The following is a 72,089-nucleotide window of genomic DNA, read 5'->3' as shown; positions in this document are numbered from 1 at the left end:
TGTTTTGTTTTGTTTTGTTTTTTTGGTAGTGATGCAGGTCTATGCTGCCCAGGCTGGTCTTAAACTCCAGCTCAAGCGATCCTCTCACCTTGGCCTCCCAAAGTGCTGAGATTACAGGCATGAGCCACCCAGCCCTACACTGAAAGGTTTTTTTAAATTAAACTAAAGCCTGAGCCTACTCAAGATCATGTACCTAGTCATTGGGAAGGTGACTGGTTCAGTGTATCCATTTTGAGGATCAAAGCATCAGCACAGAGTACCCAATAGGCTATTTAAAAAAAAAAAAAAATTTTTAAAAACAATAGGCAGGGCTTTCTAAAAACCCAATATCCAGATACTGGGTTTTGAAATAAATATGTTGAGAAATAAATATCTGCCCCCAAACTGCCAGCCTCTCAGACTTTCAAATGGAATGAAGATATGCAGGTTAAGTTTCTCTTCTCATATCATTCATCTTCCAATCTTTAGTTGAGTGTAGGTTGTGGGAGAATCTGGGAGGATGTTGGTTGAGTCCTTTGGAAGGAGAAGCTTTGGCCTCAGCTGATGCGAAAGGTAATGATGGTACAGACTGAGACATGGCCTCCTATAGCCAGGAATCACCCTCCGCCTACAAAAAGGCTCCTGTGTTCATCCTGTGCTGCCCGCTGTGTGCACCAGGTCCCTTCCGAGCAGCCAGCAGAGCAGACGCAACTCACCTTTCCTGTTTCTGGGAGCCTGTGCGGAGCCTCATCACAGCCCTTTTTACTCTTCTTTTCCTTAGCTATGGTTTACAGAAACTCGTCACTGCTGTGTATGCAGATTATGCCAGGAGTTTGAAGAACCTCGGTTTTAAGCAGGGAGCAGTTCTCTTTGCTTCAAAAGCTGGAGCAGCTGGCAAAGACTTACTAAATGAGCTTGAGTCCTCCAAGGAAGAACGCATCGAAGAGTGACAGCTTAATAAATTCCAGGGAATCTGACCTGGAAGGCAGACGGGAGGGGGCTGGTCTGACTGTGGTCAGCACCACAGTCCAGGGTGAAGAGGAGTCCAGGGTCCTGTGCGCTGTGTGGCCACTATTCTAAGGCTACGTGTGCCCAAAAGCACACGAGCGTCTATGGTGGGAGTGAGTTTGTATCCCGTGTTGATCTCAGAAAGAATGTGAATGCTTAAGATTTTGAAAGTGTATAATATTTTATACTTTTGGAGAGAGCTTTAAGAGTCCCTGGAAATACTTTTTAATTTTTTTAACTTAAAATTCAAGAGACTGAATCACTTTTCTCATTGATTAAATGTAAACATGATTGAGAAACCTATAGTAAATGAAATTTGTGAGGTGTTTTCTCAAATATATGCTGTGCCTGTACTTATATACAGTGTTTCAAGATACAAACAGGGCAGAAACATTTAAACTAGTATTAAAGATAGCTTACCAAAGCATTTTTGTTGTCTTACCTTGAAAACACAGAACTGTTAATTCCTTGGTTTAAGCAGTCACTAAGTTTTGTAGCTTCAGGCTCAGAGGCTATAGGAGGTTTTAAGATTTATGTTTAGTTCAGTAGGTGAGGTCTTTGATATTTTGAATTTTAACTCCTTTTATGATACATCACAGTAACCTCATTTTTGAAGTATTTGTACTTTAATGTTCTCTCTGTTCTAATAGTTGAAATATGAGATGTAACTGTTATAAATTGTTGCTGAAAACGTAAATGTCTGTAACTTACAAACCTGATAAATAAATAAAAAATTCCCTCCAGGCCTTTGTGTTCTGCATTGCTGTGCATGAGGCCAGGTGATGAGCTGGCTCCTCAGGCGTCATGTGGTCGGCCAGCCTCAAAAGCCTGGCTGCTCCTGCTGTATCCAGAGAAACCTGTATGTGGGAATCCCATGGGTACGGCACAGGGCAGGAAGGACACCCACACCCCGGGCAAGTCTACCTCTGAGTTCCCGGGTGGGCACGTGGCTTAGTGCGCGGCGCTTGCAGATGAGGGGGTGAGCATTTCCGTCTTTTCCCTCCTCTAGCTAGACAGAAAAGTTCTCCAAGTCCCCACTTGACCCAGGAAGTCCAACTGGCTTCACCTCTCAGTTCTAGAAGAAATCCAGGATCCATTATTGGTCCTGTACGTGGCTCATGTTTCCTGCCCTTTCTTTGCCTAGGCACACTGCAGTAGACTCTAAAGGCCACGGGCAAACACAGCTTTCTTTACATTGTTTATTATTTGTCCAGATGTATTTATTCAACCATTGTCTTAGCTTTGGCTGCTATGACCAAATACATAGACTGAGTAGCTTAAACAACAGACATTTATCTCTCAGTTCTGGAGGCTGAAGGTCTGAGACCAAGGGGCCAGCAGATTTGTTCCTGGTGAGGAACTTCTTGGCTGGTAGAGCGCTGCCTTCTTGCTGCGTACTCATGTGGCCTTTCCTCTGTGTATGCACGTGAAGCAAGCGGTGCTCTGTCTTCCCCTTATTTGAGCCCTAATCCCATCATGGGGTCAACCTCAGCCTAATTACTTCCAAAGGCTGAACCCTCAAATACCATCACACTGGATGATAAGGCTTCATTATGTGAATTACTAAACTTAGGAATCAGAGAGAAAGAAAAAGCTTTATACCAGAATCGTGCATTCTGAAAAACGAAAATGTTTTGGATTTAAGGCCAACAAATAGGTACTAAGGCGTTGCCTGATTGTGAGAGCAAAGCAGGGCCGGGCATGGCAGCTGGGTGTGAACACAGTGAGCAGACAAGGCCCAGAGCCTGGGTTTGTGTCAGTCTAGCTGGCTAGTTAGCAGTTAGGACTCCCACAGAGACCAAGCCTGTGTCGAGACACAACTGGAAACCCCCTTCCAAACAGAACAGGTGATTTCTGGTGATATTCACGGCCACATTGCTGAAAACTGTCATACTCGCCTCCATCAAGCGTTAGAAATCAAGAGCTGAACAAGTGTGAATCATTTTTCATATTTAGCCTTTCTGAATATCTTGTCATGAAAGATCGTTAAGAATATGTGTTGTCAATGCACTAATGAGGTGTCTTCACGAGCTGAAACAAGCAGCTGAAATTGGGAATAAGACAGAACGACTCCAGGGCAGCAGCCCCCGGCCCCAGTGCCAGCCCCCGCAGAAGCTGCTGGGCAAGGCCTAGGCCCTTCCCTTTGCCACAAAGCCTGGGTGGGGGTGGAGGAGCCACCCTGGAGGTGGGGCTTCAGGAAGAAGGCCAGGTGGTGGATGGTAGGTGCTTCCCCTTGGCTGGTCTCAGAGCCATTTCCTACTGCACACTGTTACCTTTTTCCTGCTCTGTTGCTAATGACATCCTCTGCCGAATGTAGCTGGCTGCCCCACCACAGTCTTGCTCTAGGTCTAATCGTTGCTTTGGTCGTAGTGGCAGGACATTTTATTCTTTCAAAATAGCTGACAGAGCAGATTCATACAAGCCTTATGTCCCTCACACAGGTACCTGATCAGAGAGTCTCAACATGTAGACATAATTAAATAAGAAAACAGTTTCTCTCTCATCTGTTTGATTACTGGAGGCTTCCTCTTGCCTCAGGATGGTGTTAGGTTTCAGTGAATCCTGAGCTCTGTGACTACCCAGGATATTCCATTCTCAGCAACAGGATGTGACTGAAGTAAAGCATTCAGGCACAAACTTGTAACAGTGCTACGGAAAGAAAGGAGGGCCACGCAGGGATGGCACACAAGGGAGAATGTTCTAGGCAGTGGGGATGTTTCTCTGGGAGCCTGCGTGAGATTATTTTGACTGACTCAAAATGATTTGTGGATGAAAGAACCCTTTTAATTAAAACGTAACAGCAGTTTTAATCGATGACATGTTGCTGCCGCTTTAAAAGAAGGAAGGAGGAGCTGGCTTTTGGAAGGCACTTCTGAAAACTGCTGGAATCCAGTGAGATGTTAGGTCTAAGAGGAAACTGGAAGGACAGACGGCCACCGCCTCGCCTTGCCTTGCCTTTCCTGCAAGGTTCTGTATGTTTTCTTTCCTTCCATGTCTGTTTGGTCAGCACACAGCACGCATTCAAAATAATCCAGGAAAGCCCTGCTTTTCTCCTGCTGAGAGATGGTGAGGCTCCCACAGGAGTCCCTGCAGGCAATTTCAGGCCTTTCTCTTTGGTGTTTGGCCTGATGCCTAAAAATGCCAAATAAACACCACTCCCACCTTATTTTTTTCAAGAACATTGAGAAGTATGACTTAAGATAAAATATGTCCTAAGTATAAGAGAAAGAAGGACATTCTGGGTTCCACAGGTGACCTGGCATGATTTTTAGCTTTCCCATCTTCCGTATGTAAAGTGAGCAAAGCCAAGGACAATTAAAGATTCTCAAATTGCCTGGCGCTGTGGCTCATGCCTGTAATCTTAGCAGTTTGGGAGGCTGAGGTGGGCAGATTGCCGGAGCTCAGGAATTCAAGACCAGCCTGGGCAACATGATGAAACCCTGTCTCTACTAAAATACAAAAAAAAAGTAGCTGGGTGTGGTGGTGTGCACCTGTAGTCCCAGCTACTCGGGAGGCTGAGGCAGGAGAACTGCTTGAACTCGGGAGGCAGAGTTTGAAGTAAGCTGAGATGGCACCACTGCACTCCAGCCGGGGTGACAGCAAGACTCCGTCTCTTTAAAAAAAAAAAAAAAAGGGAAAAAAGAAAGATGCTCAAATTATCCCAGTGTGGTGGCGGGCACCTGTATTCCCAGCTACTTGGGAGGCTGAGGCAGGAGAACCGTTTGAACCTGGGAAAAGGATATTGCAGTGAGCTGAGATCACACCACTGCACTCCAGCCTGGGCAACAAGAGCAAAACTCCATCTCAAGAAAAAAAAAAAAAAAAAAAGAGGCTCTGATGGGCTGCTTCAGAAAGACGGGATTTGAACAAATCATTGAGAATTTAAGAACAGATAAAAAGACAATCCTCAGTAGTCACTGCCTCAAAAATGTAAACAGACTTTGGGAGGCCGAGGCAGGCAGATCACAAGGTCAAAAGATCGAGACCATCCTGGCCAACATGGTGAAACCCCATCTCTGCTGAAAATAGAAAAAAATTAGCTGGGCATGGCGGCAGGCGCCTGTAGTCTCAGCTACCGGGAGGCTGAGGCAGGAGAATCACTTGAACCTGGGAGGCGGAGGTTGCAGTGAGCTGAGATTGCACCACTGCAGTCCAGCCTGGCACAGAGCAAGACTCCATCTCAAAAACCAAAACCAAAACAAAATATAACCAGAGGGGTCAATTTTCTCTTTGCAGTTAGGGTATTTTTTTGTTTTGTTTTGTTTTGTTTTTGTTTTTGTTTTGAGATGGAGTCTTGCTCTGTCGCCAGGCTGGAGTGCAGAGGCGCTATTCGACTCACTGCAACCTCTGCCTCCCGAGTTCAAGCGATTCTCCTGCCTCAGCCTCCCTAGTAGCTGGGACTACAGGCACGTGCCACCATGCTCAGCTAATTTTTTTCTATTTTCAGTAGAGACGGGGTTTCACCATGTTGGCCGGGATGGTCTCGATCTCCTGACCTCATGATCTACCCGCCTTGGCCTCCCAAAGTGCTGGGATTACAGGTGTGAGCCATCACTTGAAGCAAGGCAGCTGACATGGAAGCAGAGAGAGAAAAGCTGCATACGATGGGGCCTCTGCTGTTCCTGTTCCTGGTCAGTGATGTTGCAGGTTTAGGGTCAGCAAACCACATCCGGCAGCCTGAATCCCTGCCTGTTTCTAGAAATACGGTGTTACTGCAGCAAAACTGTGCCCACCTGTTCATCGTCTGGCTGTTTTCAATGATAGTGCTGAAAAGTTAGAAGAGAATCAAGTGGCCTGAAAAGCCTAAAATATTTACTATCTGGGTCTTTACAGAAAAATAGTTCAATAACTCCTTCTCTAGGGTCGAAATGCTTCCTGGTGATGAAATCTCAGCTGTCCAACTGCCATATTGTTTACAGACTGGTCTGAGGTCCTTTGTAATTTTTCTACAGTTAGGTGCATTAGAACCTACCTCCTTAGAAGGCTGTTGTTATAAGCTCCATCCCATCTGGCTTCTTCATAGGCCCAAGTTGCCATGGGAATGGGCGCAGGAAACTCCAAGATTTATCGGCCAGGCTAACCTTAGTCTTACTGTTGATAAATCTGAGGTAAAAGGCATCAACAGATGATTGAAAAGTTTAACTCCAAGTGCCATTTCGTTATGAAATATATGTAAGCAAATCTCCATTTTACTCCAGATACTTCTGAACACGTTCTGCTATGAGATCTTCACTTTATTCCAATCTTTTGCATTCTACCATCATTTTTAAGCCAAAGTACTTCAGGCAGGCTGGAAGATAAAAAAAAAAAAAAAAATTGTGTCCCAAATAAGTGGCATGCGCTACTGTCGTAGACGAGAATTCATGGGTGCAGGGACCCAGGTACACCCCACTTGGGAAGCGTATCTCAGGTCAGGGAACCCTACAGGGTCCAATGACTGGGGCTGCAAATAATCCCACAGAGCTGGGCCAGGAGGTGGCACAATAATCAGAAGTGAAAAATGTACAAGTCTGCAATATAATCCAATGGAGACAATTCAAGGAGGAAATTGGCAAACCATTACGTTGGCACAGGTATAGTATGGAAGGAAGGGAGGGAACCCTAAGAAACAAGGCTGATTTGGGGAGACATAACACAGATCATTTTCTTAAGAACTATCTGCCCAACAACACAATTTAGTCCTCCAGGTTTTTACTTCCCAGTGTTCTTCAAAAATGTGTATCAACAGGAATTTAATTGAAGAACAGCTCCTTGTTTGAAGTTGCTGATCTTCGCCTAGAATAGGCCAAGGAAAATATACCTCATCCCGTTGAGGAGTTAGAAAGCTGTTTCAGCAGATCATGTTGCAGCAAACCTGACATTAGTTCATTCGAATGCTAAGGATCTGATCCGAGCTTGTGTTTCTGGAACTGCCAATGCACATTTCAGAGGGCCTCAGTAACTGTCAGCCGAGCCTTGGTTTTGTTTTTCGCCTTTGGCAAACCCACTCAAGAATGGTTCTAAACACAAGGACCAGAGATGTGGAACAGGGTGAAAGCAGTGGGGCTGGGAACACTTGCTTCCCAGCAAACTGGCTGCCTGGCCTTGGACAAGTTATCACCTGAGCCTCACTTGTAAAATGGTGATACAGGGTCTCCCTCCAGGGGTGGCTGAGAGTCAGAGAAGGGAGCTGCGAGGGCTTGTCAAGATCAAGGATCTGTCAGCATAGCTGCTCCTGGGAAGGAGGCTGAGACTCACATTGTCAGTTTTCATTCACTAAAGAGAGTCTTGCTTGAGGGGCTCAGATAAGCAGGAGCTGGGATTACAGTGGGTGGGACTGGGAAGGAGAGAGAGAAAAAAGGAAAGAAGCAAAGATTGATTCCCCAAATCTCTAAAATCTCTCACCCTACAAGTGCAGAAAGCTTGCTTTGAGCAGAAAGGACTTGATCCGGAGCCAGGTAGGTCGCCTTCTCTCCTGGAGGCAGCTCTCGAAACAGGCTCTGTGGGCTTCTGGCACTTCCTCCCCTGCGAATCTCACACTCCGCAGGTCTCCTCCTGCCTGAGAATTAAAGTCTCTCCAGTCCTTTTGCTGCCTCACACCTCTGATCCCTGCATCCCCGGACCCCCCGCCTCCTCCTGCCTGAGAATTAAAGTCTCTCCAGTCCTTTTGCTGCCTCACACCTCTGATCTCTGCACCCCCGGACCCCCCGCCCCATCCCATCCATGGGAACCACCAAGCTCCAAGTACTCATTGAGCCACCACCTCCTTCCAGGGACTCACCGCCCCTGTAGGGAGCACAGGGTCGCAGTGGAGATCAGCCAACTGGGGTCATTGGGAATACCTGAGTTGGGGCTTGGATGCAGACTCAGTGGGGAGGGCAGTAGTTCTGGGGAGGTGGGAGGAGATGCAGGTAAATGAAGGGGGCCAGGGAGCAGCCCTGCGGGTAGGGGGCCGGCCAGAGACTGGCAGCCGGAGAGGAGACCCCTGCAGGCAGTGTGGACAGCAGGGGAGAGGTGAGCAGGCGGGAGGGCATATGCCACTTGAGGGCCCGGTGTGAGCTCAGCGAGGGGCTGCAGCCAGGATCCCTCCTGCAGAGGAATCAGTCTCAGTGTTGTCCGAAGAGCCCCAGGAGCTCAAGAAGGTGGCAAAGCCATGGCAGGCAGAGGGAAACTCAGGGACGGGAAAGAAAAAATCAGAACTGAGGGGAATTCTGGGAGCTCCCTGCGGTCCAGCAGCAGCTCCAGCACGGAAATGGTTCTGCAGCACCGTTTCCAGATTGCCGGCTCGTTTAGAACCGTCTCAGCCAGCTGGGGTGGGAGACTGGAGAGGAGCTGCCCACAGCCTCCAGGGTGTTGTCAGAGCTTGGTGCTTGCCCTGCTCTGTCAGCAGTCAACACAGTCGCTGTGATGACGCTGAGCTGCCTTGGAAGGAGATGCACAGATAATGGGGACCTTTCTCAGGAATGCCACAGACTGTGCCATATACCCCGCCTCGGGACTTTACAAAGCCTTAGTGAAATTATGAAATCCACCATATGCTTAATGTGATTCAGTTTGAGGGAAAAGCCAGAGAGGGGAACTGAATGTTAAACCAAGACTGAAACAGCCTCCGCCCGCATGATGAAGCGAGCAGCCACACATTTAGGTCCCCAAAAGGGTCACTGATAGGGTCACACTGGTCTGGCCCAGGAAGGGTCTGTCTGCACCTGGCTGCTGAGAGCTGGAGCCTCTGGAGGGCTCAGCGGAACCAGGTGAACCAGCCAGCACCAGCCTGAGTCCTCACCCCCCAGGCACCAGAGGCCTTCCCACCTGACTCTGCCATGACAAGTGCCTTGACTGTCTGCAGTGTTCTAGAAAGGTGACCAACAGGTGTAGGCTAATTACATTTCAAAAAAGTTTTTTTCTCCCCCGGCACATATAACAAGACTGCTCCTCTCCCATCTTCCCATCAGATTCCATCTCCTTTAGCAAATGCACACGGTGTTTGATTTAAGTGCAGTTCTCAGAAAATTTAATAACTGCAGTGTTTAGTTAGTCCGACAACATTTATTGAAGTGATGAATACAGAAAAAAATACTTTCAAGGAAGAAAAATTATGTGTCTTGTTTTGTGTTTTCTTTTCTCAAATCTGTAGACGGGTATGAAACCGAGCAGCAATCTCTGTCTTGAAAAGCTGGTATTTCTGTTTCTAGAATGTATGGTGTTTGGGGTGGGGTATAGAATAGAGGGGTGAACTGAGTCCTTCACCCACTATCTGGTCTGCTTACTCTGCCCACGCGTGTCCCCTCAGCAGCCCTGCGAGTGCCTGAGCTGTGGCTCCCCAGGCAGTAAAGAGCTAGGCCCTGGAGCCAGACCCCCAGAGGTGATTCCCAGCTCTGCCATTTGTCATGCCTCAGTTTCCCCATGTGCAAAATTGGCTTAATGACAGTGCTTCCCTCGTGTAGTCACAGAGCTCTTAGAACACAGCTTGGCAGAAAAACATTGCCTGTCACCATTTGTGCTATAAAAGCCCTATCTCTTGGCCAAATGGAGCTCAGTAAGCCAACGGGAGAAACAGGTCCCTTCTGAGATCTCCCTAGATCTCTATTCAGCCCCTGGTAGGCTTACAAGAAGGGCTCAGTGTTTGTGGGAGTGAGTATCTGTGCAGAGGGAAGATCAGAATCCAGAGGTGACAGTTTAAGGTTAACATATTATTTTCTCAGCGTTTCAAAAGGAAATGCCGGGAAACACTAGTCCCACAAGATATTCCTGAGAAAAAACAAACGGGATAGGGACCAAACGAGTTGGAAAAACGAGGCATTTGGATGTCTCCCCTCAGAGCTTCCCAGTGCACGTTAGCACTTCAAAGGCTCTGAGAAGTCCTACCATAAAGACACCTGCTTAAATGTGTTTCAGCCAATACTAGCTAAACCCATTTGCTGAAGAATTTCCTTCTCCCCTCGCTGCTTTCCCTCTCTTCCTCCCTCCCTCCCTCCCTCCCTTCCTCCCTTCCATCCATGCTGTGAATGCTCCATGGAATCCTGCTGGATTCAGAGTGGGCACAGTGGCTCGAGAAGCACAGGAACTTGCTGGGTGTGCTATAGAAACCATTTCTTTGTTTTTTTTTTTTTGAGATGGAGTCTCACTCTGTCACCTAGGCTGGAGAGCAGTGGCATGATCTCCGCTCACTGCAAGCTCTGCCTCCCGGGTTCACGCCATTCTCCTGCCTCAGCCTCCCGAGCAGCTGGGACTACAGGCGCCCGCCACCCCACCCGGCTAATTTTTTGTATTTTTAGTAGAGATGGTGTTTCACCGTGTTGGTCAGGATGGTCTTGATCTCCTGATCTCGTGATTCGCCTGCCTCGGCCTCCCAAAGTGCCGGGATTACAGGCATGAGCCACCGCGCCCGGCCTAGAAAGCCTTTCTAGGCAGGCAACAGAGCAATGATGCCCCTCTCTCAACAGGATTTCTGGAAGGCCCAGCACTGCACTACGTGGAATGACCCAGGGCTCTAAGCCTTATAGGAGGCTGACACCTCAGCCATGGAGATAGATGGCTTCTTTCCAGAGCACAGCCTCGGGGCTCCCTTTCAACTGATCTGCCCTTAGCTGATGCAAAAGGATTTAATGTCTTTTCCCAGAGAGAAACGAAATACTTTCTATATACGAAGCTGAGAGACCATCAAACAATTTTTTCCAAGCCTAGAAGTTTCATGGGGAAGAAAACAACAAAAACATGTAAGCCAAATCAAACCAAATCAAAACAAAAGCAACTCTGAGAACAGAAACACACTAATGAGATTTCTGAGCCTTTACAAGCTTCTGAATAATTCACGCAACCACAACCTTCCTTCTTTTTTGTTTCTTAGGATTCCCAGGGTAAGAGGACTCAGCTTTGCCATGGTCCCTTCCAAGTGGCATCCTGTCTCTGCTTACACACCTCCAATGATGGGCTGCTCACTACCTCCCAGGCTGTCCCTTGTATTACTCTTAACTTCCGTCACCAGAATGTGCTTTAGATAACAGTAAGATGAGTCCAGAGATCCCCCACGTCAGACTGGTTGTCTAGTGTAGGCATTGAAACTCTGGATTCTGAATTAGACCTCCTGGGTTAGAATCCCAGCTCCACCACTTATGAGCTATGTACAAGTAGGCAACGTGCCACACTGCTCTGTGCCTCAGTTTACTCACCTGCAAAATGGGGGATCACACGCTGTACTTATCCCATAGGTTTGCTGAGTGATAACACTCATATCAGTGTGTGGCGCATAGTGCTATACGAGGGTTTGATGCTATTCTTTTCTAAATTGTGATGACTTGGGACATTCAGCAGCGCAGTCTTTTCTAGATTCTCCACCAAGCACATACAGGTCTGTGCACCTAGCCTGGACAGCTCTTTGGACTTACACCAGGCAGCCATGTCCCAAAGGCACAGTCATGGCACCAGGAGGGAAAGGCCAGGGAAAGACCAGGACACTGGGCACTACTCTGTCCATCCACTGTGGTAAGTTCTTGTGCTGAAAGCTCAGGTCCTCTATCTTCCCTTTAGATGATGGCCTTCCGGTCTCATGTTCTGATTCACTGAGGCTCATCTAGAGACTCTGGACGTGAATGTTTGTGTAGCTCATCACCCTCTGCTCCTTCTGCAGGAACCTATGTGGCTGCCAGTAATGAAGGGGTGTCCCCTAACTTCACTCACCATCTGCTTTCAAGCCTTGGGATCTGGTAAAGGAGCAGCGTCCCAGGTGGAATTCCCCAGGACCCTGGGACCAGGAACCTGTTGCCTCCTGCTGAAGACAGCCCTGAGGACATCTGGAGGCACTCTTAGTCCCCAGAGATGCTTCCTCCCCCAGCCCACAGACCCAGTTTCCTGGCAGTGCCTTGCCTGTCTCTCTCCTGGGGGTGCCCCCACAGGAAACAGCTAGAGAGTAGGTGAGGGACAGGAGGATGGGAAAGATATTGGGCCAGGTCAAAGTACATCACAGAAGGAAAACATCCAAGTGACCTGGATGGGACAGCACCCATGAGTGTGTCCTGCTGGGAGCCCCCGCTAACCTCAGACTCTCAGGAAGTGAAGCTTCCATTGATTCACACTTGCCAAACCATGCACCATCTGACCCTCACAGCTTCAGGGTAGCCACGATCACCCCACATCACAGAGGAGGGAACTAGGCTCAGAGAGGCTGAGAAAACCGGGGTGACCAACCATTCTGGATTGCCCCAAAAGGAGGAGTTTCCTAGGACACCAGACTTTCAACTAGGACAGTCCTGGGTAAACTGGGACAGTTGGTCGTGCTGCAATTAAGTGACAAATAAGATGTAAGACACAGCCCTGCCTGACATCCTGGTCTGAGCTGCTTCCACTCTAAACAGCTTTCCAGAGGAGGGAGAATTTAGAAAGATCTGATCCGCAGTGGTGCTGGAATCCCAAGTGTTCTCTTCCTGCAGGAGGGGGAGGTTGAGTTCAGCCAACAAATGAGATAGGAAGGCCCAGAATCCAGCAGGGGCCAGAATTAAAGGACTTTCTTCTTAGCCATGCTCTGTTGGAAAGAACGTAGTTTTCAAAACATTTTAAAACTTTTTTGCGTGGTGGACTTTGGCCTTTCCAAGTAAACTTATTTGCAAAACTGCACCAAGTTATACCATTTTGGTTTGGGTTGCTCTCCTTTCATATAAAAACTACCAAAGAAAGCCATTACTGCTGCTTCTGCCCTTACTTTTCTTTTGAACGAATAAGAAATGAAACAGTACCTATTGGCTGAAAACCAAAACATCAGTCTACAGCATCTGGGCTTTAGAACCAGGATGCTTTTCCTGCTGCCTTGGAGGTGGCTCGGTTTTTAATTACAAGGCCAGCAAAAGACAGTACTCGCTCCTGACAATGGCACTAGGGTCATTCTTCATGAGGACAGGGTCACAGTGGCCACTAGTCATTCCAACCCTGGTCTCAGAGATTGCCACGCCTCAGGGCCACCTTCCACTGTTTGATCTACTCAGGAATCCTGGTGGGATCAGATTCAATAAATAAACTAAATAAACCTCCAATGAGGTTTAAATAAAGCTGTAACACTGCTTGCAGGCGGAAGCATTGCAACTGTTAAGATTTCATAAACAGTCGGGATGTTGCCTGCACTTGCAGGGGGATGAAACTTTAAGAAAGCTCCAGAGAGGTTGCTCCATTTCCTTGCATTTGTTTCCTGGCCCAACCCTACTCTCATCTCTTCCTCCCTGCTTTCCTTTCCTGACCTGACCAACTTGCCTGTTTGCCACTCCTAATGAGTCTGGCTGAGAGTCTTGCTGGGTGTGAATTAGACCACACGAAACCACTTAAGGCCATTAGACTGTTAAGTGGAGAATCAAGTCCCGACTAACATAGAGGGGCCTGAGCTCACTCTCCAGCTGCCAGAATGAGGGCAAAAGCTCATCTGAAAGTTCGTGAAGATCCAGCTCCCATCTGAAGACAGAGGGAGGCACTTGTGCCTTGGAGAACCAATGACATGGAATATAGTCCTGGGAAAACCTCCCTTTGTGGCCTGGGCCTGTGAAGCAAATGGCACTTTTAGCCTTCGGTCACCAGACTGACCCTTATGTTCATTAGAGTTGGTGGCTTTAAGCCATCAGCTGCTGAGGCAGCTTAACTCATATACATTAGTGGGAGGATGAATGGAAATGCTGTGTTTGAGAACTGAGAGGCTAGTGGCTTTTCATAAAGTCATCACGATGCTTGGTGAGCCTCAGGCCCAGCCTCTGATGGACCTTCCCACAGCCATCCTCCCACACCCTGAGCCACAGACATGAGCGTCCACCTGAGCTGACAACCAGGACTCTGGAACATCTGACTCTCCTGTGGTGGAGTGAATAGTATCCCTCCCAAATTCACCTCCATCTGGAACCTCAGAATGCGACCTTACATGAAAATAGGGTCTCTGCAGATGTAATTAAAGATCTTGAGATGAAATGCAATGACTGCTATCTTCACAAGAAGAGCAGAGGACACAGAGACTCACACAGAGGCAACAGGACATTTGGTAATGTGAGAGAGAGATTGGAGTTGTGCTGCCATAGGCCAAGAAACCCCAAGGTTTGCCAGTCGCCTCCAGAGGCTAGGAAGAGGCAAGGAGGGTCCCATCCTAGAACCTGCAGAGCGAGCATGGTCCTGCCAACCCTGATTTAGACACCTGGTCTCCAGAACTGCGAGAACAGATTTCTGTTGTTTTAAGCTAGCACATTTGTGGTCATTTGTTACGGCAGCTCGAAGAAGCGAACCACCTCCAATGAACAAAAGTGAGGACCCAGAATTCTCCCAGGTCCTCTTCAAGTTATAGAGATAATCCCCCTGCTTTTTGCCCAAAAGAGTAAGAATTTTAACTCTACCCTCCTGTCCTTCTCTCTGGCTGAGGGTGGCTAGGAGGAGGCCTTTTGCTTGTGTTTGTTTTACTTGGAGTCCTTGTCAGGTAAGGACCCACTTTCTACAAAGAAAAGGATGTCCTTCAGTTGCACCTCTGGACCTAGAAATTCCATTTGCAGCCAGATTTACACCACAAGTTCGGTACCTTTGGCTTCTGTCACCATGTTCAGCAGCCCTCCCAGGCTTGGTGGCATTTCTTTCTGTTGTCCGCTGCTGATCAGAGGGAACTGTGAACACCAGCAAGTCCCAAACTCATAGCCTGGGGAACGTCCAGCTTGTCAAAGACATTGGACCCATGATGGTGGCTTGGGGAAGGTTTCAGAGTCAGGGAATCTCTTTGGCTTTAGCTTTCTAACTTCTGGAGCCCAGAATCCCTTTTGCCAATATACTCCAATCTATACTCCCTGGAGCTGTAATGCTCTGCAAAATATTAACTGTAATGTTAATGCCCTGCTGCAAAATGTTTAAATATTTCAACATTTTTAAAGCATCATGATCAAATATGTCTGGGAACTTCCAACATAAATATAATTAAATGACTTTCTTACTGCAGAACTTCTCAGAGGCTTTAATATGCCAAATACAAGTTGTACCCCTCCAAGAAAAGGATATGGTATTTGGGGATTCTCAAGTTTGTTCATCATAGTTTTTCCTCTGTGTTCTGCCTGCCTCTGCCTGACAGTGCTTTTTATGAACTTCAGCAATGAAGAAATCCCTTCCTTGCTTCTCTTCCTTGTTTTAAGGAAGTCACTCTGCCCCTCCAGTTTTTCCCATAAATCCATGTAATTATGCAGCTTCCTGGTCCGGAACTTTTCACTAGGTCTCGAACCCCCACGGCGAGAGTTCACTTTTGAATGGCATAAAAGACCCCCTCCAAAATCCAGAGCCAGGCATCCTGTCCTGCTCAGTGTCTACCATCTGCACCCCTCGAAATGGGCCTGAAACTCGTGTGGTTCTGAACCCACAGCACCATCACAGCGTTGCTCTTGCTGTCTGAAACACCAGCTGCCTGGCTCATCTGACTGACAAACAAGGACACATCCTTGAGGTTTTGTGCCCACCCCTCAATGCCTCCCCTTATCTGGATCAGGAGCCTACCTCTGAGCCCACACCTCTGAGCTGACCACAAGATCTGCTCCTCTACGTAATAATTGTGTTAGCCAGAGTTCTCCAGGGGGACGGAAGCAGTAGCATATATATACATATATGAATAAAAGGGGATTTATTCTGGGGAACTGGCTCACATGGTCACAAGATGAAGTCTCACCACAGTGTGCAAGCTGGAAAACCAGAGAAGCTGTCAGCGTAGCTCAGTCTAAGTCCAAGCCTCAGGGCAAGGGAAGCTGATAGTACAGCCCCAGTGTGAGGCTGGAGGGCTGAGAGCCCGGAAGGGTGCCAGTGCAAGCTCAACAAAGGCCAATCTAGAGTGATGTCCAAGAGCAAGAGGAGAAAATGGCACCCACTTTAGAAGAGAGAGAGAGAAGAACGAGAGCCAGCTGGGTACCCCCCTCCCTCTGCCTGCTTTGTCCCGGCCAGGCCCCAGCTGATTGCATGGTGACCCCACGTTGAAGGCAGATCTTCCTCCCTCCTTCCACTGACTCATACCACAATCTCATGTAAACCCCCACATAGACACCCAGAAACAATGCTTCACAGACATCAAGGGCTCCCTCAATCCAATCCATTTGGCACCTAACTTTCACCATCATGATAATGTACCACTCATTGGCCTGTCTGTGATGACCTGGATGGTAAGTCCTGGACAGGTCTTGCCCACCACACCATCTCCAGCATCTTCTACAGTGTTGGACACTTCCAGGTCTCCATGCACCTGCTTCGTGATTTGACACATTGGGGTCCTGGACATTCACTGGCCATGTTTTTTTTGTTGTTGTTGTTTGTTTTTTGTTGTTTGTTTGTTTGTTTTTTAAGATGGAGTCTTGAAACAGCCACCCAGGCTGGAGTGCAGTGGCACGATCTCGGCTCACTGCAGCCTCCGCCTCCCGGGTTCCAGCGATTCTCCTGCCTCAGCCTCCTGGGTAGCTGAGATTATAGGTGCACGTCACCACTCAGGGCTAATTTTTACATTTTTAGTAGAGATGGGATTTCACCATGTTGGCCAGGCTGGTCTCAAACTCCTGGCCTAGGGTGATCTGCCTGCCTCGGCCTCCCAAAGTGCTGGGATTACAGGCATGAGCCACTGTGCCCGGCCCACCGGCCATGTTTTTACTGGGGGGTGAGGACAAGCCCATCGGGTCTGTAAGTCACCCTTATTTATAGTCTTTGCTTCTTGCCTTCATGTCTACTTTGTTTTATATTAGCACAACTACACTATTTTTCTTTTCCCATGTGCTTATATTATTTTACATTCAGCCTTCTCTATTCTTAACAATGTGTCCCTTCGAAGTACCAAGTAATTGGGTTCTTGGCTTTTTATTTGCTCTGTCTTCCAACTGGAGATCAGACAATTTACATACAATGATGTTACTAATGTGATTCCGTTTAAATCCATCATCTTATTATTTACTTCCGGTTTTTCTCACCTGTTTGATGTTCCTTTTCCCTTCTCTCTTCTTTTGGACTAGTATTTTTTTATTATTACTCCATTTTCCACTCTATTGTCTTGTTGCTTATAGATTCTTTTCTATCCACTTAGTGATTATCTGTTGAATTGCATCATTTGTCCTTGACTTATTGTTGAAGTCTAATGTAAATTTGTACTTCCACTTTCCAGACGAGTGAAAAGGACCTTAGAACATTCTAGTTCTGTTTATCCCTCTTCTGGTTTAGGAGCAGTTGTTATTGTGTATTTTAATTCTTTATGTATCCGAAACTCCCTCAAGACATAATAATTATCGTTCTATTTGGTGAATACCCCTTTAGGCACGCCCACATTATCTCTCCTTAGACCTTCCTTCCTGTATCTCTAAGATGCCATCTGGGATCATTTCTCCTCTGCCTGAAGAACACTTTTCTGTATTTCCTTTGGTGCCCATCTACTGTTAATAAATTCTCACAGCTTCTGCTTCTGTCTTCATTTTGCTTTCATTTCCTTTATGGAAAATCTCAAGCATACAGAAGTAGAGAAGATAATGTAATAAACCTCTATGGACACATCACCCAGGTTAAACAATAATCTCTCACCTGCATGCTTTACGGCTGTTTTCACTGGCTAGTCTGGGTTGGGAATTATTTTCTTTCAACACTTTGGAGCTATTCCATTGTCTTCTAGCTTCCGCTATTTCTGTAGAAATGCCACTTGTCAGTTTCAGTGACATTCCTTTGGGTTTGCCTGATCATTTTTGATTGTCAGACATTATCTATCTATCTATCTATCTATCTATCTATCTATCTATCTATCTATCTATCTATCTATGTATCTATCTATCTATCTATCTATCTAGAGAGGGAGAGAGGCAGAGTCTCGCTCTGTTACCCAGGCTGGAGTGCAGTGGTGCAATCTTGGCTCACTGCAACCTCCACCTCCCGGGTTCAAGCGATTCTCCTGCCTCAACCTCCCAAGTAGCTGGGACTACAGGTGCATGCCACCACACCCAGCCAATTTTTGTTGTTTTTCTTTTTAGTAGAGATGGGGTTTCACCATGCTGGCCAGGCTGGCCTGAACTCCTGACCTCATGATCTGCCCACCTGGGCCTCCCAAAGTGCTAGGATTACAGGTGTGAGTCACCGCACCTGGCCTGTATTTTTTAAATATTAATATTTTAAAAATTAAATTTAAGTTGAGAATTTGAATGATGTTGTCTTCCTCCAGAGAGGATTTACTTTTGCTTTTTGCAGGCAGCTAAACATTAGAAACCCCAGGTTACTTAAATCCAATTAGGACCTGAGATGATTCAGAACTAGGCATTGACCTTTGTGAGGTTTGGCCTATTTCTGGTGCATTTTTTAGAGTGTAGCCTTGCAGAGCCCGCCAAGCTCCTTGTGTCTATTAAAAGCTCCACTTAGATTCTCAGCCTCTCAGTCACCACTTGCAAACCCAGGAAAAAACATTTTGGCCCCTGCTTGAAGACGGAGGTGAGATTCCAGAGGCCCCATTGCACTATCTATGTGGTCTACAGGCTGCACCGTGACGTGTTATAATTGCCAAGTAAGGTATGCTCCCCAGGTCACCAAAGGAAAGCAAGTCTCTGTCAAATGTTCCACAGGTTTTCATGATGTTTATCTTCCGCTAATGAGCAAAATGACAAAACAGTGCATAACAGGAAGTGTGGAGATGACCAGCAATGTTGAGGTCAATGGCTATTTTTTTTCTGGATGTGTTTGTGGTTATAACATTTAGGAAAATAAAAACATGCAGTGCTGCTGTCTTTTTGGCTACTTGACTGGCATCGTTTGGCTGGTTTGTGGGATTGAATGAAATGTTTACACATTTCTGGTGTCACACAAAGAGAGCTAATGGGCTCCTTGATTTGTGCAGCTGGATTGGAGTACGGACTAGGTTGAGATGAACCCAAACTTCTTTCTTTTATGGATGACTGTGATCCACAGGCTCTAGAGCAAGTCAGAAAGTCAAGTGCTGGTAGGGATGGAGCAACCAGAGTGTGAGGGGATGGTCCAGGTGTAGCACTTATGCCCACCCTGTGTGAGGGGGTTCCAGGGCTGCAGGCTCTCAAAGATCAGTAGCAGCCATTCAGCTCCAGCTGACTCTTGGCACAGCCAAATTGGGACCCAGAGTGTCAGATCCCCTGATCTTTCAAAAGAAGCCAGAAATTCAAATAACTGGGTGAAATAGCCAATTTTTGGCTTGACTGGAAAGAAAAGTCCAGTGTAAGCCAAACAAAATATATCTCTGGGACAAAAATCAGTCCTTGTGTTGACAGTTTGTGACTTTGATAATAATAAAAATAAGCATAGGCATTGTGGTGCATCTTTTCTTTTCTTTTGTTTTTTTTTTTGAGGTGGAGTCTTGCTCTGTCACCCAGGCTGGAGTGCAGTGGTATGATCTTGGCTCACTGTAAGCTCCGCCTCCCTGGTTCATGCCATTCTCCTGCCTCAGCCACCCGAGTAGCTGGGACTATAGGCACTCACCACCACGCCCAGCTAAATTTTTGTATTTTTAGTAGAGACGGAGTTTCATCGTGTTAGCCAGGATGGTCTCAATCTCCTGACTTCTTGATCTGCCCGCCTTGGCCTCCCAAAGTGCTGGAATTACAGGCGTGAGCCACCATGCCCGGCCTGTGGTGCATCTTTTATTCACTATCTTAAGACACCAAGAAAACTGGCATATGTGCAACACTTCAGGGCATCTTGGTCTTGCTGTACTACTTAGGGTCCATCCTGGACACACTTGGGCTTCTCCATCTGGGCTTCCCAGATGTTTCTGCCTCATTCCTGATCACCAAAATTGTATGTGCGAATTTTTTTTAAAGTTGTATAACCACACTACTTATTCAGGTGGAGTTCTGAAAGCTGGGGCCTGAGGCTTGTACAGCAGCCCAGGTGATTTTAATGTGCAGCCAGAGCTGAATTCATTTCGCTCCTCACTCCCCTGTCCTCCTAGGGGAGGGATGGTGACTAAGATGGTGACTAAGTCCCTGATAGCCACACTGTTTGCCCAAGTCCCCAATGGCTTAGAAAGGACCATTTCCGAGCAAGATGTCCACACACACCTGGGCCCACTTTCTGGATCTGTCACAGGACAGGAGAAAGGGCATGAAATTTGGCAATAAAATACCTGGAGTGGTGTCCTCTGTCACTTCCTGGCTAGATTGGACACTTTGCTATTTGACCTCCTTTTTTTCTACTTTTAACAAGATGGTGATGCTGGTGCTGGTGAGATGGAAAATTCTGCAAGCAGCTAGCAAGCTGTGGAGTGCGGTGCACACATGGGCGCTGGTAGCAAGCTGTGGGGTGCGGTGCACACATGGACGCTGGTTTTCTCCGGTCCTCTGCCCCCAGACCTTGGTGCCTGTCCAGCCTCCGCCCCTCTTCTGCCCTCCCAGGAAACACTCCCATGCTGCTTCACACAGGCCCTGCCGTGGGACCCACTGTCCTCAGGGAGGCCCTCTTGCCCCAGCGTCACCAGAACCTTTGCAAAGAGCCCTGTCACCCCCAGAAGTTGAGCTCTGGGGCCGTGCCAGGTCCAGGACACAGGGCTGGAACGTGGCTTCCCACGCTTATTAGCTCCGACTGTGGAAAGGAGACCTTGGTCCTTGTTACTGACATCAGCCTCTTTAGAGAGGCAAGTGGGCCGTGAGCACCTCAGTTCTGCCCCTCTGCTCCCCACCCAGGCTCCAGCCCACTGTGGTTTGCCCAATGTGCCCTCACCCTGTCTCTGCGCCTCCCCTCTAAGGCTCTGTCTGGGCAGAGACTCACTGTCCCCCTCCCTTCATCCTGCCCTGAGCTCTCAGATTCCAATAGCATGCCCTCCTGGCTGTTGGACCATCAGTATCTCTGCATTCGGTCATGATTTTTTTTTTTTTTTTTCCCACATAGGAAACCCTAGAACGCTGCCACTGTCTTCTTAAAGTAGCCATATTTTCAGGAACAGAAGACCCTCCCAGTGATCGGACATGGTGCAGGGTACACTTGGGGGCCGAGGACCATCCCGAGGGGATGAGAATAACGTGGGCTCTGGATGCACATCCCTTTATACTCCCCCTTCCCTGCTTGTCCCTTTCCCTGACTAATTAATGACTCCACCCATCACCCAACCAATCTAGGTGGCTGGAAATCGTCCTCCACACTTCTGGTGTGGGCAGGGGGTGTCTCCTGATCACAGATGAGAGTTTGCCCCATGTGCTGCCCCAGTCCTTTGAGGCTTCCCTCCCATCTTCAGAATGATGCCCTCATCTTGGCCTGGCACTCCCTCCCACCAGACGCTTCCCAGGGCTCAGCCTCCTAGCCCCACCCCACCCTGGGCCGCATTCATCCCAGGTAGCAGCTTCTGCTCCTCAGGTGCTCCTCAGGAGCTCCTCTGGTCCTTGGGTGGGCCAGGAACTTCTCACTCTTCCGGAGGAGGCCTGAGCAGTGAAGGAAGCCCTTGACACTCGCTTACTGGGGGTGCAATTTGACACAGTTTTTCCATAGCATCATTTGGTGAGACAAATGAAGTCTTTAAAGTGGCTAAGAAATTCCACTTGTAGACATTTTGCCTGGCAAACATGAATGGGCACAAAGATTCAGCTGCAAAGATGCACTTGTAGCAATCTGAAACACCCCAGTGTTGCTTAAAGCAATCCTAGTGCATCCATACAATGGAATCCTAGGCGTTAAAAACCCTGAGGCACATGTAAATTTTGTATTTGGAACTGTCACCCCTGCTCTAGACTTCTGAAAGACTTCTAACAGGCCTCTGGACATCCTTCTTTGCTCCTTTCCAAATCATTTGCACCTGGCATTGGGTGAGAAATAAAAGCCTGAATCATACCATTGGGCAGTTTAAAGCCCCATAAGGCATTTCCACTGTAATGAGATGAGCATATGAATTCCCTCCCCAAGCTGTGTACCATCAAGGCCCTGTGTGCTCTGTAACCAGGCGCTTGTCTACCTGGGGGTCCCACAGGAGGACACTGGCCTCAACCTGGGGCCCTGAGCTTGTCACAACCCTGTCAAACAGTGCCTCCCTCCTGCCCTGCTCTGGCCACACCCACCTTCTATCAGTGCCTTGGGATGCGCCTAGCCCTGCCTCATCTCTGGACTTTGGATATGCTGTTTCCTGCATCAGTCGGCTTCCCCTTCCTGGCACTCAGGGTAACTTCTCTGCATCCTCCATTTCTCAGAGAGGCTTCCCTTAATCTTTCTGTTCAAATGGGGTCTCTGCTATTATTCCTCACTGTACCTTGTTCTTTCTGTTTTCCCTTTTCCTTTTATTACACCTAGCAAATCCCTAAGGACAGCATCCTGGTGGGCTTTGTTTACAGGGTACATCCAGCACTCAACACTTTGTATGCCTCACACAGAGGAGGTGCTCAATCAGCATGTAAGAATGCCCATGCTACATTGTAATTTAAAAAGCAAACTACAAAACAGTATGATGGCATATATAACATAGCATAGTATAATGTAATAGAATACAAGAACACATGGATTAATATTAAAAAATCCAGAAGACTCTTCCACAAACTCTTGTGAGTGGTTAAGTATACACGGTGGGATTATAAATGGTTTCAAGTGTTCACCTTCTCTGTATTAGCTATATTTTCCAGATTTTAAGTATATTTTATTTCTATTTTATGTATTTATTTGTAGAGACAGAGGTCTTGCAATATTGTCCAGGTCAGTCTCAAACTCCTGGCCCCAAGCAATTCCCTACCTCAACTCTCAAAGTGTTGGGATTACAGGTGTGAGTCATGGTGCCCAGACTGAATCAATTTTTAATAAATGGTAACAACAGCAATTATTCCACAATAAAAAAATAAAAATTTTGCTTAATTCTCATTGTAAAAAGACTCTGCCCACAAATCATAGCCCTCACTCATTAATGATTGTGACTAATTAATTTCAGATAATCCATTTTATGTGCAATTTCTGGCCTGCTTTCTGTCTTCCTGGGGCTGTAATTTCAAGAAGGGATCACCTACCCTAACAGTTAGCATAGTCTTTATAATTCATAGTCAATGCTCGATCAACAGTTGCTAAAGGAACAAATGAATGAATGAATGAATGCAAAACAGGACCGTCTCTGAAATGCCCTTGATTATGCCCTTGATTATGTCTGCCATCAGATGTGCATCCCCAAAATGCAGAAATCCTACTCAAGAGCCGAGGCATGTTACCACTCACTGGAGTTCCATAGACATCACCTGACCACAGAGACTTTCTAAGTATTTGTCCCTGAGAAGTCTCTGCTGCAAAGTTCGGATTAAGATCCGTGTGAGCTGTGGAAATCTGAATGTTCGCACAGCACTGACCCTTTTAAACATGAAACGAAAACGAAGAGTCAGACTCCTGCATTTTTCCATGTCTTATTTCAGTTTTAAAGATGGACAATATGATAAGAAAGTCTGTTTCTCTTCTGGATTTCTATTTCCAAAGAGACAGCAAAGGTTCTCAGGTTACTTGGAGAGTTTGCTAGGATGCTGAGCGCTGATCTTCACCCACAGGGTTTATTATTCAGGAGGTCTGAGGTGGGACCCCAAAAGACAGGTTCTCAGGGGATGTTGATGCTGCAGGTCTGGCGACCACGCTTGGAGACTCCGTGAGCCAGAGGACTCTGCCCGACTGCTAGGGAGGCAGGAGCTCTGGTGACCTGCTGTGTGGCCTGGAGGAAGTCACTGCCCATTCTGAGCCTCAGATTCCTTGCTGGCAAACAACCTCTTAGGATGCAGCTCTGTGATGCTGTGGACCGTGCGTCGCATCGGCATGTCTCAACCGGCACCGGACAGCAGAGGGCAGCAGAGATCAGGAAACGGCGCCCCGGCAGGCGGCTTCTCCCAGTGCTGAAATGAGGTCTCTGACCTGTCGCTCAGCACTCTGAAACCATTAGCCAGAGAAAAAAGACATTTCCTCATCCCTTTGCTCTCCAATGACTAAGTGAAGTGATGCCTTACACTGAAATGTTTTTCTTAGAGTTGGATCCTTGTATCATCTTGAAAACCCCTCTGCATCCAGGAAAACTGCCGCCCGGAGAGGGGAGGAAGAGCCCGTGGCCTCCTGCTGGTGGTAGGTTCAGGAACACGCATGGGCCTTTCCGCTCCGTCCCAAGCTGAGTTTTACATTCCCTCCTAGAAGAGAATTGGCGAGTGGACATGCGGGTAGCTCTCTTCCATGGTGCTGGGGGGCAGGAGGAACCCCAGGGACTCATGCATGTAGGAAGGACAGGAGAGGTTTCCCAAGTAGGGCCCCGTGCATTTAGAGCCCCTCTACATGGAGCTGGAAAAGGGAGTTCCCTGTAAATGTGTGACCCTGGAGTCCCCAAACATCTATTCAGAGACAGCAGATGAATCCCAGACCGCGCCTCTCCAGCTGGTCTTCAAGCTCAGAACCCCCTCCTGGTTTCCAAGTGTGGATCTACCTGAATGAAGGGCCCACACCTCTCCCCCACCGTGGATTTCACATTTCCTAGTGCCTCTAAGTCACCGGGAGGGGGCAGACAATTCTGCCTCCTAAGCCCCACCTGCAGGGACTCCATTCATCAGGTTTGGGTGTGGTCCTGGAATCCACTTGCTAAACAGACGCTGAGGGTGGTTTGCCCAACCAGACCTGGCCAATCTCTGGCCTGGAGGTTAAGCCTGGGTGGTGAAGGTGAGAAGATAGGTGGCAGGCAACACTGGGAATTCACAGTCTCCGTTCTTGGAATCATACTCCTCATTCACAGGGAAAATTCCTTGGTTCTGGTACCTTCCCTACAACTGTCTCCGATCATCCTAACATTTTGGGGGCCTAAGATGAGAATAAAAGTGAAGGTCCCATACCATGTGTCAACTATTAAAATGTTATCAATCTGAGGCCGGGTGTAGTGGCTCATGCCGGTAATCCCAGCACTTTGGGAGGCCAAGGCGGGTGGACTGCCTGAGTTCAGGAGTTTGAGACCAGCCTGGGCAACACGGTGAAACCCCATCTCTACTAAAATACAAAAACATTAGATGGGCGTGGCACCGTGCACCTATAATCCCAGTTACTTGAGAGGCCGAGGCAGGAGAATCGCTTGAACCTGGGAGGCGGAGGTTGCAGTGAGCCAAGATCGCACCATTGCACTCCAGCTTGGGTGACAGAGTAAGGCTCCTTCTCACAAAAAAAAAAAAAAAAAAAAAAGTTACCAACCCAATCAGTTGTTAGAAGATCAAACGCATAATTTTTCTACCTTGATAAATACATCTTCATCATCATGAAGGCAAGGTTTGAATTTAGAATTCTGAGGAGTAGTCTCTTGGAAAAAGGCAGCACAGAGAGCCAGGCTGCAGCCTACCCCCTTCACACCTCACCCCACTTGGCTTCTTAGTGCACACACGTGTGTGTGTGTGTGTGTGTGTGTGTGTACCGGTGTGTGTGTGCATACCGGTGTGTATACCCGCCAGCCCCACATGTCCACGCCCCCACCCAGTTCCAGCTGAACCATCACCCACAGAAGAATGATGGACCCAGGGAGAGAGGCCCACACAGACCTGGAGGTTGGCTCAGGGTTCCAGGTATCCGTTACTCTAAAAGAAGGGGAACAGGATCCAGGGGAGGCCCATCCCCAGCCCCAGGGACCCAGAGCCTGATGAGACAGAGCAGGCCCCACCCCTGCCCGCCAAGGCTCCTTGCTGGCCAGTGGGAGGTGGAGGCCTTGGAGTTATAAGGAGCTGTCAGAATGGTCCCACCAAAGCCACACTGGCTTTGGGCCCCTGGGATCCTGACTGTGAGGCCTTTCTGAAACCTCAGGTAGGCCTGACAGACAGACAGACAGGGCTGCAATCCAGGGCTGAGCGCCTTCCTGGAGATGGGGCTCCGGGCGGGGCTGGGAGGGCTGCCTGGAGGAAGGGCTGTTAAAATGCAGCTCTCTGGGCCCTGCACCAGCCCTTCTGAATCAGTGGAGCTGCATATCTACTTTTTAACAAGACCCTCCTTCCTAAGGATTCTAACACAACGCTAAAGTGTGAGAAGCACAGCTTGGAAACATTTTGTTTTATTCATGCAGTCAACAGATATCCACAGAACATCCCCTCCCATGGCACTGTCAGATTCCTGTCCCCTGCAGCCAACAGGGAGTCAGCTCTTCCCCACTGCCAACCAGGAAAGACAGGGGTCTTGCTACCTCCACTAAGAACAGATTCTCTCCCTCCTCAAGTTTCAATTCTAATTTCACCTCCTCAGGGGCACCTTTTCCAAAACGGCTGCCATCTCCCGGCCGTCACCACCACATCCCCTCTCCTAGCTCCTTGGCCTTTACCACAGGTGCACATTGCCATGCCTCCCCCTCTAGAATATAACCCCTTCCCCAGGGCCAGGGCCTGATATGTGGGAATCATTCCTTTACTGTAGTGTTGCTGGGATATAATATGCCTCTAAACCTACTGAGTATTTGATGAATGATGACTAAGGCCACTACCACTCAGCAATTCATTCATTGCCTCTTCCCACAATGGGACAATGGGGCAGGTGCCTTTTGGATAAAGAGGGAAGGTGTAGGTGGCGGAAGCCTCCGAGCTCTGAAGACCCTGCATGGCTGTCTGCCCGCTCCTCCATGAAAGGGGCAGCTCTCCCGGGAAAGCAAGAGAGGAAGAGGGGCCAAGAGAGCTCACAAATGGATGTCTTCCCTTGTGAGGAAGGATTCAGGGCTCAACATGCTTCCTGGGGCTGGGTCTGCACAGGTAGAAGGAAGAGGCTCAGTTGGCTCCAAGGCTGGGCCAGCCCCAGCCCTGCAGCCTGGCGGTGTGCAGGCACCCTCACTTCAGAACATGCTTGTATGCACTTGCTATTCTGGCACACCATGAACTGTTTCTTGGCTGCCTTGTTAGGAGATTAAGCTTTCTCTGCAAAGACGAAAAAGAAATCTCTAGCAAAGGCCTGACTACAGCTGACCCCCAAGGAGGCGGTGGCAATAACTGATGGGCACTACATTTGTCTAATTAATCTTCTTGTCAACAAAGTTGTTCTTTGCCGGTGCCAGCTCTGACATCATCCTGCAAGCTTGCCACACTGGTTCATATGCAGTTACAAAGGCTGCCTGTGACCCAGCACTACACTCCCCAACCACCCCCAACACGCTGCTGCCTGGAAATGGGTGGATGAGAACAGAGATGTCACGCAGCTGCTGGCTTAGAAGGGGCCCTGGGGAATGACAGGTTGAATGAAAGGTGGATAAAGATCTGGGAGGTTCAGGGGATCCCCAGGCTGGAAGGAGCCTGGTTTATAAATAGGACACGATGCCGACCATCTTCTTCAGGTTAAACTTTGGAAAGTTCCATTTGCCATGCAAACCACTCTTGCCCAGGATGGGTTGCCTCAAGAGTGACCCAGGAAAGTTTAGGTGGTAAAGTTGCAAAATCAAGTGTCTTCAGGGCCCGGGCAGAGATTTCATCTTCAGTGCCCTGGGATGAAATCTCTGGATGTCCACGAGGCTGACCCGGACTTTTGGGATTGGGAGGCCTTGTGGTCACAAGGTGAGTCCAGGCCTGAACACCAGATACAAATGTTCGAGAAGACTGCAGATTTACCGGCTAAGTCAGAGTCCCTGGTAGCCATTTCCTACCTCTGTATGGGGCTTTTACCGTGAACCGTGGTCTCATCCAGGCCTTCCCCGACCATCGCATCCCACACACGGCCTCCCTTCCGATTTTATCTTTAGTCCCTCTCCCTGTTGATTTCCTCCAAGCCCTCATCACTGTCCACTTTCTGCTTATTTCTGCTCACCTGTTTATTTCTGCTCACCAAGGAGTCTGTGAATAAAATCTAGAGGAGGGGGTTCCATGAACTTGGACAGGGAAACATTTATATCATTATTTTCACTAATGTCTAACTGAGATTTTACAGTTTACTCAATTATGAAAATAGGCAACATGCCACAGTGTATTAGCAGTGTCTGTGACTTTGTCTCCAACAGAAATCACAGCTGTTTTTCTATCACATCGTAGTTGATGCAATTATCTCAAAATATCAGTTGGGCTCATCACTATTTTGAAATGACTGTAGTTAATAGATTGGTCTGTAGATCCTGTTACATCCTCTATCAACAAAGAAAATATACGACTATAGCACTGCTTAAAAATATTTTGATAACTGCATATCAGTATAATCGGTTTGTTTCATAATCCTGTGTATATTAATTTATGCTTTTTTCAAATATTCTGGCCTCGTGAGACTGGCAAGAAAGACGGTAAGCTGTCTTTTCCGTTCTCTTTTCTTTCCTTTTTTTTTTTCTATTTTTGAGACAGAGACTGTCACTCTGTCGCCCAGGCTGGAGTACAGTGGTGATCTCGGCTCACTGCAACCTCTGCGTCCCGGGTTCAAGCGATTCTCCTGCCTCAGCCTCCCGCGTTCTCTTTTCTATCCTTAGTCCCGACCTTGGGTTCTGGCACACAGTAAATGCTCAAGACAATATTGTTGACTGAATTAATGAAGGAACCACTGAACAAATGAATTATATAAGCGAACTGAACAAATGAACGTGAGCCTTAACATGGCCGTGCCCACGTCCATGGACCCATGTATTCTGGAAAGTGCAGAAGGTTCCACGACCCTTTGCCACCTGAGCTTCTGTCTCCGCGACATCCCCACTGCCCTCCAGGAAAGACGGGGGTCTTGCTACCTCCACTAAGAACAGTACGAACAGTTCAGAACTGACCAAGGCGTCCCCGCTAAGACTCCACTGGCCCATTGCTTTTGTTGCTTCAGCCACATGGAGCCCAGAGCTGGAGGTAAGAGGATGATCCTAAAGGGACGCAGTGGTTCCGCCCATCGCCGCGTCCACAGGGACGCGGCCCCGAGCTGGCCACGCGATGGCGCTGTGCACCCGGCCGCGGAGCCCCTGCACGTCCGGCTCCCGCTCGCGCTCTCGGGTCTGGGTCCGGACTCCAGGCTCGGAGCAGGGGTTCGGGCTACGGTTCCCGGCTCCGTGGGACCGCAGGGCTCTCTGCCTGGGAAGGAAGCTCGCTGGCCGCCTCGGGCCTCGCTGCAGCCCAGCTAGGTTAACCAACCAGCAGCCGCTCAGTCATCCATCCGTTCCCTATCAGCTGCGTGGGACTGGGGACCATGCCTAGGGCGGGAGGCGTGGGAGGACAGGACGCCCCGGGTCCGGATCCGGCTGGAGGGGCCAACGAAGAGGGTTCTCCATCCCCTGGGGTGAAATCTCTGGGCCGAGGCTTTGAGACCCTCTAACTCGCCATGCACACCCCGTGTCTGCAGAGGGGGCCATAGTTCAGAGGCCAAGCCCGCTGTCGGAAGGCAGCCAGGCGGACTTGAGTCCCAATTCCTCCTTCCTTTCTGTCATCACTCTCTTGAAAATGAGGATGATAAAGATCCCGACCAGTTGGTAGGATTGACGGAGATGGGGCAGCACAGGGCTCCTAAGCACAGTGCCCCGCGCCGAGTCAGCACTGCGGGGCGCATCGTCTGCAGCCACGTGGGCTCGGGCCGGTTGACCTGGGCTCATCTCCGCAGGAGGGACAAGGTCCGCCCTGTACTTGCGGCATCGGCGTGTGCTGGAACTGAACGAAACGCCTGCGGAGCTGCGCACGGTGCCTGGCACACCGCTAGCAACCCTTCCCTTCCCTGTTCTGCGTCTGTCCCGTGAGTGGACAGGAGGACACCCAGCGCCTCCGCTGCCTGTCCAACACTACGGTCACCCCAGGGCCTAGAGGCTTATTCCCTGGAGATGGGACCCACGCCGAACCAAGGTCTCCCATTTTCTAGAGAGAACTTGGGCAGCCGGGAATGCCACCCTTGGAAGGAAAGGCAAGAGGGAGGTGAACATTCATCCCAAAGCCGTTAAACATGGGGAGAGGCACTGCTGGAAAACTGTTCTGGTCAGAAAGAAGCTGCTTAGTAAACCCAAGAGCTCAGCAGAAACCCAGCCGAGGTGCTTGAGGACATGGGGAGGCTCCAGCTCTCTCCGTTCGATGTCTGACGTCTGCACTGCGTGAGTCCCAAGGCTGTGTCCCTGCTCGGTGTCCCTGGCCCACCGGCCCTCCGGCCTGCCCCTGTGCGCGGTCACTGGGGCGTGCAGACCCGAGCCAGCCCTCCCTGAGTCAGCCAGGGACCCCTGAGTGTCGATAATTAAGAGATACACGTCAAGAATGTAAATTCCTGTGGTTCCCAGCCTAGGAAGAGTTCATTCGGTGCCTCAGGACAATTACAAGCCGAGGGAGACTGAAAGAGCCAGTGTTACTGTTTAAAATGTTATCAGTTTAATGAACTACTTATGAAGTGTTAAATGCATGCAAGTGTAAACTGCAACATCTGGGCTTGTGTTTTATTTGTAGACTTCAAACTGGGCGCTTGGTGTTTTGAAAATGCCAATTAACGGTGTAAAATCAGAATTTCTAATGGGAGGAAGAAGTTTTTTTGTGATATCTCCCTAAACTATCTCAAAATGTCTTTAAAACACGCACATTCACACACAAACAATGCAGCTACAAGGACTTAAAGGATTTTAATTTTAAAAAGCAGGAATTTGCTGCCCTCTTCTTTGTTCTTCATTATATGTATTGCTGGAGGAAAGAAGAATTTAACATCAGAGGTGTCATCAACGCAAATTTCTCAGAGGTTGTTGTAGGAAATTTGTCATTTCTACCCATTTCTTCCAGGCCAGAAAATAGTTCGCCTTCAGGAATATTTACTGTGCTTTCTTGAGAAAAATTTCCAAGCTACCCCTTGAAGCAACGAAGTTGGATTTGGAACAAGTGGAAACATTATAAAATTGCTTATTTTCTTCCAAAATTTGTATTTTTCTTCCTTATTTCCTGTTAAATCAGTGCCACTCATTAGCAACCATATTTTTGCATTATATACTCAGCAGAATTTTTGCTCCGTGACTGCATTCCAAATTAAACTTTTACATTTCCAGGGAAAGTGTAACAAATGTTTAAATCAGTCAGAAGTTAAACTAATGAGAGGAAGGGAAGAAAACTCAACTTTCTTCTTCTTGTATGAAAGCGATTGCTTTTTATCTGTTTCAAACTTTGGGGACACTTTTATCCCTGGGATCTTGAAAGGATCATTTACAAAGCAAGAAGTCTCAGGAAAACAAAAAGATGTCTAAATTCAGCACTGTTGAAGAGTTCTGACAAATGCTGGTTTCAGGAAACAAAGGCAGATACTTTGAGGATTTCATTACAAGATTTGGATAGGGCTGCCTGTAACCAGTGGCCCTATGTTGGAGCTGGAAGGATGTCCAGGCTGGAAGGATGTCACAGGTTGTATGGTGGAATTCTGCCATGAGATAGCTTACCCAAGATAATTCCGTGATAAGGTCGCAAATAGAGACTTTACCCTTTGCTGAGTGTTCCTTAATGGACAGCTACCAGTCTCATTTATGGGTGCCCCTCTGCCAGGGTGCAGTGAAGAGAGCTAAGTGCAAGTTATTGCTTTCTGGCCAATAGCACATGATTCTCTTAATAAAAAGAGGGTGACCATACATGTTAATTTCCTGTCAACGTGTCCCAGCAAAGCCCAAGCTGTTCCTTCACTCTGTCCTTCTTGCTTCTCCATTCCAAAGCAAAAGGCCACTGTGAGCCAAGAAAAATCAAAAGATCAGTTTCTTGGAAGAAAGTTGTAAACTTGACCTCTTAGAGGGAGATAGTGTTGGCTGTTCAGGTCAACAAGAGTTATATACACACCAGGTCTGCTGTAGCCTGGACTGTGCCTTTTAAGACATTTTTAGTAGCACAATTCAGCCCCAGAATATTTTGAGAAAGAAGTATATTAAAAATATTCTATCACAATGAGGAGAAAAGGGTGAGGGGATGGTATTTTAAAGCTTCAATAGCCAAATTAAACCGTGAACAGATGAATCAATATCACAGAATGTCTCAAACACAGGCCCTAATAGAGGTAATATAGACAAAAAAATTAGTATGTGGTAGAGATCTGTGAGGAAAGAGAGATTAGTCAATAAATGATGTCAAGACCAATCATATGGAAAAAGTTAAAGGAAATCCCTATACCAAAATAAATTCCACATGCATTTAACACTTATGTGCAAAAATAACGTACAAATGAAAGACAGGTAAACTTGAGATCTTGAGAGCAGGACTTTGTTGATACAAATGCTTAGGCATAGGTTAAAAAGTAAAAGATGATTGAGTTTGACGACAAAAACATTAAAACTTCTAGATATCAGTAATACTGGAAAGATGTTTGGATAAATGTCAGAAAGAATCCATTTTTATGTGAAAGTTTATTGCAAAACAATGAGAAAAGTGCTATCCTAAAAAGCGCTATACTGTTAGCACCTAAAAAGTGCTATACTGTTAAATTGGACAAAGAACACAATCATAAAAATACGAATATTCAACAAACAAGATTTTCAAATATCAAAAACAAAATAAAAATTCATTTTGCCCATCAAATTCCTATACGACATGCACCGTTACACATTGCAGGTGTGACTTTCCACCAACAGAAACTTTGTGTAATTCACTGAGGGCCTTAAAAGTGGTCATATACTTTTGTAATTTTTTTCTATTTCTACAAATACTCTGCAATCAGATAAAAGTACAAAGACTTATTTTCAGGGATGCCCACTTTGGGGATTAAATATTGTGAGAAATAAGCTCTATAACCAGTAATGAGAATTGCTACCATCCAAATGCTAGAATAATATGCAGCCATTAACTTTTTTAATATTTAAGGATGTGGGGGCATGATCATGATGTCATGCTAAGTGCAAGACTTTGGATGTAGAAAGGTACATATTGTATATAGTAAAGCACTAAAAAAAAAAAAAAAAATCCAAAAGTTTTCAGTGGGGTTAGTGAGAATTGGGTATAATTTTCTCTTTTTATGTGCTATTTTTTTCTGCAATAAAATGTATAAATTTATGATAGAAAACAAATTGGCTATTGAAAAGAGCCTGACCATCTCTGTATGATCTCGCCACACAGACCCTATTGGCAGCTGGTGGGGGCAGATGTTTTTCCCAGGCGGTGGTGAAAACATGCTTAGCAGGAGACATGGCTGTGTTCTCACGCAGCAGCGGACCTGGCACTCCCATGAGCTTCTTGCATGTTTGTTCTACATTCATCCAATCCCTCAGCAGCCCAGCTAGGGGAGGAGAGTCTGCAAAACCCGCAAGGAGCTATGGCCTCACTTGCCCACAGCCATCTGCGTATCTCTCTCTCCACAGGTGCAGGCCTTGCTCCCCTGCATTTTTCTGCATTGTGGAAGACGCCGTCAAATTAGGGGTCTCTTAGATCTGGGAAGATGTTTCCGTGCTCTGTCTACTATGAAGTCAATGGGCCTCATTCTGTGTCTTAGCCAAAGATAGGCACAGATAGACTCCACCAATCCCAACGCTTCCTGTCTCTGGACTCTGTCACATAAATTGGAACAAGAACTTTAAAACATGCTCAGGAGTGCAATTGGCCTTCAGAGCTGTCCCTTTTAAAGATTTACTCTAGTGCTGCATACAGGGGTGTGCTGGAATCCGCTCACACTACTCGTGAGAACCAATTGTGTGCATCTCTTCCCAACTCTTGTTTATCACATTAGTAGCTTAAGATTGGCCATTGTAGGAGCTTTACACCACAGAAATAGCTGAATGCTACAAATCAGGGTGGGGTTTTTTTTTTTTTCATGGAGAAAAATTTACAAGCACACCAATGGCTATGCTTAAAACAACATTTTATTGTCTCTCCCAGTTTCTGTGGGACAGGAAATTGAGAGGGACTTGATTAAATGGTCCTGTGTCTCTTATCCGGTTGCAGTCAGAGGGTGTGGCTGGAGCTGGGAGAGGGGGAGGGTGAGCAGCTGGGGGTTGACTGAGAATCTCTCACACTTTGTTGTCATGTGGTTTCTGCATGTAGGATAGCTTGGGCTGTCTCCCAACATGGCGGTCAGAACAGTCAGAGTGATTCTCAGGGTTCCAGTTAGTTTTCTGTTCCCATGGCAGAGCTGAATTGCTTTATGATCTGGCCACTGAAGTCTGACAACATTACCTCCACTGCATTCTGTTGGGTACGCGTGAGTCAGAAGCCCATCCTCATTTAAGGGGAGAGGAATTACACTCCACCTCTCAATGGGTGAATGGTAAGTTTCTCAAAAAGCATGTAGGATGAGAAGTATTGTTTTGGAAAATATAATCTGCCAGAGAGTTTAAAAATATACTTTGGGATTTACCTTTCAAGGCTACTGGACATTGTTTTCTAGATATTTGGTAGTGTGGCTACCTTTCCACTGTTGAGCATATATTTGATTTGTGAGAACAGACAAAAGATATTGAAAGTTGACTCCAGCAAACAACGCAGATAACTCTGCAGGATGACAGTGGATCCGGAATAGGAAATGTTACAATGGTAACAGCCAGCTGAGACCTGACCAGGGGCCCAAAGACATTTCCAACTGGATGGAAGAGCCCTTCTCAACTACATCTCAGAAATAAATGCACAGCCTTCGAAGGGGACTACTGTGACAGGCAAGGTGTTCTGGGCTATATTTTACAAAAGCGCCACGTTTTACTACAAAACCTGTCTTGTTGCTTTGTAGCCCCATTGTACTTTTCTTTGGTAACCATCAAAATATTTCACATTGTATTCAGCACATGGTAGAGACAAAGTAAATATCTGAGTGACTGACTGATATAGCTAAGCCAGGCCCTGGTTCAACTAGATCCTTTTGCATTAGTTGGACTTGGCCATCTATCAACAGAGAAGGTGACCCTTTCTCATCAAAACCACTTACAGAAATTCTAATGTGCTTAAACTGGAGGACTCAGGGTGTGAATACAAATGTGCATTTCTCTCGATACACACTTTTTAGTTCATCTCTTTCTAAACTTCATAAGTCTATTTCCTACCAGCCTTGTTGACAGGGCTCATAGAGGGGAGGGGTGGGAACCACGGATGCTACTCCAGGGTTCTTCACGGCCTTAAGGCAAACCCAAATGAACCTTAACTGGCTTATTTCTGCTGAAGCCACCAAGCATCCTCTTTTAGTTCTTAGACCCCACTTGACCAATTATGCACCAACCATCAAATATTTACCAGGGTCCTAACCTATTCTGCCACTGGGATAGAGATGCACATAAAAGTCCTTGTGCATCTGTACTTTCTCATTAATTAAAGCTCAGAATTTCCCCTCCCTGTCCCCAAAACTAAAACAATCCTTTAGTAAGACGCATTATTGTAGACTTATTGATGCTGAGATGGGATGGTGGAGACATTTCCTGCTCACCAAATGCCATATCCCCTTTCCCGAGCATATTTGCCAGCCTCCTTGCAGATAGGTGGGGCCATGTGACTAGTGCTGGCCAATGAGCTGAGAAAGAAAATGATCCATGGAACCTCTAGGGTTCTCCAAGAAACTTCCAGGTTGATGCGTGATTCTGGGTTGGGTTGGGATATCCAAGGACTCTCTTCTTCCATGGTAATCATAGAGGTCATATGTTCCCAAGAATGTAGCCACAAGATGCAGGAATCACCATTAGTCTGGTTCTTTAAGTGGCTCTGTAGAGCACTAGCTCCCTTGAATATCCCTCAGTCCCTGGCCAACCCATACTGGGTTCCATTAAGACACTAAAGTTTTAGGAGTAAGTAGTTCTTACAGTATAGCCTCGCCTAGCCTGACTAATATACATGGTCCACAACTAAAGAGCAGGAGCAGGAGTTGGCAAGGGGCTCATGAGAGGCTAGCTGAGTGGTCCTATTTACAAAGCACGCCACTCAGCTGGTCCAGGTGTGAGAAGCTACTTGGCTAGTGGGAAAAATTCCACCTAACTTTTGTTTTAGGAAAACTTAAAATGAGACCCTCAATGGCCAATAAAGGACATTTCCTTTGGACACAATAAATATTTGATATTTGACATGATTGTTATTATGGGATATATTTGTGGGTTCAGGATTATGATCATGTGTAGAGAGTCTAAAAGTCAATGTCTGATGAGCTAGGTGAGCATTTGGCATTCTGAGAAGAATATGTAAACATCACACGTGTGTGTGTGTGTGTGTGTGTGTGTGTGTGTCCACGTATCTATAAAGTTCAGATGAGTTGAGAATATAATAAACAAGAGTTTTTAATCTGTCCATTTTGTAGCTGGCAACCCAATGACTCTACACTAGAAGCTGATATCAAATAATGGGAGATTTTCATAAACTAAGTGAAAGAGTCCACAAAATCAGTCCCCAAAGGAAGGTCAGTTATATACTAAGATATTAGGCAGTGAAATATAGTTGTTAAAAGTGCATTTTGGCCAGGTGTAGTGGCTCATGTCTATAATCCCAGCACTTTGGGAGGCCAAAGTGAGCAGATCACTTGAGGTCAGGAGTTCAAGACTAGCCTGGCCAACATGGTGTAACTCCGTCTCTACTAAAAAATACAAAAATTAGCCAGGCTTGGTGGTTTATGCCTGTCATCCCAGCTACTTGGGAGGCTGAGACATGAGAATTCCTTGAACCCAGGAAGCAGAGGTTGCAACGAGCGAGAATCATGCCACTGCACTTCAGCCTGGGTGATGGAATGAGACTCTGTTTTCTTATTTTATTTTATTTTTATTTTTTATTTTATAAAGTATATTCTTTGAATTCTGCCTGAGTTAGAATCTTGGTTGCACTCCTCTTCAGATGTATGACCTTGGGTTAGTTATATAATCTCTATGTGCCTCAGTTTCCTCATTTGAAAGATATTGATGTCATATTATTAAGGCAATTAAAAGCAATAACTCTGCATTAGGATTATGTTTGGCAGTTGTAATAGCATACCTCAAATAACAATGTATCTGAGTCACCATGGGCTTCTATAACAAAATGTCATAGACTGGGTGGTTTAAACAACTGATATTCATTTCTCACAGTTCTCGAGGCTGGGAAGTCCAAGATCAAGGTTCCAGCAGATTTAGTTCCTGGTGAGGACCCTCTTCCTGGCTTGCAGACAGTTGCCTTCTAACATGGTGGAAAGAGAGTACTCTAGTTTTTCTTCCTCTTCTTATGAGGACAGTAATCCCATGATAGGGACTCCACTGTATGACCTTATCCAAACCTAATGAACTTCCAAAAGCTCACCTCCAAGCACCATCATGTTGGGGTTTAGGGTTTTAACATATGAATTTTGGGAGACATAATCATTCAGTCTATAACACGGTGGCTTAAAAAAAGAAAGATTTCTCTTACCCCCAAAGAAAGACCAAAGCTAGGCAATGGTATGTAGTCCACGGTATCAGAGACTCAGGCTCCTTCTAAGTTGTTGCTGCTCCACCATCTTCAACAAGTCCACTTCAACACTTCCACTTAATGACCTAAGATGGCAACCGGAGTTCCAGCCATCAGGTCTTCGCTCCAGCTAGCACGAAGAAATATGAGAGAAATACAAGGCAAAGGGCTCATTCTGTACATCTCATTGACTGGAACTTGGTCCCACAGCAGCACCTAAATGAGACAGGCTTGTGGGCTTGTAGATGTGGTCTCTATAATGGGAAGCCATGTGCCTAGCTTAAAACCATGGGTTCTATAATTAAAGCAAAGTAGGAAAGCAGTTATCAGAGTATATAATTTGTAGTCTGCTTGAAACAGTGCCTGGTACTCAGTGAGCAGACAATGAACATAAACTATTAACTCTTATCAGAAGTCTGCCATATTGGATGGAGCTAGTCATGCTTCAAGCACATCACAGGCCTCATCACCATGCTCAGAGTATTTTTTGGCTGAGTTTCAAGCTCAGGTTGAGTAAACAGACTGCCCTTCTGCTTTAACAGAGTAGCTACAACAATTAAAACATTAAAAATAGCTAAATAGTTGTTAAAAGTGCATTTTGGCCAGGTGTGGTAGCTCATGCCTATAATCCCAGCACTTTGGGAGGCCGAGGTGAGCAAATCCCAACACTTTGGGAGGCCAAGGTGAGGTCAGAAGCTCGAGACCAGCTTGGCCAACATGGTGAAACTCTGTCTCTATTAAAAAAAATACAAAAATTAGCCAGGCTTGGTGGGTTACATCTGGCATAGAATAGTTAGACCGAATCTTAGGTTCCCTGGGAGAGAACATAACTGCACCTGAATGATGCCTAGGGCATTGGTGCACTGTGGCGGCAAGGGGAGCTCTGGAGGAGCAGTTGGTCCAGGGGACATGCTCCTCCAGCTAGTGGGAGGGTTTCAGACAGATGTGGCCAAGTGTAATGCCAATGAGAACTGCTCTGGTTCTTCTCAAGGACATATAAGGTGACATGTCATGGTAGCTTCTCTTCCCAAGTTCATGGGTGAGGGCGGAGGGAATAAGAGGAAGTAGAAGACAGATGAGACTTGGAGAAAGCCTTCGATCTGGGAAAAACTGCCACTTGCAAACCTTGTCCCCAAAGTCTTTGGTTGCCAAGACTTCATGGGAGCCACTGGCCCCACCCTAGGTTTGCACGACAAATGAGGGAATGACTTGTGGTGTTCTAACCTCTTCCATATCTGACTCTCTGGTTATCTTCCTGGAAGCAGAGGCAGGAGAGGCCCTCTATGCCTCAGGCTAGTCAGCTATCTCTTAGGGGCTTCACTCTGTGAATGTTTTATTTTTATTTATTTTTTGGGACAGAGGAGTTTCACTCTTGTCGCCCAGGCTGGAATGCAGTGGCACGATCTTGGCTCACTGCAACCTCCACCTACTGGGTTCAAGTGATTCTCCTGCCTCAGCTTCCCGAGTAGCTGGGATTACAGGTGCCTGCCACCACGCCCAGCTAATTTTTGCATTTTTAGTAGAGACAGGGTTTCACCATGTTGGCCAGGCTGGTCTTGAACTCCTGACCTCAGGTGATTCGCCCGCCTCGGCCTCCCAACGTCCTGGGATTACAGGCATGAGCCACCATGCCCAGCCCTATGAATGTTTTGGATCCTGTGTTTCTAAACCAGTGGTTCTCAAAGTATGGCTCTGGAACCTCTAGGGTTCTCCAAGAAACTTCCAGAGGGTTTACTAGGTCAAAACTATTTTCATATTATTACTAAGATGTTATTTGTCTTTTTCACCCTCATTCCCTCGTTAAGTGTACGGCGGAGTTCTCCAGTGGCTGTGTGTATGTAACGTCCCAGCAGAGTGAACAGCCACCTGTCTTCTGTTCACCCAGACTTTAAGGAAATTTGCAGATATATAAATCAATCCCACTCTTCTCAGCTGATATTTTTGTTTTGAAAAATATAGTTGTTTTTCACCAAAATGCATTATTTAAGTTAACATGTAACAAGTTTATTATGTTATCATAAATAAATTAGCATTTTGTTTTTTAGACCTTCATCCAACGATCTATCAAGGCCTTTTTTTTTTTTTTTTTGAGACAGAGTTTTGCTCTCATTGCCCAGGTTGGAGTGCAGTGGTGCCATCTTGGCTCACTGCAACCTCCACCTCCCGGGTTCAAGCGAGTCTCCTGCCTCAGCCTCCCAGGTAGCTGGGATTACAGGAACGTGTCACCATGCCTGGCTAATTTTGTATTTTTAGTAGAGACGGGGTTTCTCCATGTTGGTCAGGCTGGTCTCGAACTCCTGACCTCAGGTGATCTGCCTGCCTCGGCCTCCCAAAGTGCTGAGATTACAGGCGTGAGTAACTGTGCTCTCCCTCAAGTAAGTATTTTAAATGTTTATAGTTTTAATTTCTAAATATAGCAAATAGCAATAAACAGAATCCCTATTTTAAAAAAGCTCTTTTGGGTTCTCTGCAATTTTCAAGATTCAAAAGGGGCTCTGAGACCAAATAGTTTCAGAACCACTATTCTAAGCAAAAGAATTTTTGTACAAATTGGTGTGTTGGTACACATTACGGCACATGCACACATACGTACATTTAAAAGTATATTGTGACCACATATCTTTTCATACTTCCAGACCAAGGATTAGTAAAGTTTTTCTGTAAAGGACCGGAGAGTAAATGTCTCAGGCTTTTTGGGGCTATCTGGTCTCTGTAGGGACCACTCAGCCCTACTGTAGTATCACCAAATCAGACACAGATGATCGCTAATAAGTGGGTGTAGCCATGTTCCAATAAAATTATTTATGAACACTGAAATTTGGATTTTGTATAATTTCACAAAATGTTATTCTTCTGCAAATCTTCTTCCACATAAATACATTTACAAATCAGATAACATCCTTGTTTTCTACTTTTTGACATGGGAAATGTGATTATTCATGCCACGTCACTGCTTTTCTCAATGCTATCAATGGCCTTTAGATTAAGTGGGTGGTGAAGGTTAAGGGAGTCATCAGAAGTTTGCTTCTCTGGAAGGGGACTTGTGAGCTGGGTGCTTATGCCTCCGAGATGTCTAGGAGGAGCCCAGCCAAAGGCAGGCCTAATGAAAGAAGAAACTCAGAAATGCATCATGCTGAACTGGGATCCAAAGTGTGTAACAACCTCTAATATTTATTTTCCCACTCATGCAACACACACTGTATTTATGTGCTTACTATGTACCAGGCATTAAGAGTTAAAAGATAAAATTTGAATTCTATTTGCCAAAGAGATTTTCTGGAAAGTTTTTGGGAAGGGATGTCCACGAATACAGGAGGCCTGTAATCCACAGGCAAGACCGCTGCAGTCTGAAAGATTCATACACCTAAGACACATACAGTCACTTCTCATCATCTGTGGTGGTTATGTTCAATACAGGCACTCTGAACACCGAATTAGCGTGTCCTGACCCATTGCTCCCAGGGAAAATACAAGGCTTGGTTCCTGTGAGCCTCTGATCACACTATTTTTGTCAACAGATCAATGCATAACCGTGTTTTATGTGTGTTTCTGTATAAAGACACCTTATTTAATGTATACTGTTGACTCACTGATACTGAACTCAGTGTCCATGGCACTATAACGTATGCATGAACAAGCTTATCTAACACATAAAGTCTCTCTACAAGGCAGGAAAGACCCTTCTTGCGCTTAGGAACACCAGATGGCTCTTCAGCACTGTGCCTAGGGGCCATTGTAAACAGCGAAATCACCAAGAAAAAAGCACAAAAATGAGAAAAATGTTGCACTAAACAGAGCACGAAAGGACACTTGCTCATAGTGTGAGAGCTGAACGTGTGCATATGCATTCATCACTGTGCGCTTGTCTGTGAATGACTGTGAACATGCTGCAAGTCTCAATTTGGGGGTTACAAATTAATTGTATCAAGTAGAACAATTTGCCAACATGGAATTTATGAACAATGAGGATCAATTATATGTATTTTTGGTATCAGAGAAGAGCTCACGTTGGAAACTGGTACGCTTATTTGGGAGGGGAGTTGGGTTGTGTGCACCTAAAATCTTTGAAGCTGGGAGTTCAACCTTGCAAACTTATCTGGAGAAAATTATCAGGCAAATGAGTGAATGACTGTGTGCAAGGATGCTCATTTACAATTTAATGGAACACTATGCAATCATGAAAATGCATTGATGAATACTTATTAACAAGAAAAGTTTATGAAATGTAAAGTGAAAATACAGTCAAACAATACACACATCATAGTTGCATTTTTGTGATTAATATATTTTATTTATGATGTCTAAAACAGATATATTTAGTTTATAATCTAGATATATTCAATTTCTGAGTAGAAATGTAAAGTGAAAATATAGTCAAACAATACACACATCATAGTCACATTTTTGTGATTAATATATTTTATTTATGATATCTAAAACAGATATATTTAGTTTATAATCTAGATATATTCAATTTCTGAGTAGAAATAATTCTGAAATTATATATATTACTAAGGTACCATGTCTGGGAGTTGGATAGATGAATTCAGTTTTGTTCTTTGTACTTTTCCATGTTTTCTAAATTTGTTTACAGTGAAAGAACTGCGTCTATAATTAGAAATGTATTGTTTCACAATGAAGATTTTTAAGGTTCTTATTCTATGCCAGACACAGGGCTAAGTTCCTTAACTCTTGAATTTTTATTAAAATTCTATGAAACAATCATTTATATTTCACTATTTATAAAAAAAGGAAAAAAAGAAAAAAACCTCAAGATTCCCTAACCTCATTCCTCAGATTTGGAAGGCCCTCGAAGGCCAGCTCCCCCTGACACATCTTGCTGCCATTCTGGGAACCGGAATCAGAGGTGGAGACTCTGGCCCAAGTCCTCACTGCTCAGAAAAGTGCTGAGGTCTGAGTCTTTCCAGCCAGGGCAGAATTCCTGGGGCTTGGCCACAGGGACAGGACTAACAGATTCAGGCAGGAATTTTGTCTGTCTCCTTCTCTGTTTTTAAAAGAAATAGGCACTGCCTGAACTGGGTTGAGCCTTGTATTATCTGGTTTTCTTCAAAGCCAGAGCAAAGACGAGCTGCTGCTATTCAGTTATGTGGGACTGTCTGGGGAACAGGGTTTTTGGGAGAGAAGGTACTCTGCCCAGAAACGACTCAATTGTCAGCAGGGCCCATTACTGCACGAAGATGAGCTTAACAGATGTCAGCCCATCGGCGTGAGAGTTTCTGCTTGTAATTTATCCTTTGGATCATTGCGCTATCCCCAACTTGTATTTTTCTAACAGTCAACAAATCAAAAAATGACCAAAGGTGATAATGGGGACCAAGTTTGGGCTCCCACCCTTTCCACATGGCACCTTCCCTAGTACCAGTCTCTCTAGTGTGATACTTGACGAATCCCCGACTTTCCAGCTTTTTCGTTTTACTCCATTACTTAAACACTGCAGAGCCTACTAGATTTGAGGCCAGAGGACTTGGATGCAGGTGCCAGTCAGCCACATCTGCCTACGTGACCTTGACTAAGTCACTCATCCTTTCTGGCCGTTGGGTTACCCATTTGGAAAATCAGTTCGAAAAATTAGGTCATGTTTTGATTTGTCGACTTAAAAAAATGCAGGCTGGGCATAGAGCAATGGGGTCCCATCCTGGAGACTGGATCATACTCCTGCCTGCGGAGGCGTGTGTCTGTCATGGCAAAACCCAGTGGTTTGGATTTTGTGATGTTGAGGCACAATCAGAGGACAAAATGGGATACTCAATTTCAGCATCAAGGACCTTAGCTGGGAGGCATGGCTGTGGGCAGGAGCAGGGGGACCTTCCAAAAATCACACCACGCAAGGGGTCTCCTGACCTACACAGAACAAGGCATTACCCCCTGAGGCCGGCCGATTGGAGCTCCTGGGATCATGTGGCAGAATTAGGCATGGTTTATGGTTCTTTTCAAGAAGCCAAATTCTCTAAGAGTGGTGTAAATGTCAGTTTCATGAAAATCCATTCTAAAAGCCCCGATCAACTTTTCAATCACCTGCTCCCCCTTTCCGCCCAGTTCTCCTGAGAGCCCGAGGCGATTCTGAGATCAGAGAGCATAATTACAAATGAACTGGGGCTCTGGGGATGGCTTACAGCTTAATTAGCTCCCGTCCCTGCACTGTCTCCATTGCCCGCCTCACGCTCAGCTCAGCACCCGAGCTCTGACTGCCAAAGAATTCAGAGCAGGAGCCTCTTGGCTCGTTAGCATGCTCTCCTCCGTCCCTCCTGACACTCATATCTAGGCTGCAAGTAGGCTCAGCTGAGGTGATAGAGAGTCCTCAGCAGCTCTCGCTGCCTCTGTATGTGCATCCGGAGTTGGCTGGGAGTTGGTGCTTGTCTGGACCGGCCCGGAGGTGAGGTGCACCATGGAATGTGGAGTGGCGGTGGCTGCAGTCACCGCACCTGCTCAGCCCAGCCCAGGTCAGGAGGCTGTGGGCTGCAGGTGTGTTTCCAGGGGCGTCTAACAGGGCAGAGACCAGGCATTGAAGACACCTGGAGTTAAAGGGCGCTGTCTGATACTAGCTGGGGGAGAGAGGGGATGGGGAGAGGTAAAGGCTGGGATGGCCCCTGGGCAGAAGTCACCGTGGGCAGCAGGAGCTTCCCTCTAAGCACAGCCACGGCCCTATAAAGGGCTTTGGGCTTGTGCAACATTAAAAGGAAGAAACTACAATTGTACCTTGAGCGTTCCTCTCAAGGAAAAGTGCAAACCTGTAAGCTGATTTCTCAGTCCTCATGACTCCCTGGTGGCTTAAGGCTTGGGCTGTCAATGAGTTTCCAGCTTGCAGTGTGTGACTCTACCCTAGAGGAAACTCTCTCTCTCTCTCCTGGACAGGAGGAAGCCTGGAGGAAGAATCTCGAGGGCAAAAAGAAAGGTCATTAGCTGGGCAATAACACCTGTCCAAGAAGACAAAGGGAGGAAATAGCAGGGCCGCCTGCTCCCAAGCCGGATCCACCCTTACACCATCTGGCTGCCAGGGGGGTCTGCCTAGGCTTATTGGACCAAAGACCCTACAGAAGGGTTTAAGCCTTCCTCTGAGACAGGAAGTGGATAAACAAAACTGCAATAATGTTGAAGTGAATGTCTCCAAAACATAGTATTACCTCTGAAAGTCGAGGTCACTCTACTTCAATCATTACATAAAACTGTGTTCTAATGTTAGCCGGGGATGTATTTCAATCTGTTTCATATAATAGGGAGTCGTTTCCCCAAAAGCAAGTGCCTGAGGCTTGTAAAGCTCTTAACATAGACCTACCCCTCCCAAAAGAAACCTGCAAAGAGATGGAAGGAACATGAATCTGTTCAGTCACAAAAGTACTGAGGCCTCGCAGGGACCACAGCCCCGGTCCGGGGCCAGCCACATGTCTCCAGGAAAAAACTTCAATGTCAAAGAGATCCTCAGCACTCCCATCCTCAAAACTGCACTCACCTGCTAGGTTCATGGTCAGAACCTGGCGAGGAAGCCATGTAGCACATGCAGAGAGAGGCCGGTGCCACAGACCTAAGATTAAGTGGGAACATTCAAGGGAGAGAATGAGAACTCCGTCTATCTCCTCCTATCCTGGATCAAGAATTCTCTGTTCTGCTTGCTGTCCTTTACTGAGAAGTGCCCTGTCTGCTTCCCTGGGCTCTGAACCGTGCTGCATTTTGGTTATATTGTTAGGAAACCACGGTTTCTGTGCACATGGTGAAGCCAGAGAGACAAGACGCTTTCCACATTTGTACCTTAAACAGGCATTCACTGAATGCCTACCATGTGCCTGGCAGATGCTATATTTGAGGTGCTCAGAGGGTGGCAGGGAGATAATTTTGTCACAACAAAATTCCCCAGAGTAGGGGAAGGCGCAGAGTGTGGAGAGGCCTGGAGAATGAAGGATTAATTCTAGCTGAAGGTAGGGAGGCCTCACAGAGCAGGCCACCACCCCACCTCTCCAACGATGGCGAGGGTGTCCCTGGGGCCAGACCTGAAAGACAGTGGGGACTTAGTGGGGAGGGACTGAGGTGCTGGGAAGGACCCAGGCGGGAGAAGTGGATTGTAATTCAAGGGAGGGACACTTGATGCCACCCTGAGGAATTGGGAGAGCACCTCCTAGTCTATAGGAGCTACTGATGAAGCCCAACGAGGAGACACTTGTTTCTGGGCTGCAGAGTAGAAAACGGAAGGGACAGGAAGGAAAACAGGGGCCTTGTCCAGTGACTGCTTTTTAGCAACATCATTGCTATGCATCAGTCACAGCCATGATGGGGTCACACCACTGTTTCACCCTCCCAGTGTACCCCGGCTTTCTTTGTAGCTTTTCTGTCTAAAAACCAGCAGTGTTTTCATGAAGGCCAGAGATGGGTTTGGATCTAGATCCAGGGCCGGTTGGAAACCCCAGGCCTTGCTCCTCACACTGTGGCCTGGGGACGGCAACATCAGCATCACCTGGGAGCTTGTGAGAAATGCAGAGTCTCAGGCCCCACCCGGACCCACTGCATCAGATTTCCCTAGCTCTCCAGAGCCATATGTGACTTCCTGAGGATTCCTGGACCAAGAGTGGTCACTCCCTGGAGCAATGTGAACTGAAGGATGGACCCTTCCACTCCCAGGCTCAGGCCACACAGGACAGGGCAGGAGCGAAACCAGGAATTCCCTCCAGGTTCTGAGCAAGGCTTCAGCTTCAGTTTTCCAGTATTCCAGGTGGGAGGCCCGCCAGAAAGGGCTCAGCCACTCTCAGGCACACGGGCATCAGACGCACCGTCAAGAAGAAAAACAACCCAGAAATGCAGGTGAGCTCACGCCGCTGAGCAGCAGTAATTCATGCTGCAACAAGTTACATGTGTTTCATAGAGGAGGAGGCCTGTACAGGTGGAGTCACGCACCCGTACCTGTCAGCACTTACATTATCCATGATTATCTGGATTTTCTTTCCATTTGGCCCCAGAGATGGAGCTGCCACACAAAGAGTTCAACAGAACGAAGTCACTGGCCTTACTCTTGGATAGAGCAGTATCCACAGATGTAAAGAATAACCAGTCTAATTGTGTGTGTGTGTGTGTGTGTGTGTATAGGAGACATGCGGGTCAGACCTCAGGGCTGCTGAGATATGATGTACCCTAAAGGGAACATGCAGAGAAGCTCTCTCCCTTGCTGCTCTGAGGGTCACAGTGTGAGAACAACTTTCTCATCATGTTTAGGGCCTTGAGAATTTGAAAATAATAAAAAGGAATAGTTTGAATTAAAATTTATGGTTGAGTCTGCCTGTCTGGGAGGAGCTGGCTTAGTGGGCAAGGCTGACGCCAGCCAGGCTGCAGGGGCTGGAAGAAATTGGACACCAGCAAGGCTGCAAGGAGGGACGACTCTCCCATAGACCTGTGCGGTGGGCCCTCTTGGCCAGCCGCTCCCAGCTCTGGTTGCACACTGGATGCTCCTAGGAGAGCGTTTACAAAATGCTGATGACTGGGCCACACCATAGACACAGCAAATCTGAACCACTGGGGTTGCGGCCCGGTGACTGAACGATTTTTAAAGCTCTCCTGGTGATTTTAATGTGATGTCAGGGTGAAGAATCATCGGCTGAGGCCAAAGGCTCCAGGCTGGAGGAGAGCGGACAGGCCCTTTGTGTCTGCTCCTGGGTGGGTCTTCCCCTCTGCCAGGCAGGCATACAGGCCTCAGTGGGTGCAGGAGGGGTGCTTTCTAACATTTAACTCCTTGGGAATTTTACCAAACTATGGATAGGGACAGCGAGTGTGACAGATCTGTCTGCAGGGCTGTGGCATCAATTCTGCAGCAGCAGCCCCTGTCTCTGCTAGCCTCTGAACACTTGCTATGGACACTTACAATCTCCACCAAGATGCGCTTTTCATTTTTCAGAGAACGTGTACACCAATGATCTTATTTTATCTTGTGTATTAGTTTTCTATTGCTGATGTAACAAGTTACTGCAAAAGTCATGGCTTGAGACAACAGACTTATTGCCTTATAGTTCTGGGGCACTAAAATCAAGGTGTCAGCAGGTTGCATTCCTCCTGGAGCCTCTTGGGGAGAATCGGGTTCCTTCGCTTCTCTGTGTTCCAGAGGCTGTGGTGTTCCTCTGCTGGTGATCGCCTTCCTCAAATCACTCTGACCTCTACTCTGTCTCACATCTCCTTCTCTGACCCTCCTGTCTCTGTCTTCCAAGGACCCTTGTGTTTACATCAGGCCCACCAGGATAATCTTCTCATCTGAGGATCCTTCCCTTAGGCATATCTGCAAAGTCCCTTTGGCCATGGAAGGTCACATTCACATGTTCTAGAGATTAGGATAGAGACATCTTTGGGGGAGCCATGACTCCATCTCCACGCCCTGACAACAGCCACGTGAGTCAGCTGTGCGTTGTTATACCCATTGGGCAGATGAGAAAACTGACATGTAGCCAGAGACCTAGGTTTTAGAGAGCAAAGGTGAAACTAAATTCTTGTTATCCTCCACCTAGTTGTTGCCCTGACCTCCTGTGGAGGTGGTTATTCCCACATACTTTTGTTGAACAGGTTCATGGGCGCCCAGTTATTGATACAAAATTACTGCCATCAGGTTGGGTGTGCATTGCCACAGGCCCAGGAAGCCAGTTTCTCTCTCTGGGTTGGGGCCCGTGGTTCTGGACATCTCTGATTTCCTTGACTAGGTCTATACACCTTTACACACAAATGATTACCACACACCTCTCCTCCGTGGCATTTGTCAGGATGCTACCATTGTTTATGTACCTCTGTCATTAATCTCAGCCTTTCCCTTTCAATGGTAAACTCCATGAGGACAGAATACATACTTGCTTTTGCACTCCAGCACCTTGTAGAGTGTATGTGAACGTTTAATAAACATGTGTTAAACGAATGCATGTTTGCCAGCAGTCGAAGCCTTACAGATAACAAGCAACTTCTCCTTTGCCTTGTAGAAGCTGTGGCTGATTGCTTTGGTGTTCCCATCTACTCACTTCCCTGTAGGAAGATTACACGTCCCTTTCATTGGCCTGTGACTGCAGGGGCTGCTTCCTGCCCCACTGCCAGGCTTGACCACGTGACTTGCTTTGGCCAACAGAATGTGAATGTGAATATAACAGAAGCCATGTCTGCGCAGTTCTTAGAGCAGTTCCATGGCTTTGCTCTGCCTCTTGTTCTTTTCCCTTTCCCAAGAGAATACAATATCCAAACTATAAGATATTTTTTGGCATGTGTCCCAGAATGAGAAGACATTAAGGAGTGGAGCCATCATGTTCACTTTGCAGCTCTCAATATGCATGGGATTGAAACTGTTGTTGCTGTAAGCCAATAAGATTTGGAGGTTTTCATTATTGCAGCATAACTTAGCACATTCTGACAAATACAGAAGTCATAACTGGACAGCTCAGGGCATATCCAGGTTTCCTTCCTCCCCAGTGGTGACCCAGGTTACAGCCCTGGCTCTACCACTTGCAACCTGTGTGATTTTGAGAAAGTCACATCACATCTTTGGCTTCAGATTTTTATACCAGTAGATAAAAGCTTCTTCTGGCTTCAGAATCAGTGTATCTGGAGATCTAGCCTATTATTCGACACTTGACCTCTGTCCTTAATGAATTATCTGCAGATGGTATATGATGCCAGAGAAGTTGCCCCAAATTTTTAGTATGACAGTTGTGTATTCTTGGACAAACTTTTTTATCTCTCTTTTTGTTTCTAAAAGTCTTATTTGTAAAAGGGACATTTATCACACAATGTCGAGGTATGTCACCTAGCTCACAGTATGTACTCAATAAATTTAGGTGTCCTCCCCTTTCCATTAGCTACTTGATCAGATTACATCTTTTCAAGTGTACTTTTTTAGCATCCTGTATGCCCTAAACTTGGGTGCTTTGAGGTAGGGGGTGAAAATCCCTGGAAAGAAAATGCACAGAAATGTACAAGATGTTCATAGCAGCATTACTTCTAATAGCCCCAAAGTAAAAAAAAAAAAACCAGAAAGGAATATTATTTAGCCATAAAAAGGAATAAAGTACTGATTTATGCCACAACATAGATGAACCTTGAAAAGATTATGCTAGAGGAAAGAAGACAGTCACAAGTGGCCAAACACTATATGATTCTATTTACATTAAATGCCCAGAATAGGTAAGCCCAGGGGCATAGAAAGTAGACCTGTGGTTATCTAATTTACTGGGAGTCTGCAGAGTATGGAGGGGTTAAGTGGGAATGGGAGGGTTGTTGGCTAATGGGTATGAAGTTTCTTTCTGAGGTGATGAAACTGTTTTGTGGTTAAATAGTAGTGATGATTGCATAGCTTTGTAAATATACTAAAAACCACTGAATTGTACACTTTGCTTTAAATCATGCACTTTAAAAGTATGGAATGTGTGGTGTGTGAATCATATCTTAATATTGAAAAAAACCCAACAACCTCAGAGGGACACAGAGTGATGAGTCCCAGGGGCTGCTGGCTCAGCTGGAGGAGCATTGCCATGCCAGCCCTTCTTCTCAGCCTCGTCAGGATTATCTTGCCTTGTTCTCCTCCTAAATCTCTCTTCTCTTCTGTTGATGCCACATGCTCCAGCAAAGGGAGGGTCTCTTGTTGCTTTGCTCAAAGGAAATGGTTAGGAGTTTTCAAAGATCATTTTATTAAAATTTTTAAAAGAGGCCGGGTGTGATGGCTCACGCCTGTAATCCTAGCACTTTGGGAAGCCAAGGCAGGTGGATCACCTGAGGTCAGGGTTTTGAGACCAGCCTGGTCAACATGGCAAAACCTCATCTCTACTAAAAATACAAAAAGTAGCTGGGCCTGGTGGTGCATGCCTATAATCCCAGCTACTTGGGAGGCTGAAACAGGAGAATCACTTGAACCCAGGAGGTGGAGGTTGCAGTGAGCCAAGATCACACCACTGCATTCCTGGTGTGTCCAGCCTGGACAACAGAGCAAGATCCTATCTCAAAAAAAATTGAAGATGTAGGGAATAAAAATATAAACACATAAAGAGATGGAAGTGTTCTGGAGATCATATTCTGTACACTGAAGTAGCCACAAGCACAGGCCAACTCTAGGTCTTGTGTCCTTTCCACCCCCTCAACCCTGTCTAGGGTAACCGGCCCTGGAGTCCCATGTGGAAGCTCTGGAAAATTTCCTCCATTCTCCCTTCCCTTTCCTGCTGGGCCTGAGCCCTCGCTGGTCATGGTCTAGTGGGAATGGACGGCAATGGGTTGGTGGTCCTCTCTGTATAGAATACGACTTTCTTCCCCTGCAGACCCAGGGACCAAGGCACTGGTGAGTGGGAGAAGGGGGCATTTATGAAGACTCTTAGTCCTTCCTTCCATTCCCCATTCTTCCCCCCACAAGCATTTCCTTATAACACTTGTCGATGGACCCATTGCAAAGCACCCAGAAAATCATAACTTCTTCTTGCTTCACAGAAGACTCTCAGCCCCTCACTCCCATCTTTAATCTATAGTTTCAAAGATCACCAACTCAGTTGTTAGAGTATCCTAGTGAAATAGAGAGAAATAATTACTCTTCTCTGTTTTTCACTTTGATGATTTTAGATTTTAAGATCAAACAATCTTTGCATGTGTTTTGTAATGGTTGGAGTCCTATTGGCCACTATTACATGACCAACTTGAGCTGATAGGATGAAATTCCCCACACACAAGAGAGTGGATGGGTAGCACCTTGGGACCCCTCCAGGGACCATCATCACCAGTGGGGTTGGGGAGTGTTTGCTTTTCCTCACCAGTCCCCACTTACCTCTGAGGGTTTGGCTGGCGTTATCCAGAGAGACCTTGGGATATGGGAACATGATTTGTCTACTTCTTCAGAGCCTTAGAAGCTTATTTACAAAGCCCTCCAGGTCCAGGGTTGAAAGGGCTCACAGAAAGACATAAGATGTTCTCAAAACAATCCAAGACCCAGTCAATATTTATAACCCAGGGCTTTAGCTCAGGTGGCTTCATGAGACTATTTGAGCTCCACTTAACTACTATGCATTGATCATCTATGGGAGCCCTTTTGCCTGCTGGCTCCTTTATCTTTATTATACTGTGCAGTTGGGAATTCACTTGACTCTCAAAGGCTCAACTTGTACCTTTCAAAGGAAAAATTTCCACCTTATTTTTAAGCCCTATCTTGTTCCCCTGCAGTCTGAATAAACATTACTCAATAGCTGGAGTTACTTAAGCATCAATCATTTCCATTTCAAGGAGAAGGTAAAGGGAACAAAGATGTAACAGCACAAAAAGATTGAAATTTAACCTCCACCGCTGGGAGCTTTCCAAGCTTGTTCAGATTAGTTCGCCAAAAAGAAACCCCAGAGAACTGATGTTACCTCAAGTTCACTGAAATTTTCTTTCTCTCAGGGATTACACTTGACTATGAAGCAAGTCATCCTGGAAACCCCAGGCAGGTGATGAACTTGGCTAGTGAGTAATTTGCTTTCTCTAAGTGACTTCCACAAACCTTTTACATTCCTCTTATCTTCAATGCACCTTCCCTCAAATGGGTCTCTTGCCTGGCCTCCCCCATACCTCTATCCAATACAACTCACAGTTCATGGCCTTCCATTCTCTCTCTGTCTCTCTCTCTCTGTCTTTGTCTCTCTCTCTCTCTTTCTCTCTCTCTCGATTCTTCCTTTCCCTCCATCCTCCTCTGAAAAATAAAATCACCCTGTATAGAAAAATTGGCCTCCAAAATCTCTACTTTCTCCAATCTCATTGACTTCCCAGATGCCATTGTTCGCTCTGAGATGCAGAAGTCCTCTGCAGAGTGGCGACAGTGTGTGCCTGGGTGTGGTCTCAGACCACCTGTTCTCAACTCCCCCGGGGAGCTTGGTAAGCAGCTAAATTCCCCAAACCCTATCCATCTCTACTGAATTAGGCTCTGGAAGTAAGCCAGGAAATCTGCATATTAAGCAAGCTCCCCAGGTGATTACTGGCCCAAGGAAGTTGGGGATCTGCTGTACTGAGGGAGGATATTGGCTTTGGAGTCAGAGAAACACTTGCTGGGTTCTGTGCTTTGCTCTTTGCTAGTGGCATGATTTTTAAAAACAGCTTTATTAAGATAGAATACACATAACCATGAAATCCACTCATGCACAAATCAATGGTTTCTACTACATTCACAGAGGTGTGCAACCATCACTACAACCATTGTAGAAAAATTTTATCACCCCCAAAAGAAACCCTGCGTCTATTAGCAGTCACTCCCCATGTACCCTTAGGCTCCCAGCCCTAAGCAACCATTAATCTTACTTCTGTCTCTATGGATTTGCCTATCCTAGACATTTCATATCGATGGAATCCTACAAAATGTGGTTATTTGTATCTGGCTTCTTCCACTTAGCATAATGTTTTCAAAGTTCATCCGTGTTGTACCATGAATCAGTACTTAGTCCTTTTTATGGCTGAGTAATATTCTACTGCATGGATATGCCAACTTTTATTTATCCATTTATCTCCTGATGGGCATTTGAGCTGTTTCTAGTTTGGAGCTATTGGAAATAAGGTTGCTGTGAACATTAGTGTACAAGATTTTGGCATGGAGTCATGCTTTCATTTCTCTTGTATGAGCTAGGCATGGAATTGCTAAGTTATTTGGTAACTTTTTTTTTGATACAGAGTCTCTCTCTGTTGCCCAGGCTGGAATGCAGTGGCTGGGTCTCAGCTCCACCTCCCGGGTTTATGCCATTCTCCTGCCTCAGCGTCCTGAGTAGCTGGGACTACAGGCACCCGCCATCACGCCCGGCTGGTTTTTGTATTTTTTAGTAGAGACGGGGTTTCACCGTGTTAGCCAGGACATTTGGTAACTTTATATATAACATTTTGAGGAACTGCCAGGTTGTTTTCCAAAGTAACTACACAATTTTACTTTGTTACCAGCAGTCTATAAAGTCTGCAATATCTCCATATCATTGCCAACACATGTATGTTCTATCTTTTTTTAAAAAAAATTATAGCCACCCTAGTGAGTGCACAGAGGCATTTCACCGTGACTTTGATCTGCATTTCCCTAATAAATAATAATGTTGAGCATCTCCTATAATGATGGGCCTTTTGTATATCTTCTTTGGAGTACCTAATTTAGGAAGGCATTTAACTCCTCTGAGCTTCACTTTCCTTGCCTATAAATTGGAGTAACTGGCAAGGTGATTAAACTAAATGAGGCAATGAAGTTGGAGTACTTGACGCACAGTAGGCACTTGATGAAGGTTAACCTTCCACACCACTGCTTTTTGAAACATGTCATCCTAGACAGGCTGGAGCCATGATAACCAGAATTCCCTTTCCTGAAAGGCTCCGGGTTGGGATTGGCCAGGGGAGACATCAGTGGGAACTCTGGAAGACACAGGTGGCTCAGTAGCCACTTCATGCTCTGAAGGTTGGCACAGTGCGCCATGGCGGCTCATGCATGCTGCTGCTGCTCTGCTGTCTCACTTTGTTGCCACAAGGCAGCAGGTGCTCCTGCAGCTCTGTCAGCTCCCACTGGATCTCCTCCTTCAATTTCTGTAAGTCCTGGGCCAGGTATCTGTGTATTTCCGTGTCAAAGGGCACAGTTTCTTCAGCAGATCAGCTGTGTTATTAAAGGTGCATGGGAGACAAGCTTGGGTTCCAGTTAGTCCTCACGGATTCCAGCTTATCCATGCTCCCTTCTATTCACATTAGACTATTTTCCCTCTCTGCTGGGTCTAGCTGATCTATATCAACTTCAGGCTTAACACCAGAGGCAACCACCTTGCATAGATTTTCCCACCAGCTTTTCGTACTGTATATAGCCCAATTCCTGTGAGAAATGCCTGATTCTCTATCACTCAGAGTGACTCTGATTCTCTGATTGAGACTGTGAGATGCAAACACCAAGGGCAGCTGTGGCATCTCCCCAGTTAGAGAAACAAGGGGCTGGGATGAAAGTTGGTCTCCCCAGCAAAAGTCAACATGTGGTGGGTGACCTGGAGTTCTTCCCATACCAGTAACCTCAGGTCTCCCCAGGCAGAGGTGAACCTCCACTAACCCCTCCTGTGTAAGTTTCTTATGACTGCTATAACAAATGACCACTAACTTAGGGGCTTAAAACAACACAAATTTATTACCAGTCAGTTCTACAGGTCGTTAATCCAAAATAGGTCTCATGGGCTGAAATCAAGGTGTTGTCAAGGCCACATTCCTTCTGGAGGCTCTAGGGAAGAATTCATTCCCTTGTCTTTTTCAGCATCTAGAGGCTTCCTGCATTCTTTGGTTTGTGGCCTCTTCCTCCATCATCAAAACCAGTAGGTAAGCATCTTCAAATCTCTCACTCTCTTAGAATGACCCTCAGGCCCCCTCTATAAGGAGCCTTGTGATTATTGTGGTCTCACTTGGATAATACAGGATAATTTCCCCATCTGCAAAGTCCATATCTGCAAAGTGCCCTTTTCTATAATGTGGCATATTCACAGATTTTGAAGATGAGGACTTGCACATCTTTGGGGCTATTATTGAGCTGATCGCATCTCTAGATCCACTCTGTTTACTTCCTCCCTGCTTTTTGGTGCCCTAAGAGACTGACCTGTATGAACTGCATTTACCAGCTCTCTTGCCCTCTTGCTTCGGGTAGGACTTAGCCAACTGGGGGGCACCAGTGAAGATCAGAGAGCAGAGGAGTCCCTGGTTCCCTGCCTGCAGATTGGATGCATCCCTCTATCAAAGGACACACTCCTGGTGGCCATCCCTTTCCACACAACTCCAGCTCCACTTGTTCCATTATCATCTCTTGCCCCTCAGGACTAGGGATGGTAACAGCTTCCCTGCCTGGCTAGCTCCAGGGTAATGCAGCGTTTCTTGTTGGTTTCCTTTAACCCTGTACACATCTCTGTAAAAGTTGCTGTTTGGCATAAATCTAACAGCTGAAACTATAAAACACTTAGAATACAACATAATGATAAGTATTCATGACCTTGGGTTTAACAATGAATTCTTAGATATGACACAAAAAACCCACAGTCAACAAAAGAAAACGTAGATACACTGAATTCCATCAAAATTAAACACTTTTTCGTAAAAGAACACTAGTAAGAAAGTGAAAAAGACAGCCCACAGAATGACAGATCCTACAAGGGTCTAGTATCTAGAATATAAAAAGAACTCTTACCAATCAACAAAAAAAGACACACAATCCAATTAACAAATGAGCAAAGACCTTGGATAGGCATTTCTCCAAAGAAGACAGACACATGGCCAACAAGCACATGAAAAGATATTCCCCTCATTAGTCATTAGGGAGATGCAAATCCAAACACAATGAGATACCATGTCACACATTCTAGGATGGCCATAATCAAAACAAACAACAAGTGGGTTGGTGAGGATGTGGAGAGAGTGGAACCTTCATACACCGAGGGTGTGAAGGTAGAATGATGTGGCTGCTGTGGGAAACAGTTTGGCAGTTCCTCAGTAAATTAAATGTAGAATTATCATGTGATCCAGCAATTCTGCTCCTAGGTATGTACCCCAAATAATTGAAAGCAGGTGTTCAAATAAAAACTTGTACATGAATGTTCCATTCCATCACCCATGGGTCCTCCCAGCCAGCTCAACTTGTGAGCAGAAAACACTTGCTTTTAGACACTCTCACAGCAGACAATGGGTGTCATTGCAAAAAGCCAATGCATGGAGCCTATGGAGGGGAGGGCTGACCATTGTCCAGGAGTGCTTTTCACAACGTGACACAAAGTTCAGAGTTTCTGCCAGCTGGGTTATTTCTCAGTATGTTGGAGGGGGCCGGCGGGGGGTAACCTTCACATGCCTGGAGAGGCCCCTGATTTATGGGGCTTTAAGAAGAAAACAAGGTGAGAGGAAAATTGGCTGACCCACTGTGAGCCCAGGTGATTTCAACTAAAACAGACAAAGAAGATGGAGATGATAAAAAAGGAAATTTTAGTTTCAGTGTCTGATGGTCCACCTCCTAAAAATAGGCAACCTCCCGGGCTCTGACCTTGGCTTTCTCTTCGACTTGTCTCTTTTGGAACTCACTGTTAGACGTTTCTGTGCTAAATATTTATACCTGCCAGCTACAAATCCTCTGCTGGGAGTCACAGCACACCTCCAAGGCAGCATATTCCAAACTGAACTCCTCTTTCCTTCCTTCATTCACTGTGCTCCTCTTGTCACCATCATCTTCAAACTATTCTGCACCCTGACCTCCCTATCTGTGATGCTGGCCCTGCCACTGCCCCTCGCCCTGGCTCTGAACCTCCTAGTCTCTGGCATCCACATCCCTTCCATTCCCTGGGACCACAGCCTCACAGCTGCTGTGCTCAGCATTTAACAGGGACTGTCACACGCAGCCTTCACATTTCCCAGCAAATGGGAAGGGAGGCATCTGACACCATATACCCAACCCATATTGCCCACCAACGCCAATGAACCTCTGCTTCCTGGCTCTCCTTATTCCAGTCTACTGTTGGACCCAATGTCCAAGTTCTCTGAAGCCTGGTTCCAAGCTACTTGTCCCCTGCTACAAGCCTTCAATTCATTGTCATAGAAATGTTGAAAACTCCATTTCCCTCATTCTGCATCAGAAGTTTCTTGCATATCTATTTTGTGCTGGGCATGGTGTTAGGGATTGGTATTTTAAGAGTGAGCAAGACTCTCAGGGGGTTTACGATCCAATAGGTAAGGTAAGTATGACTTTGTACAATAGGATGAAAAGGGCTGCAATAGAGAGTGAGGAAGTGAGCATACTTTGGGACCGCAAATAAGGTACCAACCCCAGACTCAGTAGGTCAGGGAAGGCTCCCAGTGCCCTCAAGATCAAGTCTAGATTCCTCAGCAAGGGTGCAAGCATACCCACGCCTGGCCTAGATTCCATTACCATTATCTGGCCTCTAGACTCCTCACATGTCCATGAAGCACCCACAAAGAGGTCCTCCTGCCTCTTTCCAAAGGAGCCAGCACCCTCCTACTTCTAAACATTTTTATTCATTCTTCTTTCTCTGGGTTATCCTTGCTCCTCACCTTTACACGTCAAACTCCTACTGAGCCTTCGAGAGCCACAGAAATACTAACTCTTCCCTGAAGTCTTCCCTGGTCTCTAGACTCACACATAATTTCTTTGCGCATTGCCCTTATCATTTTCTCATGGTATATTGCACATGTCTTCCTTGTCCCACTGAACTCAGTTGGGGCAGGCACATGTTGTTCATCTTTGAGGGCTCCCAAAGGACCCACCCACCTACCACAATGCTCTGCACTGAGTTGAAGGGGAAGGTAACTTAAAATGCCCAACAGGGCCAGGCACGGTGGTTCATGCCTGTAATACCAGCACTTTGGGAGGCCGAGGTGAGCAGATCATGAGGTCAAGAGATCGAGACCATCTTGGCCAGCAAGGTGAAACCCTGTCTCTATTAAAAATACAAAAATTAGCTGGGCATGGTGGTGCATGCCTATAGTCCCAGCTACTTGAGAGGCTGAGGCAGGAGAATGGTGTGAACCCGGGAGGCAGAGTTTGCAGTGAGCAGAGATCGCACCACTGCACTCCAGCCTGGATGACAGAGAAAGACTCCATCTTAAAAAAAAAAAAAAAAAAAAGCCCAACATGATTTGGTTGTTTACATTGAAATGTGAATGGGCCATGCATGGTAGATTTGAACCATTCTGTGTGCACTACGTACTTGTACTAAAATCTTCTGTCAACTTATCTGCTTTCTCATTGGTCTGGGAAAAAGTTAAGGTAAGTCACATTAGTCTAAGTGTCCTGGGGCCTTGAGCTACACCTTGTAGGTCTGCAGTAAACATTTCCTGACCCCAAAACAAGAGCAGAAATGTCAAAGTCTTTCACATTACCCTTTTTGAGACTAAATTAAGGCTTTTGCAAATATAATCACATCTTTGTCTTTCATACATTTGGTGAGGGAGAACTGGCTTTTACTCTGGGATCATTGCTCTCTGCCATCCTTCCCAATCTGTGGCTCTCCATTTGTCCACCCACTGCTAAATCTTCACCACCTAAACCAGTTCTGTTTGGACTGGCCATCAGCCTAATCCATACAGCCTTTCTTCCCTTCCTTCCTCTTGCGCTTGGGCCTCACACCTTGGCTTTACTTTGGAGAAAGTTTAAAAGGCTGGTCTCCTCCATCCCCTTTAATCATATTCTATTATCTTGATCAGTATTTGTATTCTACATTGTAAGACATTCTGGCCTGAATTTGGACTTCACTGGGGCAGGGGAGGGAGTTGGAAAGAGGATTGTTGATGACGGTGATACTTTATTACGTGTGATGGTCATGGGTTAGACGTTCAGCTCGTCAAGCTGGAGGCTGGGGGTGGGGAAGGGGAAAGGACACCAAATATCATGAAGTCACAGTGCAAAATATTTTTCAAGGAGACATCAAAGCCTTTTTCCATGGTGTCTTGCCTTGACCCCATTTCACACTGGCAAAACACAAACTCAAATTAAAATAAAAATATCAGGCCAGCTCCATTTAGCCAGTTGGGCTGCTGGGCTAAGTGACTGACTTTATTAAAATCGCCAAATGCAAACATTCCAAGATTTATTTTCCTTGCTTATAATTTTTCTGCCTTTCCACTGGTGGGCTGTTTATTTCTAATAATTTGGTAGGAAAAAACATTGGCTCATACCAGTGGAGGCCTCATATGCCAAGCTGCAAACCAGAGCACATTTTACTGAGGAATAAAACCCCTGGAAAACAGGCTCCAGGGGGGCCCGCTGACGGCAAATTTACAAGCATAGTACAATTGACGCCATTATAATTAGTTCCCCCCAAAAGTCTTATTTTTCAGGGCAGAGATCTGACTTTCTCTTTACACATGAATATCTCCGGACTAGAGCAAGAACATTACGGAGGGTGAGTCATAGACCGGCTTTGGGCTTTAAAGACTAACGCAGATCCTATAAATCTAACCCACATTCTTTTACTGGGAATGACTGACTTTTATGAAAACCAAGGATTGTAAATCAGAAACCTAAATAGCTTACTTTGCAGCAGATAAACACAGATTTATGTAGTGACGGAGCCCTAAGTTAACCCTTTCATGGGGCCACACCAGACCTGAGGGTATGTGTGCGGTGGGGGTGGGTTTCATCCAGCACTGGTGTTCCTTTCTAAACACTGCAGGGTGGAGGGGAGACCTGCCACATGTTTATCTACAGCCGACTGAGGTGGGAGGCAGGAGGAGTGTCTTCTTGAGCCAAGTGAGCTTCCAACTGATCCATCTCAGCTGGGTGCACGTTAAGCAGCCAAGATTTGGCCCCTGATTATTTCAAAGGACAATCTCCAACTTGAAGTCACACACACACACACACACACACACACCAGGTCTAACCTAGAAGGGGCTTCTGTACGTGTGCTTGTACGCGAGCCTATTATAGCCTGGGCTTCTAATAATCAGTTGTGTAATCTCTGACAAAACACCAAACCTCTGCGGACCTCAACCTTCGCATCTGCAAAATGGTGCACCTGGCATGTCATAAGGATTAAATAGGACAATTTTGTAAGATGCTTAAGACAGTGCTGTACTCACGCTAGGCACTCAATACATATTAGCCAGTATTATTCCTATTGTTACTAGAGCCACTGGTTATATAGGCCGGGCTTCTCAAGCTACTGGGCACACAAGTCGCCTAGGGACCGAATTAATGTGCAGCTCTGATGCAGCCGCCTGAGACCCGCCTTTCCAGCAGCCTGCCAGGAGGTGCTGATGCTGCCAGCGCCTGGACCACGCGTTGAGCAGTGCAGGTGAGCAGCTCGCCGAATGCACAAGCCACGCCCACACCCTTTCTCGTTCACTTCTGATTACAACTCCTTCCGCCGCGTGGACAGGTTCAGCACTCTCGGAGTGGATGTCATTATTCGCCATCTACGCGAAGCTCGGCAAAGAGACGGTTCCTACCGGTCTCCGAATCCTCTCGGGCCCTAAGCGAGCGGCCCCGCAACCCGGGTGCAGCCGGCGCGGTCCCACGTGTCCGTACCGCGGGCCGCTCCCAGCAACCCTGCAGCCGCCGCGCGCTTATCTCTGCCTGCCCGCCCCGCCCGGCCGTTCCTGCGCAGCCCGGGGTCGGCCTCGCGCTTCTGTGTTTAAACAAGGCTCGCCCTTGTGTTGCCCACTTCAACTTTAAAAGGAAACAGGGCCCGCTGATCCCGGGAGGGAGGGAAGGACATCTATCATTTTTATGTGGCATTTCAAAGGAGGAGGCCTAGGCAGTCCAGAGACAAAGGCCTGCTGCGGGGTTAATGGAGAACCCCCATTTAATCATTAACGCTTAATACTAAACCTGCCCAGAGAAGGCCCGCCTGATGGGAGTGCAGAGGGTCCCAGGAAGGCCCTGGCTCAGCCCTTGGGGGCTGAGGGGCCCTATGGGGGTCGGACGGGTTCTGGGCTGTCGTGGGTGGTTATGGCGTTGGGGCTCCGGGGCCATCCTTGCAGAAGGGGGTTTCTGCTGAAGCTCAGGGTGGGAGCCTGAGAAAGGCAGGAGTGGTCACCGAGGAGGCACCGAACTGGGAAACTGAGTCCCTTCCACCGGTTCCCCTTGCCCTGGGAAGGTGAAAGCATCAGTTTACGTTCTAGGCCAGACCTGAGATCCGAGTGAGTAAACCACGCAAATCCACGCGCACCTGGCCTGTGGTCCCCTGCGAATGTGGGGCCTCCGCAGTGCTTCCTCCTTCTGCCAGGGCTGTGACAGGGGCATCCCCGGGCTCTTTGGAGCGCCCTTCCCCAACCCGCTCAACCTCAGGACTGAGGCATCCCCAGACTCTGACATCTGCTGACGCCCCCCACCCTCAGCCCTCCACATCCCACCCTTCACTGTGTCCGCCCCAGCTCCCCACCCTTATCACATTTTAATCATTTACCTGGAGCTGGGAATAAGCTGCCTCCTCATTGTTTTCCCAAGTGCTTGAACAAAGCCTGGCATTGCACAGTGAGAAAGTCATTTCCTTTCCAATGTCCCTCGAAACCTGAGGAGGAGGAGGAGCAGAAAACGTGGCCAGCACAGGCTTTGACCCCTGCTGGGCACTTGTTCAACCTTTTCTTAAAAGAGGGGAGCAGACCTCAGGCCCTAAACTGACCCTGGTTTGTGGCTAGAATTTAATACGCACCGTAGTGTGTTAGCTGCCTTTGACTTACTTTTAATTTATTTTTATGTTGAAGTTTAGCACCATCCGTGATGTTAACTGGATGTAAAACGGAGTGAATCATCACAAACTGAACAACCTGTGAAACCAGCACCCAGATGGAGAAACAGAATTTGCTAATTTTGAATTCACAAAACATAATTTTTCTGGCTCCCGGAAGCCCCTCCCCCTATCCCTTTCCACGCTCTATCCCTCCTTCCAGAAAGGCAGCCACTTTCCTAACTCCCAACAGAAGATAATTTTGCCTGCGTTTAGTTTTCCATCGGTCATTTAAATGGAATCACCTGGGCTCGGCTTCGCTGCCTCAACCTGTTGTTCGTGATTTTCATTTGTGTTCAGTGGTATGTAGTTGTAGATTTTTTATTCCCGTTGCTGAAGAGTATTCATGGTGTTTATTTTTATGGTGACTTTATATGTGTAATACACAGATGCTGGTTTTCTATTTACCTCCATCTCTACTTGTTCAAATTATAAAACAATAAAGCAAATCGAGTTCATTTAAAAAAATCAAACCCAGCCCTGATGGAACACAGTTACCGCAAAAGTAGTGAGGACGGTGCATGAGTCGTGAAGCTACGGCGTTTCAACCTAGTAATTTAGAGACATGGGGCTTCCGATCCCGTGCACATGCCTGGCTTAGGCCACTTTTAAAACTTGTCAAATGGGAGCTTAATAGAGTCTTCTGGGGCTCTCTTGCAGGCCCGGCACTGCGGTGGCATCCCCCACTTGCAACTCCCTGGTATGTCTTAAAAGGACCCAGTGGGCACACAGGTGTGGCCTCCAGTACCTCTCCCAAAGCACTCCTGTGGTAGAAAAGTGGGTGGCCTGCCTTAGGGCTCTCAGGACACCCTGCTGACCTTTCCTGCCTCCCTGTGGGAAAATTCCCCAGAAGGAAATAAGATCAGTAGAGTTAGGGCCTTGCAGGGGACCTCCTACCCCAGGAGCAGGATAGAAGGAAAGAGTTCAGATCTGGCTTAAGCCAAGTGCCTACCCCTATCCACCAACCCCTGCCCCCAGGGCTCTGTCTCCAGCTGGAGCTTCTACAAATCCTGCTCTCCTTTCCCTGCTGACGGAGAGACCCTCCTGGAAGTAGCACCCAGCCAGGATCACCTGGGGGCTGTAAGCAAAGGAAGCCTGAGAGAAACTTGAGCCCCTGCTTTGGGTGCAATTCCATAGGGCTCAATTCGCTCAGTTCGGTGTAGATTTCAGTTTCTCCCTCACGAGAGGAAAAGTAACTCACAGACCCTAAGGAGAGATGATACTGACTTGTTTACCTTCAGATAGTGCTTTGAAAGTCCTGTTGACTCATTCATCTTGGAGATCCGATCACCCTGCGGTTGATCTCCCACACTTACTAGGCTGAGAAGAAAGACTTCTCTCCTTACAAACCCAAATTTGAATCCCAGCTCCCTGCCCCTTCATAGCTCCATGACCTTTTGCAAGTCCCCTAACCTCTCCCAACCTTAATTTCCTGGTGTGTGATGTGAAGGTAATAGTACACTCCTTGCAGGGCACTGGTGAGAACTAAATGGGCTGGTGCTGTCTCAACATTTGGCAAGAAGCAGCTCACTAAGCAGTGTTGGGCTCCATATGTGCAAAAAGAGGAACGGAAAAAAAGTCTTACTTTGAACCCAAAATGTCTAGTTTTTAACCCCAGTTTTGGTTGCTTCTTCATTCAAGTTCAGTTTTTTATTTGAACAGAAGAGAGAAATGAGAGAAAGAGGCAGAGTTCTGCTTGTCATACCAAGGTGATTCTGACCAGCTTAGGGTCTCAGGTTCCACCTGCAGGGTGATCCTCCCAGGGCTTATTTATTTCCAATGCAGCCTTTGAGATGCTTCCAAAGGGCTGTCTCAAGACCCTCAGCAAAGGCCCCAAAGCAAGATTCTAGCGAATACCTGCTGCAGGATAGTGCCTCTGCTACTTGGGAAACCTTACTCCCTTCTCCCTAAGGACCATCACATGTTCCATTCTGGCACTCACAAACATTATTAGACATTTCTGATGCTTAAAAGAAAAATCTAAGTTAAATTCCAAAAAATTTATGTGCAACAATTGGGTTTTCCTGTTTTGAACCGAGATTAACCAACTTGACTTCATTTGCCTGGGATGTTCCTGGTTTTAGCACTGAAATTCCCCATCCCAAAACACCTCCAGTCTCAGATAAACCAGGATAATGCATCACTCTACCCAAATGGCTTCATCACATTCTCCTCTGGTTATTTTCTGCCTCACCCTAATTAATAGCTACATTTATTAAGCAGAGACTGTGCTAAGCACATTTCCTACATAATTTCACCTGACTTTCCTAATAATCCTATGAGGTAAATATTATTATTATTATTATTATTATTGAAACTAGCATACTTCCCTGTTTCTGTACTAAACAATACTGGGACTAGGAAAAATAATTTAGCTGCTTGCTTTAGGAAATACTTCCTGCTGGAAAACAAAGCTGCTGCCCCATTTTCTTATCAAGACCAAAAGCTTGCTAATCAGTATTCACTCTAAGACCCTAGCCTCACTGTGCACACTGATCAAAAGGTCCAGTCTTTCAAGAGCTGCCTTAAAATCACACAGCTTGGAAGAGAAAGCCCTGTCAATACCCTTCTTTCTACTCCTACCTTCCGAAACTGTGCAGGTAGTGGGCACCCTGCCTTCTAGTATACTTTCCTGAGGTTCTCTTTAAGAAGTCAGCTGTCAGCATTATTTCCCTAGTTTTAGTGATGAGGTATCTGAAGCTCAAAGAGATGAAGCATCTTTTTTGATGAACAATGAGTACTTACTAGTTTTAGTGGTTGAGTCCCTCTCAGGGTTAGCCAGTTCCCCCAAACAGCAAACCACTTTCCCACAAGAACTCACACGAGCAAACCAACCGATGCCAACCCCATACCCCCAGCCCCCTCCCCTATAGGGCTCTCACACTCTGGGCCACCATTCTCCTGCCCTAGCTACCTCAGGACCAGGAACCAGACAACGAGGGACAGCCCTACACCCCCAGAGCCCACTGGAATGATGCACACCAGCCAGCCCTACGCCTGCTGGGCCTGACTTACCTGTTTGCTCCCTTGGAAATCACAATAAACGTTCCTACTCATTTCCCCCTACCCTTCCCCCTCCTGCCAGGCCCTGGTGCTTTCCCCAGTGCCCACCCGCACTCCCCCTACCTCCTGCCCCGTGGTGTGTCCTGCCCCATCTCCTGGGATCTGTGAGTGTAGCACAATTTCTTTTCAGCAGCAGCTATCTCCTGATCTGTTGGCGTCATCATACCTGATTAATAATAAAACTTTCCTTTTAAAATACTGTGTCTGAGGGACAGAGGGCAGCTCTGGTCACGTGGGTCACAGCTAATGAAATCCAACCCTGCTCTGCTGCTCTGTGGCCATGGTGGCACCCTGTGTGACATTACCAGACTGGGCCATGCTGGGCTGAGGCCGAGGGCTGCTGACATGTGTCCTTTGTACAAAACCACCCATTCCTGTGGGCTGCAAGCTCCTTCTCTGCCCAAGTCCATAAGAATCCAAGCCAATCATCCTGTTCAGCTCTGCACCCGCCAATGACCTCTGAGCACCACTGTGTGCCCAGCAGGACTGACACAGCACCTGCCTCATGGGACCACCAATTGGAGGGTATCCCAGACAGCAACTCCCCAGCCCCCAGTTTCTACGTTTCTGTATTAGTCTGTTCTCACACTGCTAATAAAGACATACCTGAGACTGGGTCATTTATAAAGGAAAAAGATTTCACTGACTCAGTTCCACATGGCTTCGGAGGCCTCACTATCATGGTGGAAGGTGAATGAGGAGCAAAGTCATGTCTCACATGGTGGCAGGCAAGAAGGCATGTGTGGGGGAACACCCCTTTATAAAACCATCAAATCTCGTGAGACTTACTATCAGGAGAACAGCATGAGAAAAACCCGCCCCCCATGATCCAATCACCTCTCTCTTGGCCCCTCCTCTAATTCAACATGAGATTTGGGCAGGGACGGACACAAATCCAAACTATACCAAGCTGTCATAAGAAAGTACCACAGGTTAAACAACGGAGATTTATTTTCTCACAGTTATAGAGGCTAGAAGTCCAAAATCAAGGCATCGGCAGGGCTAGTTTCTCTCAAGGCTTCTCCCCCTGGCTTGCAGATGGTCACCTTTTCGCAGTGTCTTCACACGGTGTCCCTCTGTCTGTGCATGCTTCTGTTGTCTTTCCACGGGTCCAAATTTCCTCTTATTATAAGCACACCAGTCACATTGGATTAAGGCCCTCCCTGAAGACTTGATTTTAGCTTAATTACCTCTCAGAAGATTTTTTTTTTCAAACACATTAGGTTCTAAGGTGCTGAGAGTGAGGACTTCAATATCTAAATTTGGAGCAGGGACACACTTCAGCCCATGACAGGTGGTATATGCACATGTCAGCTCAAGCACACAAGATGGAACACAAGTGAGCAAGTGGCTTTGGTGTGAGGAAGATAGAGAAAATTCCTCAAGTCCATAAGGCTCAGGATGGGGTCCATCACCTTAGGGCAAAATGTCCAGCTCTAGTCCCAGTCTGCCATGTCCTGGCCACAGAACCTCAGGTGATACGCCTGTTCTCAAAGCCATGCTTTCATTGTTTCAGGAGGCAGAATGATCATGGTCTTGGAGGCTGACGGTGAGGAGTTAACAGTATAATTTGTGTGTAGCAGTTCCACCAGCTGACATTTGTGAGAATGACAATTTTGAATGACAACTTCCTTTTTTAATTTTTTTTCTAATTTATTTTTGCTTCCCTTTATTGAGCTGTAGGGAAACTTTTGGCATTTTCCCTGCCTCCTGGGGTTTGTTTTAAAGTCCAAGTGCTTAGTAAATGTCAGCAGTTGGATTTAAAGACTCTTGGTAAAACCAGCTCCCAGAGACGCAAATGTGCTCATAGATTTGTACATGATTAGAAAACTGTCAAGTGCAGTAGAAAGTAGCCATTAGGATTATTTTCCAAAGGTCTTAGATGTTTCCACTCTGCCTCTTTCCATGAGCTACTTAAGGTAACCCTTTATTATCTACTGAATGAATGTTTGTTCCCCTCAAATTCATGTTGAGATCCTAACCCCTGATGTGATGGTGTTAAGAGGTTAAGTCTTTTTTTTTTGAGATGGAGTTTCGCTCTTACTGCCTAGGCTGGAGTACAATGGCATGATCTCGGCTCACTGCAACCTCTGCCTCCTGGTTTCAAGCGACTCTCCTGCCTCAGCTTCCTGAGTAGCATGGCCTGGTTAATTTTTGTATTTTTACTAGAGATAGGGTTTTGCCACATTGGCCAGGCTGGTCTTGAACTCCTGATATCACGATCCACCCACTTTGGCCCCCCAAATTGCTGGGATTACAGGCATGAGCCACTGCACCCGGCTGAGGTGAAGTCTTTAGGAGGTGAATTAGGTTGTGAAGGTGAAGTCCTCATGAATGGGATTAGTGCTCTTAGAAGAGATACAAGAGGCTAGGCACAGTGGCTCATGCCTATATTCCCAGCACTTTGGGAGGCTGAGGCAGGCGGATCACTTGAGGTCAGGAGTTCGAGACCATCCTGGGCAACATGGTGAAACCCCATCTCTAGTGAAAATACAAAAATTAGTTGGATGCAGTGGTGCATGCTTGTAGTCCCAGCTACTTGGGAGGCTGAGGCATGAGAATCACTTGAACCCAGGAGGCAGAGGTTGCACGGAGCTGAGATCGCAACACTGCACTCCAGCCTGGGTGACTGAGTGAGATTCTGTCTCAAAAAAAAAAAAAAAAGATACAAGAGCTTCCTGTCTCTGCTCCCTCCGATGTGAGAATGCTGCAAGAAGACAGCCATCTGCAAACCAGGAAGAGGGCCCTCACCAGAACCTGACCATGCTGGCACCTTGATCACAGACTTCTAGCCTTCAGTATGTGATAAATACATTTCTGTTGTTTAAACCACCCAGTCTATCACAATTTGTTACAGCAGCTGGAACAAACTAAGGCACCCTCTCCACTGGCATTTCTCAAGGAAATATGTAGAAAAGCAAGACCCATCCCTGTCCTGAGGAGTTAGCATGGGCTGGGGGAGGCCAGATGGTAAAGCAATCAGCAAACAAAATAGAATGAGGTCTTCTCACCCCAGAAAATGCCACTTGAAGCTGTGAGCAATCTTATAGAGGGTAATTTTAGATCTTATTACCCAACAGGGCTGACTTGAGAGCAGCGATACCCCTTGAGCATCTCTAGACTAGGGAGGATGAAAGGCAATCCAGGCAACATGGGAAACGCTGGACAGGTGGTGAAGGAAAGGGAGGACACAGAGAACTGGTGCAGAGACATGTTTACCTGGCACATGGCAAGAAGGAGAATGGCAGAGAAGAAGACCAAGAAGGAAGCTGTGGCTTGAATGCCAAGTTGGGGCATCTGGACACACCTTCTTAAGTAATAGAAACTAAAACCAGTATTCAGTAGAAATTGTCCTCACCTAAGTTGAGTTTTTGGAAGATAACTCAAGCACCTAGCAGAGTGGACTAAAGGGGAACAGCGCTAAGCAGGTGGCCCAGCTGGAGGTGTGCCAGTGGTTCAGAGAAGAGGAAGGGAGGAGCAGTGGGGTCTAGGTAGAAGCAGTGGGGACAGAGACACTGGGGAGGCAGAGCTGGTGACCAGGGCAGGGTGCGGGTGGAGAGAAGAGTTTCCTGTTGCTGCTGTAACAAATCACTACGAAGATGGTGACTTAAAAACAACACAGGCAGGCACAGTGGCTCATGTGTGTAATCTCAGCACTTTGAGAGGCCAAGGTAGGCAGATCATTTGGGAGGCCAAGGTGGGCAAATCATTTGAAGTCAGGAGTTCAAGACCAGCCTGGCCAACATGGTGAAACCTGGTATCTATTAAAATTAGCTGGGTATCCAAACAATTAGCTGGGCATCTAAAAAATTAGCTGGGCATGGTGGCTCATGCCTGTAATCCCAGCTACTCAGGAGGCTGAGGCAGGAGAATTGCTTGAAACCAGGAAGCAGAGGTTGCAGTGAGCCAAGATCGTACCACTGCACTCCAGCTTGGGTGTCAAAGCGAGACTGTCTCGAAAACAAGACAAACAAACAAACAAAAAAACAACCTCACCAACTCCTTGCAGTGCTGTAGGTCAGAGTTTTAACCAGGTCTGACTGGGCTAAAGTCAAAGTGTCACAGGCTGCACCCCTTTCTGAAGGCTCTAGGGAAAAATCCGTTTCTTCATGATTTCTTTTTCAGCTTCTAGAGGCTGCCAACACTCCATTCCCTGCGGCCCCTTCCTCTGTCTTCAAAGCCAGCATCTCTCTGACTTTTTTGTGTGTGTGATCACATCTCCCTCTGACCAGTTGGGAAAGGTTCTCTGATTTAAAGAAATCATGGGATTAGATTGGGCCTATCTGGACACTTTAGGATAATCTCCCCATCTCAGGGTCCTTCATTGAACCACATATGCCAAGTCCCCTTTGCCACATAAGGTTACGTGGTCACAGGTTTGAGGAATTAGCATGCGGCTATCTTTGGGGGCCTTATTTTGTCTACCACATTCATTTAGCCACAAGCTCTAAATCCAGGTGGGAACACCTCTCCCAGGGAGCCCGCTGCCTTCATGCTGGTCCACTGTCCTCTCTAAGTATTTGACTCTGAATTACATGAACAGTCCTCTTTCTTGAAGCATTCAGCCCAAGGTGTCAGCTCCAAACCTATCTCCTCAGCTCCTCTGTCTTCTAAATAATGTGATTATTTTTTGCCTCAGTCCCCTGGGCTCCTACTGTCATCCTGACCTCCCTGTCTCTGCCCGTATTTCCTTCTTCCCAGATCAGCACTGCTCACAAGGCCCCCACTCTCGGTGATGAACCCCCAGATGTCTGGAAGGTAGAAAGAACTTCCTTCAGCAAGCTCTTAGGACAGCCAACATCTCTGCACCCCCTGATGCCAAGGGGAGAGCCTTCTGCAGACATTTCCAGGCCAGTATCTCCTGCCATTGCCTATGTGAAGTCATCACTGTCTCTGCACTCAGGGACCTGCACATACAGAAGGGCAGCTCTCTCTCCATCCCCACATGGTCGCTGCTGAGAGCAGCAGAAGGCAGCCAAATGCCTAGGCAGACAGGGGCAGGTCACTGGTGAAACCCCACCTTCAAGCCGAAGACAGTTTAAAGCCTAAAGCTACAAGTCAAATCCTCAGACCAGATTGCAAACTTGTCTTCCCATTTGTTGCACTTTCCTCTGATTGATCCCCACCCTTCACCTATTTTACATAGACCTATGCTTTCCTAATTGGTTTTCTACACTGCCATGCCCACCTTTGAGTGGTGTCTTCAGTTTACCTTTTTTGCCTACTCACAAACCAATCAGCATGCACTCCCCATTCTGAGTCCATAAAAGGCCCCAGACCCAGTCACACAGGGAGCTTTTCCCGCCTTTGAGTAGGGGAACCACCCCTGGGTCCACTCTTTGCTGAGAGTTTTCCTTTTGCTTAATCAATTCACTCCACTCACTCTCCAGTATCTGTGCACCTAATTCTTCCTGGTTATGAGACAAGAACTCAGGCCTAGCTGAGGTGAGGAGCAGAAAGACTGCAACATTTTGGTGGCTCATATGGGGATACCTGGAGGGTGAGTAAATGTGGACCCAAACCCTCTTTCACCTTCGTTTCTGAGCCTTCTCATCCTCAGACTTTTTTCTGAAGGCAGATTAAGCACCAAACCTCTGGTGAGCCAATTAAGAATGAGTGACGCAGTTACAGAGGACAGGATGCAACCCTGCCACCTCTCTGTCTCTTTCAGGTCAAAGAGATGTTAGTTTGTTTCCCTTCATGGAGGTCTAGCCATCACAAGGGACCAGAATAAGGTCCTGAGGCAACTGAAGGCATCTGGCCAAGGACTTAATTGCCAGAAGGCCCCTAGACTTGGCTCCATCCCTGACTGCCCATTATGGCCTCAGCCAAGACCTCCAGACTTTTCTGTGGTGTTTTTCTTTTCTTCTTTCACGGTTTGAAATGGCTCCTATCTCTTCTTTTACAATGTTAAGTGTGTTGTTGCAAACTGCAGAAATATTACTAGGTAGAATGAGCACTTGGCCTAGCCATCAGATATGCAATTCAGAACAATGTGATTTTCATCTGTTCTTAGAGGCATGTTCCCTACCCCGATCCCAACAGCCACAAGCACACATGGTGGACAAATGGGTGCACGACAGCTACCCGCTCCCTCCTCCCTTCCTGGCTGGGGCATGTGGCTGTGTCCACCGCATGCCTGTGCTGTGTCCAACAGCCACACAGAGCATGAGTGAGCCGTGTCTGCTGCCTGGGACCCAGGGAATCCTCAGGTGCTAGGGACCCTGCACAGCCAGCTGGTCAGCATTTTCTGCCCACCACCCCCTCCCACCACATACCCATTGAGTCTTTCCTCCCATGACTGAGGGGTCCAGCTCAGTCTGAACCAGAAGGAGGGTCCACCAATTAAGAATCTCTCCCCACTGGAGGAACCCATTTGCATAGAGCAAGAGGTCTTTTTTTCCCCCAGGCACCTTCCCTGCGCTGCACTTAAGTGGTTTTTTTGTTTGTTTGTTTTTGTTTTTTTTCTCCAGCATGTCAGTAGTTAACACAGCCCTGTGAATACAGGAAGCTTTTCTATGCAAGGTTTTTTTTTGTTTTTTTTTTCCTTTTGAAAGGCATTTTACTAGGTCAGGACCCAAAATCACAGAACTCCCTTTTCTCTCCCTTGTTTGAGGATGACTTGGCTCTACAGCTTTACCTTAGCATTTGACTTATGGTAAGGAAGCAGCAGAGGAGCGATCCTATTGGCTGTTGGCTGCTGGCTGCAGTCTGGCGAGGACCACCTGGGACTTAATGAGTCCATGAACCCTCCTGAGGCAGCTTTTTGTCTCAAACTCAATTCCAAGCTTCAGATTGAAGCCCTAGTAAGGAAAATGGGATCTGAGGGATCCAGAGGCAGACAACAATGGAAATCAAGGGGCACAGCACAGGTGAGCATGACTAATCCCTGCTGATTAGGTCCCCCTTATTTCAAGGATAGAGGTCATGCTAGTATCCATGCCATAAATGAGGTCTGGAGAACCCAAAGGTTACCGACAGCATGGGGGACTGGCAGCATGTGGGTGAATGCAGATAATTCCTATGCCCTAGGCTCCCCCATTAACATGGGTGGAAAGCCTCATTGGTACCCATGGGTGGCACCCTGCCAAGGTCATTGGGACTCAGGGATGTAAGGTCCCAAAAAGGAAATGGGGATGCTTCTTGTTTCTCTCCCTCACATACCCTGAGTATTCACTGGGAAGAGAAAGGAACTAGGGACACTTTATTTCCCTCTTTCAAGATGGGTAACCAATCATCTTCAGTCTGTACTTCTCTCAAATGCCTCCTGAATCACGTGATTCTTTTGAAAAAAAAAAATGCCTTCTTTCTGCTTTTTCCTCCTCTGTCCTCTCTTTGTGGATGGGTAATTGTGTCCCTGTACTTACCATAGGACATTCCCCTTGGATGTGTGCCCCAAACTGGGAAGAGTTAATTTCCCCAACCCTTAAACTGCTTGGCTTAAAATTGATCTTGGGTGAAGAGAACTCAGAAGCCTAAAATGCCTGCAAAAGGGTAAAGATTTCTTACCAGTCAGACTTCTGGTCTCCCTCTCCCTGTGCAAACCAGTTGAATGAATGAGAAAATCACTGTTTATATCCTCTATAAGGTTTTGATGAATGGAAAAAAGGATTTGTGAGGCTAATCTTAAGCTGCAGCCAATCTGGTATACTTTGTGTGTCTTTCTATATGGTTCTGTCATAAGGAGGAATACCTGAGGATAGAGCATGGCCTAGTACCCCATAAGCCTACTGTTCAAGCCAGCCCCGCAAACTGG

The 72,089-nt window shown here is 46.7% G+C and overlaps 1 protein-coding gene across 1 annotated transcript in view; it reads left to right on the top strand.

Annotated features, from left to right (window-relative positions):
* WDR11 (WD repeat domain 11) overlaps positions 1–1,732 on the top strand; it is a 63,112-nt gene extending 61,380 nt beyond the window's left edge. The window contains exon 29 of the mRNA XM_011930254.1: positions 772–1,732. Coding sequence (XP_011785644.1) covers positions 772–929 — 158 coding nt within the window. The 3' untranslated portion in view covers positions 930–1,732. The remainder of the gene's footprint in view (positions 1–771) is intronic.
* The last annotated feature ends 70,357 nt before the right edge of the window (positions 1,733–72,089 follow it).

The sequence above is a fragment of the Colobus angolensis genome, unplaced genomic scaffold (genome assembly GCF_000951035.1).
Source record: "Colobus angolensis palliatus isolate OR3802 unplaced genomic scaffold, Cang.pa_1.0 Scaffold85, whole genome shotgun sequence".
Taxonomy (NCBI): Eukaryota; Metazoa; Chordata; class Mammalia; order Primates; family Cercopithecidae; genus Colobus; species Colobus angolensis.
The sequence above is the reverse complement of the archived record's forward strand: the minus strand, read 5'-3'. Positions and strand labels throughout refer to the sequence as shown.